Below are 72,089 nucleotides of genomic sequence, written 5' to 3'. Positions count from 1 at the left end.
CTGGGCATGTGCCATAAGCACATACAGGCTTCCCCAATGCGCTCTGTCCTCATGGGCATAGCACACAGTTGCTCCCACCACCCTGCTGTATAATTCCATATATTTGTAGCTTCTCCAAACTCAGTGATGCAACTAGAGGATCAGGTCAGGATAAGCTGAACTCTTGCTCCATGCTGTTCTAGACATACCCTGGACTGTGAGCCTCATGGCCAAATGCTCCCAGGAGCTCTCACTATTTAAGACAAGGGTGAAAGAAACTCAAGGACATCTCCAGATCAGAACCACCACAGCACAGCAGCCAGAGCAGTCCCTCACTTGTAAGACACCATTGCCCTGGAGGGCTCATGGAGGAGAGGAGCAGATCAATGAGCAATGTGTGAGGAAGAATCTGCAAATGAGAAAAACATACTGAGAAGAAGAAATGCAGACGAGAGGGAAGAAGTCAAGAGCAATTAACTTGCTCAAAGAAGAAATAAACCACACAAAGCAGCATTAAAGAAGGGAAAAATAAGTTACATTACTAATAATTATTTTATAAGCAGTTGCTGCAGTTAGCACAGGGACCTTATTCAGCTACAGAGGAATTGATCCACCAAGCACTTCTGTGAGCAATGTGCTCTGCATTGCCAGAAGTACCGTCTGCCAGAAAGTATTTTCATAAAAATGTGAAGAACCAAAGCTTCCCATAAAGTTACTGTCCAGCTAGATGACCTTCCCCTCTAGCCCAGCCCACAAGAAGGTCTTTTCTTTCCCATTGGCAATTATGCTCTTCCTGAGCACATTTTAACAGGAACCACAGGTATTAAGACAGTGTTTAGAAAGCTGGTGTCAAATATAACGATTCCACATTGAACTGTACAATTTCTGTCCTTTTTGAAGGGACCTCTGTGCTTTTTGAAGTTCTCCTGTGCTCACTTTCTGTCTTTTCTTTACTGGGAAGTGCATCCTTTCAGCCAGCCTTTGTATGGTGGGAAAGAGCTGCATTTCAAACACAAATCTAGATTTCTGCTGTTGATGGGAAAAAACAGCTGGGAGAAGGCAGCCATTCCCACAGTGGGAATATTCTCCTGGGCTAGCAGCTGAAAGTCTGTGTTCAATCTTTGCCCTAATGCTGCTTCAACAGGAGCAAGTCAGTTCCTTTCCCAATGCTTCATTCTCCTCAACCATAAAACAAAGGTATACTAGCAATACATAGAACTTTGAGTGAAAGTGGGTATAGAGAGATATTGCTGCTGCTAAGTTACTATTACACGTTTACATCTCCTTTCCCACCTGCAACGTATTAAGCATTACCTCACATGAAACTCATAACTGCACCTACCAAATTTGGTTGTTTGCCATCCAAGTTGTGCTTTAGGCAAGAAAAGGAGCCTCCTTATCTTACAGCTGCCTCAAGTTCATGTAGCAAGTGTCAACAGTTCTTCTATTTCTCTTGTTCTCAACGCATTCCTTATCTTAAGTAGGTCATGTTTCATATTGTATTTTCCAAATCCAGGAAATTCAGTGCCAGTTCATGTCTATGTTAATTGTTTAATTGAAATACAGTCAATCCAGTTGCTAATTCACCCAGGCAGAATAAATGTGATTCAGAGGAATTTGACATGGAAGAATCTAGCACAATTTTTTTTACCCAAGTCTAGAATAGCCCAGTAAAAAGAGAGATCTTGACTATTTTCAGCTTCAGAATAAACAAAGGGCAAAATGATGTGAAGGATGGCGATGGAATTTACTGAAAGATGTTTATTGTGTGTCTGCATTCCAGGTGTGAGAGAGAATATAATGTACTCCCTGTTGGAACTTTGGAGTACAGTTGCAGAATAGATTCAAAGATATCCAGAATGCCACTGCTGGGCAATCACTTATCCTTGTAAACAAGGAGTAAGTACTGCAATAAATTCTGGTGCCTCCTGTGAGGTCATTTCATTCTGGTAAAAACCTGAGCATCTTTCCAACAAGCAATGTTTTACCGGAAGCAAATGGCCTATCCAGACTCCCAAACTCTGCTACAAACATGCAGTTACTCACCTTTAAAACAACAATTTTTTACCTCACTTTGGCTAATACAAGATACTAAACCTCTAGCCTAGCTGTGTTTCAGGGTCCTCTTTTCATAGGAAAAATCAATGTAGTGCTACACAGCAGTAAACAGATCTGAGATGACACAGTTTGCAGTGGTTAACAGGTTGGACAGTATAAATGTTTGCTTCTCTGGGCCTTCCTGTTAAAACTCACCTCTTGCACATACACAGGCTGCAATTTTAATATGCTTAACTTGTATCCTCAGAGTGTCATCCTATTCTACACATTTAGTGGAAGCTTTGCAGCTGAGTTAGTCTGGCAAGATTTAAATTCATATTTCTTCAAACACAGCAAAGCCAACAGCCTTCTCCTAGACCCAAACACCATTTTCTAAAGTAGGGTTTGTTTCCATGTTTGTTTCCAGCCTTAGCTATTGCCCATTTCACGTCACTTTAACCCTATCCCTAAGTTAAAGGAACCTCAACAGCCATGAAAAAACTCCCAGAATTTGAATGCTATACTGGTGAAGACCCTACAAGTACTTAAGAAAAGACATTAGAAGAAGCAGCATTTTCATTTGAACATTAGATTAAATCCAAGGCATTTTCATAGAAACATGGAATCATTTAGGTTGGAAAAGACCTTTAAGATCAAGTCCAACCATTAACCCAGCACTGCCAAGTCTACCAATAAAACATGTCCTCGGGCCACATCTACGCAACTTTTAAATACCTCCAGGGGTGGTGACTCCATCACCTCCCTGTGCAGCCTGTTCCAATGCCTGACAACCCTTTTGGTGAAGGAATTTTTTTCCTATTGGTAAAAAAAAAAAAAAACACTCTGAGAAGAGATGGAAGAATTTGCACTGCCACTTGGGGAATGTACTGAAAGATCTAAATTTACCAGGAGGTAAATCACTGCCCTTTTGGCAAATTAAAAATAAACAGGCAGTGATATGTGTCCTATAGTCCATGTAGAGGTATGCTGGGCAAAAGGAGACTTCAGCTCCCAGGAACCCCAAGTGAAATATTAGCTTTGCTGCACATATGTGAAAAGCCAGGCATACCATTGTTTATAGCCTTTGAGAAATGAGGGCAAGACTAGGAAGCAAAAGATAAGCTGTACCAACATTGCCCTCTATCAGAAATTTTAAGTAAAGATAAAATTTACATGATTTATGAGGTTTGTATTTGGCAGATATTTTTGTTGTAGTTAGCATAAAAAACATAACACCATATAAACTGTACACATACACTAATTTATTCATGTGAGGACATGATTCAGTGGAAGCGCTGCATGAAGCAGCTGTACAGCTCAGTGCTCTTGTACCCTCAGAGCCTCTCGCTCTCCCACTCTCTCCCTCCAAGTGCTGGCGCATTTACAGCTACAGAGCAGATCAGGTTAAAGAACTGATTCAACTGAAAAATAACAGAGCCAGTGGAAAAAAAATAGTAATTTTCAGCCACGAGTCCACTGTGTTGTTGCAGAATGCTTATGCTGGTGCAGCACTGGCAGAGGAGGAGGTAATGCAGGTTGGGACCAGCAGGCAAGGACACAGAAGGGAGATGATGACTTCGGTAGCTGGCTCTGATGTCAAATAGTTTCTTACCAAACTATGCCCTAAACCTTTTTCTAATACAGTGCTGTGGTGGGGAAAGTATTTAGCCAGGATTATAACCAAAGGATTTGAATGAGAGGAAACTGTGAATTTAAAACAATACAGTAAATTATTAAATTATTTTTTTAAATACTTTTTAAAGGAAAAATCTCTAGGACAGTTATATAGGACTAAGTTGGGGCCTTTGTTTTTCCTGTCAAAGTGATAGTAGTGGTAGTAGCCTGTATTATCTCCAGTCTAGCCAGCAACTTCTGTGGTCAAAGGCACTATCTACAAAGGCACAAGGTATGTTGCTCTTAGTTAAATGAGGGTTGGCAGAGCTGGGTGCCAAGTTATAATGGTTAGTCCTTTATTGCACTCATACTTCACCACCTTTTGTAAAATGTAATTTGCCAATCCATTACTGCCATTACTGCTGTGATTATACATTGCTTCCATTTTTCTGAATATTCAGACATATAATTCATTTGAATGCTATATGATACTGAAATTACCTAAATGGAATTTTAATTCAGTGAAGATTCACAGTGGGGTTCAGGCATTTAACTCCAGTGAAGTGACATCTGGCATCACTGGTGTCTGCAGAGCTTATTCATGGCTGTTCCCACAGCTCCCCAAGCATCCAACCACTCTGCTGACAGACCCCCCTGGGCTCTGAGTTTTCTTCCACTGGACAAGTCCATAACTGTCTGAAATTCTGTGCACCCTTCAAGGTTCTGCTGGCACAGCCAGGCCAGCTGAGCTCTGCTGTACACACAGGTGTGTTGGACAAAGAAGATGCTGCCTGAGTTTGCATTATTTGAGAGTGGGAATAGTAAGAAGCCTGATGCAGCAGTATATGGATGGAAGTGCTGCACAGGTACATGGCTGACTGTGCCCCCAGGCACTGCTGACTGTACAGGGGTACAGCCTTCCCAGCCCCTTCTTCTTGGACTTGATTAGTCTAAGCCTGGAGCTAGTGCCCAACAAGAAGCCCCTGTCACCTTCTCTCTACAATAGAGCTCTAAATCAGAGGCTCTGAAACACAGATTCATGACAGCACTGAGCTTCCCACGTGCCCCATTCATAAATCAGATACTCTGCCAAATGCCTTGGTTCTGAGTTCTGCATCAACAGATAGAAGGGGCCTCAAGGATCATCTGGTCCAACCTCTCTTAGCAAAAACATGGCCTAGAGTAGATGTCCCAGCACCCTGTTCAGACAAATCTTAACAGTGTCTACTGTTGGGGAGTCCACCACTTCCCAGGGGAGGTTATTCCAATGGCTGAGTGTTCTCATTGTGAAAAGTTTTTAGTGAAGTCCATCAGAGTGTGGCCCGCCCCAAAGCTTTATAGGCATGCTGGTTTGTCTTTCTGCACCTGTCCTGAACATGCTGCCTACATTGTATAGAATAAATAAATACTCACATGCATAAATAGATAGAAATGGGGACTTCAACGTTAATTAAGGTAATACAGGATTTTAAAAAATTTTGTAAAATTTATATTTGTTACCTCCCTGAAGTCCTTGATCTGAAGCTAGAAGCCAGGGAGGCAGTTTTAAATCAAAGTGGCAGCTAGGAAAGAGACATTCTGTCTGCTTCACAAAACCTGGCTGACGAACATACCAAATTTCTGCTCCAGTTTAAAAACATCTTTTTTCATAGACCTAAATTTCAATCTTAAGGCTTGTGTCTCCCAGGCAACATCAAGAAAGATTAAAATGCAATGTGCTTCGATAGGTATCTTTTATTAAAATGCTTTCAAAAAGCCACCTACAGGAAAAATAAAAGTAAATAACAAAGTAATACAAGTTTATTTTCTCTCCACTCTCTTTGAATAACTTTGGGAAAACAGTAATATTGTTATTCAGTTCTCCCAACAGACAAACTGATGGAGGCTGGAGGATGGGGTCCTATGCTGCAGCTTACTTGTGTCACACAGAACATCATGATCTTAAACCATTGTATTTCCTATTTCTCAGACATCTGAACCCTGTGCAACTAGATAGTGGGCTATATGTATAGCAATATTATTCTTTTCTAACTTAGATTTACAGACACTCTCAAGCTTTAGAAAACAGAGCTTTCCATTTTTAGGGTTCTACCTTTGCACACTGTAATAGAACCTTTATTTTAGCACCTATACCACTAAAATAAACAAAAAATTAAATAAACCCCATTGACACAATAAAATGGTGAGCAAAATTCTGATTATGTTAAAACTCACTATAATATTCCCAAAGTCTTCAGGAAATCAGTTTGTCAGTGTTTGTATAATACCTGGGTAACACAAGCTCAGAGAATGCCAGAAAGCAAGGGAAACTATACCATCTCTGGCAATCTCTGTTGCATGTCAAAGAACATGTAGCTCTGCAGAGATCATTGCAGAAAACTTGGCTCCAAATCAAAACAAATAAACAGAAGTAGAATGGGTAAATAATCAGAATTCAAATAAAATCTGCATTTCCCTCAGAAATGTCAAGAGTCACTGCACTAGAATGAAAAGCTAAAATCCTTTCACCATGTTCATTTTGGAAACACTCATGGAATGGCAACCTCAGCTCACAAACGAGAGGCTTTCATGGTATGGAGTCCTTGCATGGCTCCTGACAGCAGCCCACAACAAGTGTTTTGGCCAAGGATCCTGTGTAGCAGACATGGATTCCCCAACTGGGGACTCCCCATTGCTGCCTGGTGCATCACACATGCTTTGGGTCACGTAAGCCCTGTGGGACTCTCCTAGACCTGGGTAGTGTTACTTTCATCACTAGGGTTTTCAAACAGCAGCAGCTACTTCTGTAGCCTGTCTCAAGTATTCTTATTTTCACTCTCCAAATCTAAAAGAGCAACCACTTCATGCAGCTGGTACAAGACCAGGTCTAAGAACAACCATACCCCAGCCACCTCTTGCCTAACTTGCCTAGGTAAACTGTCTCAATCTTAAGTAGTTCTACCTGCAAATATCACTGCACACCCCCATGCACACTCAATCTGTATTAAGCCTGTGCATGAGTTTTCCTGAACAAAAATCTGTCAGATAAATACAACAGGAAACAATTGAGGTTGAAAAGACACATTACAGTATTTTCCTGCCCAAATGAAATTTCAACAAATACATTTCTGAAGCCATAAATAAAGTGTACTATTTTCTTCAGGCCTCCAAGTCTTTGTAAAAATATCCCAGTCAAGCCAGATGGAGCAATGTTACAGGCAAGTACGTTTATAAAAATATTAGTGAACATATCTGTTTTATCTACCATATACCCACTCATATTATGATAGCTCTCATTTAAAATGTTAATCTTTACAGTATTCTGTGTGATACCATTTATAACTACTGCACACCTTGGGCCTGGGTTTCTCAGTGACGGCTCACTTCAAGATCATGCTGCAGCTCACTGCTACTGAGGGTGCCGATATCCTGATTATTTAATTTGTGTTAATCCTTTTTGCCTCTTTAGTTTTCCAGGGAAGAGTCGTAGATTGCCTGCAGGTCGGCCTTGTACCTCACTGATCTTAGTCAACCAAACAGCAAATATGGTTATAAACCCAACCACATTAGGCAGTAGACTTAAGCGGCAGATCATAGGTCCTTGTTCTCAGAATCCCCTCCTGTGGTTTTACAAGCATGCTATCACTGTGCAGGTTAGAAACGCTGGCTATTCTTCCGCTAAGTACTGATTTTATAGTATCATTTACTAACTACTTTATAGAGGTTAATGCCAAGTTTCCGCCTGATAGCTTGGAGCTATGGATCACTCAAAAAAAATCTTATCTTGTTCCAAAAATAACACAGATAATGACTTGCATTTGCTATTTAGTGCTGGCATATATTGCCACATTTTGAGGAAATGGCTTGCAATAATAATGACAATATGTACCTATGGTGAAGTTTTTTTAAGAATTTCCACTGAAAACTGTTAATAATTCAGCCACTAAGAAATTGTTCTTGATGGAATTTGGAATGTGGGTATTTAAGTCTGCCCACCTTTAAGGTAGCCAAGGTTCTGTTTTACTAAGTTATTTTGGAAGATGTGTTTTCGTACTGATATGAGAAACATCTAACAAAACTGTACCAGTAGGAGCACGTCAAGAGTATTATAAGTGGATGTGGGCAGCTCAGCCAAAGGAACGTTCTCAGAAGCCTCTGGTGGTGGAAGAACAACATAAATGGCTGAAGGAAGACTGACCTGCCACACTATGGGCTGGTTAACAACATTCACACTTTGAACTAGACTATGCAGTTTGAAGCTGCTGAAGCTGTAAGTACTTAAGGGGGAGAAGAGCACTGGAGCAGAGTCCTGGAGCTACTCCGAGAGACCAGAAGGCACGTCCTTTGCTGGGCTGGAACTATGTGAAATCACCTCTCTGGTATCTGTGACAGCATTTTGCCTCCTCTGTGCTGCAGTTCCCCACTAGCCATCCATGGCTGTAGGATGGCTCCAACTCCTGCCTACTTGAAAAAAAAAAAAAAGAAGGAGAAAATAAAACCAAATTGCTCGGTTCACCAATACCAGCAAACCAAAATAGGCTACTTTTTGTATATGGTTCCTGCTTTCTCCAGATAATACCATGAATTAAGATGATAAGCAACTTCACACAATAAATGGAATTCAGAAAGAAATTTCACTACTAATAGAGTAATTTATAACCTGCTATTTTTCACTTAGCAGTTATTGGGCACGGTGAGAAAAACAGGGTTCGGTGCCAAAGTCAAATTGCGAGTTTTTTTCCAGGTCCATCTTTTCCCAGCCTTCAAATGCATGCACACTGTCTTCTTTCCCAAGCCCTTCACTGCAGATAGATAGCAGTACAGCAGTTGAGTACACACACAGAGGTAGTTTTGACCACTGAACTACCACTGCATTCGCCAACACTGTTTCTCAGAGCTGACTCGAGGAAAACCAGGCAACCGCAGCGAGAACAAACACACGTTTTCAACCCCTACCGTTCTTCTCTGCCCTGAGGGCAAAATCGCATAAAGCTCCTTAACAACATCTGCTTCCTCGCGGTGAACGAGGCCCCTCTGATCCGTATGCGGTTTTCCCACAAATTCCCTATCAAAATGAGATGTATCAGGAGTCGCAGGAGCCCGCGGGGCCCTGAGGTGGCCAGTGCTGACCAGGCGCTGAGGCAGCTGCTGCCCGCCGGCCCGAGGCGCCCACAGCAGGATCAACTGGGTGTCCCGCAGAGGTTGGCGGTGTCCACGATGGCGATGGTGCCCCGGGGGAGCTCCGGCCGTGCCGTGCCGTGCCGTGCAGAGAAGCGAAGGGCTGACCGCGCCCGTGGCCGCCCCGCCGGGTCTCGAACCAGTGGGTCCGGGGCCCCGAGCGGATCTGTCAGTCACTGCGCAGCTGCGTCACACTTCCTCCCCCGCCCCGCCGTCTCGTGATCCACGCTGCGGCGTCGTCAGCTGATCTGGTGCTTCACGTGATCCGTTGGCGGGTGTGCAGGTGGCCGCGGCTGCCGGCGGGGGATGGAGCAGTGACCGGTAAAGGCCTTTGGGAGCCGCTGCCAGAGCCCGCGTCCGGGGGGCGGAGAGGAGAGGAGAGGAGAGGGGAGGGAGGAGTGGCTGGGTCAGGCAGCGCCGCTCCCCGAGCGGCTTGCGCAGCGCTCCGGCCTCCCCCGGCGGCGATCCGCCCTGGGCCTGGACTGAAGGTACCACGGGGGCGCGCCTGCTGCCGCTGCGTTTCTCAGGGGCTCTGACAGGCCTCGGCGCCGCCCTGGGGGCTGCTGGGGGTCGGGGCTGCCCTGCCGGGCTCCCGCGCCGGGACTGAGGTACCGCTGTGGGGTTCATTTCTAGGAGGACGAAGTGAAGCGCGGTCCGGGAAGCCTGTGCCGGGGCAGCTGCTGCCGGCCCGGGTGATGGGAAAGGCCATCTAATCCCGGCTCAGTGGCTCCGTGGGGCTGGGGCCTCAGCCCGGGCACCAGCCTCCTTGCCTCTGCACGAGGCCTGTGAACTCCCCGTTGTGAAATCTCCTGGACGCTTCCTCACTGTGGCCGCTTCTGTTTATGAACGTGATGTCCAAACACCAGGTGTCAGAAGTGATTTCTGAGGACGGGCTTGAAGAAATATTCTTGGGGGCTTCATGCTGGATATTGGGAGACTTCTAAATCACATTAGTAAATTGAGCCTTACCGTTGAGTAAATTTAATTAGGAAAGAGGAAACAATTGCCCCTCCCCTTAGAGCCATCGTTTTTGAAAAATGTGCAAAGTGTCTTAGCCGAGATTCTGTTTTGACATCACTGTATGTCGTACCAGGTACAGTGCTGAAACAGCTGCTCAGTTATTATATTTCTTAGGTTATAATATAGTATACTGTGTGAAAGATTTTTTTCTTTGGAGATCAATTTTTGCTAATAATATAGAAATTAAGCAGTATATATTATGAATAATCACGTGGAATACGTTTTTAATAATATATGACACTTATTATGGGCATTAGTCAAGGCTTCAAAAACAGCTGCTCCAGATGAAAACTTCAAAGAAAGAAATATTTCAAGCGTTTTATAGATGAGTTCTTGAATGCTCTCAAGGAAGAGGTAACGCAATTTGTGACATTTGATCAGCCCAGCATCTTGGCAATATGTTTATGTTACTTAAATCTCTTTGTAACAGCACATGGAAGACTTGTACTTCCAAGTTTTATGTTGAGAGTGTGCCTATGAGGAAGTGTCAAGGGAGACTTTTTGGGATGCTGCCCAGTTGTGGAATCTAAAATGTGAAAAATTTGTTTTAATGGATTTCTACTATTAAGCCCTTATAAATGAAAACTTGCATTCTTCATGAGTACTGAACAAGATAAAGATGGGTCGAAGCACTGCTGGTCTTACAGGGTTAAATTTGTTTTGTGGGGTTTTGAGTTGTTTTTTTTTTTGAGATGTGAGTGATTCGGTTGTTCAGTATTAAAATAGTAATGTTATCACCTGTGGAATTCTTAAGTATCAAGGTAGCTAGCTCAGTGCTTTATACAAAGTTGGAATTCCAGAACCTGTTCGTTTAAGTCCTGAAGTTTGGTTCAGCATGGTCTATGGAGAGATTTTTGTATGAACTTTATTTCTCATTTTCCTAAGGAAATCTCCCTCTCCCTCCCAGTTGTATAGCAAACAATTTTTACTGAAGTTGGCCAGAAGATGTTTACAGTGGCATCTCAGAAGCTGTTTTGCTTCTTAATGTTTTTGCTCCTTAATGTGGCTTTACCCACGTTCTGCAGAACTGGGACCATAGTTTCTATTCGCTTAGTATCATAGTGTGGTAGGATACTGAATGGACAATGTTTAAGGAAGAAACATCACCTTGAAAATGTTAGCTTGATTACTGGTATTAAGGAATCATGAAGTGCTATAGTTCATTGGGTTTTAAGCATGAAAAAAGATTTGCTACAAGTCTGTCAGGTGTTTGTAACTTTAGGCTTGTTTATGGAAGACTTGCAGTCATCATATAAAGGCTGGACAGTCGGTCTTTGAAAATTAACTCTAAAATATTGGATAACTTTACTTACTGAAAGCAGTTGTTCTTTGCAGTGGGTCTGTTAAAGGTTTAATAATTTTTTCCCCTGGGAAAAGATGTTTAGATTTTTAATATTGAACTGATTTTTTCCAATCTGTAATGCAGGGAATGAGACTGTGTCATTGCAAACATGTAACTGTTTCCCTAGCTAATACAATCTCTGGAAACTTTATACATATTCTTTAGGGGCTATATATGTTTTAGTGGAAAATATGAGAATGTCATTTTCCATGTCTTACTGAATAGGATTCTAGATTTCTACATTATCTTTTCTGTCTTTTACTTGGGTATTTGCACACTGTTGCTGCCACCACCTAAACTAGTTTAGTTGTTCAATATTTATTCCAAAGCCTTTTCCAGTCCCAGTCTAGTCAAATCAAAACAAAAAACAGTTTAAAGCTTAAACACTTCAGAGTGTGTGTGTCAGCTGTAATGGTGTCTCCCTGCATGTGTGAAATTTACTGTAAACTTGACTGTTTCTTTTATGGAGCCAGAGTTCTGTGAAGTGTAGGAAAACGTAATGTGTAATGGATTCACCAAGTTTGGCATATGTTAAGGCAGGTAATGCATCGAAGTTGTCTGAGGAAGAGGAAATTTTGTCTCATTCCAAACTGTTAATAATTAGATCTCCTGTGGAGACCTTTTATGTGAGATAATCCAGTTGGTGCTAAGCAAAGGAGCCCTATAACATGGCAATGACTGATATTGCTTTAATTTTCTATTGTACCTTCTGATATCAAACTCCAGTACAGTATGACCAAAAATTGTTACAGCCCTTTTGAACATGAGGGGCCAGAGGACTCCTTTTCTCCCCTGTACTATTTCCAGAAGCAAAGAACACCTTTTCCCTTATCTTTCCAGCCTGCTTTGTCAACTTGTTAGGGGAGAAGAGAGAGTAGTGCCAGTGAGGAGAGCACAGATAATTTCCAGGCTCTTGACTTTCTGCTGTTGAATAGAACCAGCTCTGCAGGTGTGTGGCCCTAGCACGGGAGAGTGCCCAGAACTGGACTGAGTCAGGCTGGACAAGCTTGTGTGGAGTGGAACATGTCTCTGGACTTGTAATACTCTTGATTTCTCAGATATCTATACCTGCCTTGGCATTGTCTGTATTTAGAATTATAGCACTGCTGTAGTACTGCAGTGTCAGATGTCTAGACATCGAGAGCCTTGATAAGTAGGCGGCATCATCTCTCACTATAAACAAGGCCCCCTAATTGACAGAGGTTATCTGTTATGTCCATTCCAAGGTGTGCTTCATGATATTAATTTAACAATTGGCAAACTTTCTTCAGTTTAGGCTTCCTAAGTAGCTGAACAAAATAATTGGCTATCAGGCCTTTCTTTAGGTCATCTCTGACTTCAACAGCCTTGATAACTTGTTGACCCTAGAATGATTACACAGATGAAGGACCTATGAGTATTGTTTTGGGCAAAGTTTGCTAGTGTGTCCTGAGTCTTACAAATACAATATATTATTCTGTTTCTCAAAAAAAATTGCTGCAGTCTGCTTATTATGAAATGCAGGTCAGTCTCTCCTCTTTCACACTGTACAGAAGATATCTCGAATATCAACATTATGTATTTAGATTCTGTCAAGGTACTATTTGATTTTGTTCTTCATTTCTTCATTAAAAATGTCCAGTAACTCTTAAGCAGCTTGTTCTGTTTCTTAATAACAGAATAATGTATTTACTCTAAACTTCTTGAGCTCATTTGCAAAGTAGCTCAACATGATTTGTATTTAGCACTGATTCTCTCTTGACTGATGCCAGTGTATGTGATATTGAAGGTCTGCAATGACAACAGAGATACCAAGATTAGAAAGTGTCCTCCTTTTCATTAAGTTTTTAACTGCCAGGAGAACTTTCTTTGCATGAAAGTATAAACTAAAATTTATTGCACATAAGTATTTTTTTAATGCATTTACTCACTGTCCTAATCTGGAAAATGATTGGAAAAGCTTTTACACCAGAGTTGAATTTTTTAATTTCATTTTCTCTTATGTGTTCAGAAAAAGTTGTATGTTGTAGAGGTGCTGGAAAATAAAGCTATGAAAATATGATTTGGGTCCAGTTTTATTTGTTTTATTTTCAGTTAGATTGTTTGCTTATAATCTTTCCTGTGGAATTGCAGTTGAAAGATGCTGATGTTGCAAAGTCAGCCTGCTTTAACTTGCAGGATGAGTAGTGATTTTCCAACTGTGCAAATGTGATTTGGAGGATAGGAAAAAATGTATTTAGAACCATGTGATGCTTTTGGTAAAATCTCTTATAGTGACTGGAACTACACTTTTAATAACATGGACTGAGATGTTTTTCTTCAGGCAAAGCTTTGAATCCTGAACTAATGGCAGATATTCTTTCTTCCTCCCTCGCTTCCCTTCTGCTAACTAGCATCTTGCATCCATCTTCAGAAGCAGAAAACATCAAGATAAAGACACAAAAATGACTGAGTTCTGGCTGATTTCTGCTCCTGGGGAAAAAACCTGTCAACAGACATGGGAGAAACTACATGCAGCAACTACAAAAAATAACAATCTTTCTACTAATTCGAAGTTCAATATTCCAGATTTGAAGGTATGTAAGCCTCATGTCACGTCCCAAGAAGTATAATTGTTTTGCACCATCTTTGTTTCTTTGGACTTAAATTGTAGATGAAGAATACTTGCAGATGTTTTAGAGACAACAGTTGACTTCTTTTGACAATTATGTGTGGATCTAAGAAATAATTCAGACATACATGTTTTTTTTTCTGAAAATCTAAATTAAAAATCCCTCACTCTGGAAGTTTTAAGGATTCAACAAGCTGTGTTCTTTCAGAAATACAGTGGTTTTCCCAACAATAGTAGTCTTGACCTCATGCTGCTAGCAGTTAGCTGGAGAAGAAAATGAGAATTAAAATGGAGACTTGTGATCTCAGTATTCATGTGATAGTTTCCTTTGCTGTTTTTTTTGTTTTGTTTCACTCTTACTTCTGAATTGTCTCCTTTTCTGGCTGAGATGCAGTGAAAAGACTTGATTTAAAATATAGGGGTTGGTCAAACAGCTGCGGCCTTTTCACTGTGCAGAAGTAACATTCTTGAATAGTGGTTATCTCCAGCTGAGGATGTGTGTTATTGAAAATAGGAAGAAAACTGTTTGAACTAATATTCTGAGAAGTGAAGAGGAACAAAATCTGAAAGCAGTTTCTCTTGGTTTAGTACAATTTAATTTTCAGAGTATGGAAAAATTATGAGCCAGTGTATTCATTAAGGTCTATCCCAACACCCAGATGTTTCTTGAACAAGAAAATTTGTGAGCTCATTTAACTGAGAGAAAGCGAAAGATCATAAAGCCTATCAAAATAAAGAGGGGAAAAAAAAATGCCACCAGTCTCTGTCTGGAGAATGGGTCAAGTTCAGGTGGCACAATGCCTTGTTCCTGTCTCTGCTAAGGAATGAGCTCAGGACACAAAGTGGTTCAGTGTATCTTTGAAGAGGATCTTCTAACTGCCGTAACTTATATTCATGTTTAGATTGTCCTGAGTTATTTCAAGAGATACACTAGTAGAGGTAAGAAGGGAGATTGCAACAAATATCTGTCTCCTCCCAGGAGATCCTTCCACATGAGTCAAGATGGCTTTCCAACTGTAGGTTGCTTACAGCATTCAGAAGAGCTGTCACTGAAAACTGATGTGGCCTATTAGGGTTATAAATGATTGGATTTGTTTCTACTCTACTTCCTAAAAGGGCCAGCAGCTGAGTATACTTTGTCTACAATGGGAAATAGTCTGGCTTCTTTGGTCCTAGGAAAACTGCTTAAAGAGTTAAACTCCTTAGTTAAAACTCACTGAAACAGTGATTTAGTCTCCATTGAACAGCAGCCTTATTGCTTAAAGACTTACTTGTCCTGTAGCTTGTGACTAGTCAAAAGCTTCTTTATTCTACATATAGCTCAGAAGGTGGGGCATCGAAAGTGATTTGGTTGTGACTTAAGTAATTGTGCCCCTTTTTTTCTTCAAGGCTAAAGAGAACAGGAATAATGTAAAGTTGAGTGGTCTCAACTTGTTGACTAGGACTAGAATAAGGATGCTAGATTTAAAATAACATTAATAGCATCCTGACTAGACAGAAGATTAATTTATGCCTAGTAGTATTTCAGCATAAAATACAAACTAGTAGCTAAAATATTAACGAATTATCTTTTTGGAGGTACCTCCTACTTTCATTGAACAGAATGAGCAAACATGTAAATACTTGAAGAGAGAACCAAAGAAACACTTCTGATCTATTTAAAAATAATCACCATTTGGCCGTTTAACTTAAGCATAGCTCTATTGTTTTTGTACTTTCTGATGTCTCTAGACCCATCTGAGACTTGCTTATGAAAGACCTAAACAGAATATCTTACTGTGCTGTAATTTCCATGCTTGAACTATACAGAGTCTAAAATGCTGAGTAGCATCCCTGGCCACAGGCTGGTATATGGATTGCTCTGAATTATTACATGAAATCAGGGAATAAAGTGTTTTCTGGAGGAGAAGTGAAGAAAGAGTGAAAGCTTCTAGACAAGCTAGGTATTCCGTTACTTGATATGCCAACAGTCTGAGTGTTGCAGTTTTCTTGTGTGTTCAGTGTTTTCAGTGTTCTGGTTGCCTCCAGCACTGAGATAACTGATCACAGAAATTTCAGATTTGATCTAAAGTAGTAATCAAATACTTTATTAATTTCCCACAAAGACTTGTGGGAAATGCAGCCAACTCATAATATAAAAGTTGATTTAAGATGTTTTGGATTGCTGGCATGCAGGACTGAGACTGTACCAAACTAGACTGAGTTAGATCTGATACTCTGGTGCTTTAGGGGTATTTTGAGCAAATGAAAAGCACAATCCACAAGCCCGAAATCCTGAAGTACAGCATTTCATGTAGCTCTGCAAAGCTACATGTTCAGGAGGCTTAGCTTTTATTGTTATTTGCTTCTATCTTTTTTATGTTTATATACAATTACTAATGCATTTTGATCTTTCCTTCTAGGTTGGCACACTGGATGTTTTGGTTGGTTTGTCAGATGAGCTGGCTAAATTGGATGCATTTGTGGAAAGGTAACAATTTATTTTTACTAGCATGTAAAATATTAGAATAATAATGTGATGGTTTCCTGAGGCCTAATAATACCCAGATTATTTCTATCTTTTTTTTGTTTCTTAGTGGTCCTCTGTAGGCAGTCAATAAACTAAGATTTCAGAAAGATGAGATGCTGGTTTTTCTAGTATCTGTACTTGGGGGAAAAATAAACCTGAACTTCTTGTGGAATAGTGGAACATTATGTGTTGATGGAGGATGGTTCTCCCTGTAGTAGTGCTAAGTGCTGCTGGGTCCTGGATAACTGGTAAAAATTGAGCCTGACAGCTGCAGGAAGTGATGTCGAAATGAGTAAAACCTCTTCTTTTAGTAAGTTGGAGTACTATTTACGGACTTGAGAAGGTAACCACATTGTTTCCTAATCCACAGATATGATTAAACAGCATTAATATTAAAATACAAAACCTGTTCACTTTGGAAAAAATTATGGTCCTTTGAAAGTCGTTTTCATAGAATCATAGAATCGTTAGGGTTGGAAAGGACCTTAAGATCATCTAGTTCCAGCCACCCTGCCGTGGGCAGGGACACCTTACGCTGAATCATATCACCCAAGGCCTTGTCCAACCTGGCCTTGAACACTGCCAGGGATGGAGCATTCACAACCTCCCTGGGCAACCCATTCCAGTGCCTCACCACCCTGACAGGAAAGAATTTCCTCCTCATATCCAATCTAAACTTCCCCTGTTTAAGTTTTAACCCGTTACCCCTTGTCCTGTCACTACAGTCTCTAATGAAGAGTCCCTCTCCAGCACCCCTATAGGCCCCCTTCAGATACTGGAAGGCTGCTATGAGGTCTCCATGCAGCCTTCTCTTCTCCAGGCTGAACAGCCCCAACTTCCTCAGCCCGTCTTCATACAGGAGGTGCTCCAGTCCCTGATCATCCTTGTGGCCCTCCTCTGGACTTGTTCCAACAGTTCCATGTCCTTTTTATGTTGAGGACACCAGAACTGCACACAATACTCCAGGTGAGGTCTCACAAGAACAGAGTAGAGGGGCAGGATCACCTCCTTCGACCTGCTGGTCACACTCCTTTTGATGCAGCCCAGGATGCGGTTGGCTTTCTGGGCTGCGAGCGCACACTGCAGCCGGCTCATGTTCATTTTCTCATAGACCAGCACCCCCAAGTCCTTCTCCGCAGGGCTGCTTTGAATCTCTTCTCTGCCCAACCTGTAGCTGTGCCTGGGATTGCTCTGACCCAGGTGTAGGACCTTGCGCTTGTCATGGTTAAACTTCATGAGGCTGGCACCAGCCCACCTCACAAGTGTGTCAAGGTCCCTCTGGATGGCATTCCTTCCCTCCAGCGTATTACATTTTGATCAAATGTAACAAAATTTCACATAATCAGAATTGTGGTCTGCTTCAAGGAGAGAAGTGTTAAGTAGTTGCTTTCAAATAAAAACTATTTGGCATGGCACATGTGAGCAATATTAAACATAACTTTTCTTGTGAGGAAGGCAGGTCTTGAGTGTTGAATCTCATGGGGCATAGGGCTGAGGTTTCCCCATAGCTCTTTGGTTGTCTTTGGTGTTTCGTTGCCATGGTTGCCTTGTGTTTAGTTTGGATTATTGATGATTTCTATCTTGCTGTCCATTTTTTAGAAAGGGGTTAGGATTTTGAAAGTATCACAGACTTCAAAAAAATATTGGAATCTAGGGAGATAATACATGAAGTTATCCCCTGTTACCTGGAGGCAAGGAAGTAGCCTCACCTTGTTGAGAACGAGAAGTAGCAACACTAGAGAAGGATTTAAATAAAGTTCTGGCATGTATTTGATAAGTTGCTTGCCTTCAGATACTGAGCCCAGTTTGTGCTCTTGGAAAGTTTATATGTAAAGCAATCAACTCTATTTTTGTATCAAATTTCAGATCAGTTTCATAAATGGTATTTCTCAAAGTAGCAACTTTTTCATTCTTCTTTTTCATATCTTTATCTTTCATTTTTCAGTGTTGTAAAGAAAGTGGCCCAGTATATGGCTGATGTTCTAGAGGACAGTAAAGATAAAGTCCAGGAGAATCTTCTGGCTAATGGAGGTAAAGTGTTAACCATGATATGTGCATCCTAAAAGTCTAGGGGGAAGGCAATGATCCTGAAACATATTGAATGCTGTTTCTCTGTATGACATTCTGAAAGCCTAGTTTAGACATGGAAGTGTGTTTTTCCATGAGTCACTTGCCCCGAGATAAATTGTAGGATCCAGAATGGCAAGAAATTAAAGCTACATGTTAAATACTCTCTTACAGAAGCTTTTTGATCCTTTAGGGCTGTGTTTTTTAATCACTGGTCTCTGGTGGAACATAAATAATCTTTACCGCTTTTTTTTTTCTGTTGTAACCCTCCTTTCTCTTGCCCATTTTTCACACAAAGCAAAAAATAGTTGGTCTTGTGTGTGCTTCTCCAGCCATCATTGACTTAGTAGTAAATATCATTTAGGGTCTACAGAGGAGCAAGAAACAATGTCTGAAGGCAGAGTTCACAGTTAACTTGCAGCTTCATTGTTTATGTTCAAATTTCTTAAGCAACAGGGTTCATACATGTGAAGGTCCACAAACAGTCTGTTACAGTACACTTCTGTTACAGCAGTCCTACATGGAATATAATGCATCAGTCTTTTTATTGTCTTATTCTTTAAAATTTTAGTTGACTTGGTCACCTATATAACAAGGTTCCAGTGGGATATGGCCAAATACCCGATCAAGCAGTCCTTGAAGAATATTTCAGAAATTATTGCAAAGGTAAGGTAATTTGTTCTATAAACAACATGTAGAAATAGGCCCACTATGTTAGATTGATACTTTCGTCAGCAGTATCATGAATCTACCTCATTTTGCAATGACTTTTCTGAGTTATCCACCAATTCTACTACCAGAAGGAAGTTTGCATTGTTGCATCATTTGGCGCTTTTACACAAATATATTTTCAAGAGCTCTACTGTGAAAATGAGGTTTGCAGTTCTGCATCCTCTAACATCTTAATAGGAAGCAAAACTGGTTCTTGTTTACAATAAACTGCAGTCAGTGCAGCAGTAACAGGCTTTTGTCTATGCAGTTATCTTTTAAAAGGTTACTGACTTTACAACTGAGAGCAATTAAAGTCTTGACAATTAGGAACCGATGAACTCATTCGTAAAGGCAGTGTTTAATATCAATGGGTTTTGCTTTTTTTTTGTTAAACATTGCATAGTTAGACTGGTGTTGAAAGTTTTTATCCTTGGAAAACGCAGAGGGAAAGGTTGTTCTGCAGTTGAAACACACTAGTTAATAGCTTAAGAAGACTCCAAACACACCGGTTAATAGCTTAATAGTTTCTGATTAATTTTTCCTCTAATGCTGTCTTCTAGTGGTACAAAAACTTTAAAAAAAGCTTTAGTGCTTTTTCTTGTAATATAAAAGAGTTTCATGAATACGTGTGCTTTGTGACACTTGAAGTGCTCCACATGCTTTGCTAGAGCTTGCATCAGTCAAAGTATTAAACTTAAAATACTCATCTGTTTAAAAGTAAGTTGTCTTATGTTCAGAGTATTTTGTCTAAAGCTTTGCTGTATCTTTTTAAGGTGCAAGCTGTTAACATGTTGCCAAATGAAACTGCCAGAATGTTCAGGTTTTTAATGACTTTCTCCTGCTGCAGAGAAGTGAGCTTGTGTGTTATTGTAAACAAGGTCACTATATAATGAAGTGACTTGACTTATATTTATTTTGTGGAAACAAAATCATTATCTGGATCCCCAAGCTGAAGTGTTGTATGCAAAACAAAATGTTCTGTCAGTGGTCAAAGTCCAAATAAAGGTAGAATCCCTTGACTATGTTCAAATACTTGTCCCTGGGAATCTTTATATGCTTGTTCTTCATACCATAGTGATGAAGCACTGAAGGAGGGAACAGGCAGCATTACAATGCCAAACCAGTACTGTACCTTGTTCTTTCAGTTATCCAGCTGTTACGGTGTATATTGAATGTAAAGTAGTCTTTGTATAGGAGCATGATTGGAAGCTGTAAACCTACTAATTGTTTAATTTGTTATTTCATTTGCTGCCAAGTTACCTAGCTGGGAATGAATTATATTTGGCAATCATGCTGGAGGGTGGATTTGAGAAGAATGGCTTACTGGAACAGCAATGGCAAGCTGAATGTGAGAATCTGAGTCTAATCAGTAAAACAGTTGGAGCTTTGATATGAAAGTTTTAAAGATGACTGTAGGCTGCCAGTGACATTAAATGTAGAATGCTGCCTCTAGCTGATTAGACAGATATATTTATCTGAAATAAGGTAGATTCTGAAATACTGTCTGTCTACGCTGGCACTGGCCCTGTGTAACTTCAGACATTCCAAAATACACAAATTTTCACTAATTGAAGAAAGCCTCTATAAAAAAGTTTGTTCTTCATGTTTGTAAGTCAGTGCCAATGTAAAACAGCAGCATAAAAGAGGATTTTGTGAAGGGAGATGGTGATACAATTTGTGTTTACATTTGCAACCATACCATGGGAAATAGTTCTGGGGAAAAAAAGGACATAAAATAACAGTATTTACAACTGTAAATAATAACAGCCATTTAGAATTGGGCAGATGATGCATTCAGTTGATACTCTGTCTTTCAGTGCTCGAGGCTGCTCACCTTAAAAAATGGCAACTGCAGTAGGCATATACGGTGCAACAGTTTCCTCTTAAGTTGTAGATAATGGTTTGGGTTACTTAATTTTTGGATTTACTACTCATAAAACTGTACCTTCATTCTTGTCACTGAAACTAATGAAGGAAAAACATAATGAGAAGTGAAATAACAGCTGGAGGAAATGGTACCCAGTGTTCACAAGTGTAATGGTATCGCAGTAGAAACGTAAATTCCAGTTGGACTCTCCTGACAACTGAATGAAGGGTGTCAGCCTGAAGGTGATGGGGCAATGATCAGCTGGGTTGCGGTACCATGTCCAGCTGAATGCTGAAGAGGATGTGTAACTTTTATTTTTGGCTGATTTCCCTTTAAAGGAATTCTACCATAGGGTTTTCTGAGTTTTGAGTGAATTTTCTCAAGCACTAGAGAAACAAACATTTTAACCTGTGTGTTGTTTTTTTTTGTATTACCAAGTTCTTGTTGGTAGATCTAAGATTTGAAATTAAGAAATGATTTTTAAAATATTCCAGTTCTTTAGACACTGTTCCTTTTCTCTTTATCTTTAAGGGAGTAAACCAGATTGACAATGATCTAAAAGCAAGAGCCTCAGCGTACAATAATCTGAAAGGGAACCTTCAGAATTTGGAAAGAAAGAATGCGTAAGTCATTGTTTTTTTTGCTAATGTAGCACAGGAAAGTAATCTAACCATGAAAACTTTATCCTGTGTTAAGTACATGTTCTAAGCTTAATGTATTTTTGAGATGTTTATCAATCTTAAATAGCAGCTGTTATAAAAGCACATTTATTACCAGCTGACTCGCTGGCTCATTTGCAATTGATAGGCAATTCTGAAATACACAAAAGCATATACAAGTACTGTAAATTACTGGAGCTTTTGAGAGAAGCTTGCTGTTAAACTGCTGCGTAGCACTTATACTTGGATGTCTGCCTAAACAAGGAAGTCTGTCCCTTCTCTCCATTTTGTGCTTTAAGCATATCAATATTACTGGATTTCTTCCCTCAGAATTAACCAGCAGAGTGACAGCTGTTGTGTATATGAAGATAATAAATTAAACAAGGACTGCATGCACTCTTGTCATGTACATGTGGTGATTATCTGGAATACAGTTGAGGTACAGCAGTAGTTCTGGGTAAATATGGTTGATTAATTTGACCCAACCCTACCATTGCAGTTAATGGTACAAGCCTGCTGCCTGATTCAGAACCATGGGTCATGCTAATGACAGCCATTTTATGAGTGAGCCATAAATTCTGTAGTAAGGCATGGTAATTTTGTCAGTTAAGCCCCATTAAATCTGTGTATGTTCTTAGTCTTTTGTGAACATGAGGCAGTATACTGCTTTACATTTTTATTCAGGTTCTGTATATAGGTCTGTACTGGATTAGTTGTAATTCTGAGGCTCTATATACTGCACTTCAAAAATAATGGTTTTAATGGTTCCAGTGTTTTTAAACCAAGTTTTTAAAAGATAACTTGGCTTCTTAAGTGTGTGAGGTGTTTGGAATATGGAAATCATGCACAGCAGTGGAACTACTAGTAAAAACTTTCAGTGACTTTAGACAGTAAGATATGAAATACATATAAGGAGACATTTTGTTTGCTCTACTAATAGTGAATGCTTAGATAAAATATGGTTTTGAAAATGTTATACCATCAAGCCCTGGGAATTTGTCCAGACAAATTCAGTTCTTAAACATGTATTTACTCTGTGTTTGTTTCTCTGCAGGGGAAGCTTGCTAACCAGAAGCCTTGCTGATATTGTAAAGAAAGAGGACTTTGTACTCGATTCAGAATATTTGGTCACGTTATTAGTGATTGTACCAAAGTAAGTTTGTTGTGTGCCCAAAAAGCACAATAAAATAAGAAATTTAAGTCAAATAATATATCCCACAACCCTTTAGTACTGTAAGAAAGGACATCTGAATTTGTTTGGGGTTTTCCTGGATGAACGAACATAAATGTTTGGATGCTTAGTAGAGGCAAATGAGCCTGCGTACCTGCATTCTACTCTACGTGAGAACTCATCGTAAGGAATGCTGAGTGCTGTTGAATTTCTTTAAGAAAGTGGAGATCAGATTTGTCTCTTGGCTAATATTAGCTGTGACTAGTGATGTTGCAGAAGGTAACCTTATGAAAATACTGAGTGAAAACATGACTTGTTTTACATTAGAAAGGTTAATGATGGAATTATCCTGGTTAGGATTATGGGCTTTCACCACCTGGTGAGCAAAGTGAACTATACTTTGCTCTAGAATTTTTTTCAGATTGCTAGAGTGTTGCTTTTTAACTCGCTTACGTCTCTGCCAACGTAACACTGCTTACATCATGTCAAAGGTTTGCTGGGGGGAGCAGGTTGTTCCTGTCTGAAATATTTGAACAACAAAAGCTCCATCTTTTACCCTGACCAAGGGAAGTGGCAGTAAAGACATCCTTAAGACTCTTGTAAAATGAGAAAATGGCCCTAGACTCATTCTGGAGCTGGAAACAAAGTTGAGCTTCTAACTTGTAAAGATAGCCAGTAGGTGGTTAATCACATGAAGCAGTAGTCTGTGTCACCAGTAGAAGTCTGGTGAAGGTAAACTGGTTTTGCAGTGGCTTTAGAAGAAAACAAGTGGTTAGTATATCTTGACTGTTCTCTCTTCTGCCTTTGACTTGGCTTTGGTGTTCAAAGGGTGAAACCTCTTCACCACCAACTACAGAAAGGCAGGACTTCCAAAATTCTCAGTCCTTCAGGCAAGTGCAGGACGCTGGGGAGCCCATTTATAATTGTGGAAAAAGTATTCTTATTAGGAACTTGCATAAGGAACTTCTGATAAACCTTGACTGTTAAGTTTGTTTGGTCCCCTGGGATCTGTACTCAGTGATGACTGATTTAATTTAGTTCTTTAATTTCAGAAAGTTCTACACTTATAGACTTATATGAAGACTGAAGATAAAATGTGTTACTTTTGCTATCATTACAGTTTATTTAGCAGTGATCTTAAAAACAGCATGAGGAAGACTGTCCCTTACGTCTTGTGTATTTCTGACAACCTTACACCTGTGTTGAAAGATTTGATGATTAAATGTTTTCAATTTTTTTAATCCATTAATCTAAGATTTCTTATCTATGGTACTAAAAATGTAATTATAACCTGTGTATTCTGTAGGTCAAATTATAATGACTGGGTTAAGCAGTACGAAACACTAGCAGAGATGGTTGTACCACGTTCCAGCAAGTAAGTAGTTAAAAGCTAAATCTTGTATTTACATGTGCTCTATTTTACAGGTGATCTTTAACTGTAGTGACTTTGAATTTTTAAAATCAGTCAAAAACTTGACAAAATGTCTAGCTTTGTATCTTTAGCTGATCAAGCTTTTTATGTTGTAGTAAAGTTAAAAATCAAAGGAACTCTAGGGTTAAAAAATTTACTAAACTAACGTATGTGGCAAGAATAAAAGAATTGAAAAGTACAGATCAGGTACATTCAGCTTCAAGCTAGTGCATGGCGGCATTTAGCAACAAATACTAGCTGCTAGCCTGTAAGCTTTATGCCTGTATTCAGAGGACTTGAAACAAGTTGCATACACTCTTTGAAAGCTGCTAAAGAATGAGGAACTGGAAATGTAGTTGGTTTTCTTGGTGCAAAGAAAAGTAACTTGTCTCTTTTGAGCTAACAAAGGTCCTTGGTACCAAGCTGGTGCTTGCTGGCTGTGATGGTCAAGACTTGAGGCCAAGACTTGGTAGGACTGTTAAGCCACTTGACAATAGAGTCAACATGTAGCACAAAACATTGATATGTTGTTAATTTTAAATGACAGAGTGGGGTTCTGATCAGGCAGATTGGATATTGCCAGTTCTGTGCTTGTTACAAAATCTGACCTTGCTCTTGCTAACTTCACATTTGAATTGGATCAGCTTAAGCCTAGTGAGAGATCTGTTAATGATTCTTGTTTAATTACTGGGAAAGCATAACTTCGGGATAGCCTAAAAAGAGATGACTCGTTAAACTTTTTATTAAAGACAGTATGGCATTGAGGGACAGCCTAAATCTCTGCTCAAAATAAGCAGTATTGTCTTGAGCCATAAAATAGTCAATCGAAGGATTGTCTTTACAGCCTAAGAAATGTTCTTTTTCTTAACCTAAGGCTCTTTAATTTGTGTGCTTTTCTATTTTAAATCAATTTCATTTTTCTTTAAAACATGCATTTCTATGAATTCTGTAGTTCAAACTTTTCAGTATTAAACAAGCTTTAGTTCATTTTTCTGTAAAATCATTTTAACTTGAATAAATATCCATGCATGAAGTGTTTGAGTGGTGAAGTCTCTGAATGTGAAAAGGAAACTGCTGTTCTTTACGAAGGGAGTAATTAAGAGCAGTTGCTAAAGTTTCAGTTACTTTCTGTATAAGGTGTTTAATTTGGGAACTTATCCTGTATGGTTATCTACAGTTATGTTCTTGCCTAGTAGCAGTAAGTACAAGTTAAGCTACTGTGTATCACATCTGTGGTGACCTGAATCTTATTAATTCTGACGCTTTTTTACTTTTCTCCTTTGTAGTGTACTCTTTGAGGATCAAGATAGTTATCTTTGTAATGTCACCTTGTTCAGGAAGGCAGTGGATGACTTCAAGCATAAAGCCAGGGAATATAAGTAAGGCTTATTTTGTGTGTGTTCCATCTCTCATGCTTTGAGGGATCTCTGGATAGCTACTTTTGATTTTATTCACTTCCAAATGCAGATTTATGGTCCGTGACTTCCAGTATAATGAAGAAGAGATGAAAGCAGATAAAGAAGAAATGAATAGACTGTCAACTGACAAGAAGAAGCAGTTTGTAAGTCTGTAAACTAGTCATTACAGAAACATGAGACATCTAAGACTTGTTATTGCTACATAACAATTTCATGAACTTGTGATTCTGAGAAAGCATTGCTTAAGATGACATGACGTACTCAGACTGCCACCCGCCTAATCTGCTCAGGGATAATTGAGTTTCCTCTAGCACAAGCGCTCCTCTGCGGTTGAACCTAGTGCTGATATTGCAGCTGATCATATGCGAAGTTTGAAAATGGACAAGTATTTGAATGAAATAATCAGATATTACTAAAATGGTTCATAATATAGTTAGCCCATGGCAGCTGAGATTGTGTACTGAAAAGGTACTGGAAGTCTCATTAAATTTCTTGTAGTATCAAAACAGCTTTGATCCATTATGTCATAGTGAAACTCTGCCTTTAAATTGTCTTTATTATCATGGTAGAGATATTGAGTATCTGCTCCAATATGATTAATGGGTTTAATGTTTTTCTGGAGTTTGAATAATATTTTTTTTCTCTTCCCTTTCACAGGGGCCTCTGGTTCGGTGGCTGAAAGTTAATTTCAGTGAAGCTTTCATTGCATGGATTCATGTGAAAGCACTACGAGTTTTTGTTGAATCTGTTTTAAGGTAATGAGGCAGACCTGAATAGTGTGTTTCTTCCTAGACTTTGTAAGAATTTACATTTAGCTTGTTTTTACCAAACTGGGTATGAATGCCACTTTTCCACAAAGGAGGAAACGAGAAATAGGGCAGTAAAAATAGCTGATGGCAATAGCTCTTGTTGATAGTTGTAGAATATTTGAGTAGATAGTTGTGTATCTTGCCTCTTTCCACCAGTGCTTTAGGAATTACAGGTACTCTGTAAGTTGCAGCAAGGCATTTCTGCTGATTCTTAGCTTGCTTTATGACCTGCTTGTGTAGAGAGCTTACTATATCTTCTATTTAAATGGGAAATTGGACTAGTTCAGAATAAAAGCATTTGGGCTTTGAGTAATATAGCTTGACATTTTGAAATGCATGCTTTTTCTTTAATATGTGCCTTTTGAAGAGTTTTGTAGTCTAAACTTTTTAAGTATAAAACCATTCAATACCCTAACTACAAAACTTCTCTCTTTTCTTTGTTTTTTTTATTTCATACCATATCCAGAAATATGGTTACTAAGTTGACTTAAGAAGAGCTGTATTTGTTCTGTAGAAGGAAGGACCTGAATGATTATTAGAGTTCAAAGGACTTCTACCTTAGTCAGAAAATGGAAAGGGTGGGGTTTTTTTTAGCCGTTTTAATAAGTTATCATAAAGGATAAATCATAAAGGACTTATTAAAGGACAACCAGAGAAGAAAAGAAAAAGAAGTAACATGAAATTGCATTCTGGTCTGTTTCATAACTGCTACGGGCTGAAATCTGATGACAAACTTGAGTGAGGAAGAAAGCTGAACTTGATTTGTATATTGTCATATGTTTCCACACATCTAGAAAAGAGGGTTGAGTAGAAACTAGATTCTCCACCTAGTGACAGAAGCAAAGCCTTGCAAGTGACCTAATTGGAATGTTCAAATATTAGTTTGAGATGTCAGGTAACTTTGAGAATTGTGCTAAGGACTCAAGGATTTAAAATGATTTTAAAAACATTTAGGCTTCTGTTTTGTTATTTTAAACTTTAAGAAAAGTTCTATTTTATTGATACCTTAAGAATTGTAGGAACAGAATGGTCTTGCAAAAATGAAAATGAGCAGAATTTCCTCTTCAGCAACAGGTTTCTTTCTCAAAATAAAATTCTGCTTTGAAAGAAGGCTTTATTTCAGCATTTTCATTTCCTCAGGTATGGTCTGCCAGTTAATTTCCAGGCAATGCTGCTTCAGCCTAATAAGAAAACAATGAAGAAACTGAGGGAGGTTTTGTATGACTTATACAAGCACCTTGACAGCAGTGCAGCAGCTATCATTGATGTAAGTATTTTTGTAACTGCTGCTCCCCTTCAGTATTAGGTTTAATCTGTTTAAACAGAAAAGTTTTATTTACTTTATTACAAAGCTCCACCTCTCCATACTCTGCATCATCTCTCAGTACAGGAAATTCTCTCCTTATAAAAATGTCACTTCTGTTGTACACTTTTGCAAAGCAGATGGCATTTAATTTTGCAACCAATGCATTTGATGAGATGTCTGGTATAAAAGTCTCATGTAATTTCTTCTTACTGCATTTTTCCCTGCTACTGGTGGAAAGATATCTTACAGGTACTCCATACATATTCATATCCTCAGAGAATTCAAAGTCAACTTTGATCTGAAACTGGCTTAATGAACTTTGATAGTTTTCATCTCTTTTTCTTTGAGCCCAGAAGGAATACATAAATTGTCCACAGTCTGTGGTAACAGTGGCCTTTAAAGATAAACAAAAATTGCTTTAGTATTGGTTCCGTTGCTGTCTTTGATCCTTCTCTGCTGAAGGAGGCTAAATAGATCTCAAGATGGAGTCATCCTTTCCATCTGTAGAAGTCTCATTGTGTTTAAAACTGCATTGCTGGGAGGCTTAATCTACTGGTTTGTTTTGTATTGGAAAGCAGTGCTTTTCATAGTTAAAAATTGACTAAAAAAAGACCACACAACAAGTGTAGCTGAATTTTAAAAGATGAAAAATAATTTTTCTGAACATTATATTTAATGTATATTAATGCATGTTTAATCTTTTTCCAAAGTATTTCTGGGCCTTTTTTTTTTTTTGGGGGGGGGAGGAGGAAAGGTATGTGAGACAATTAAGGTAGAAATTAAAGATGCTGAGCTTCATTTAACATCATGGATCATTCAGCACCTTGTATTGTTCTTTCCATAAACTGTCTGAGTTTAGAAGAATTTAAAACAATTGCAGTACTTTCCCTTCCATTTAGTGGTGGCGAGTTTACTACAGGAATAGAGATGAAATACTGATACACAACTACTTAGATTTTTGAAAAAAGCACTTTTATTTCACTTTGAAAAATATTGTTGTCTGTCAAACTTCTAATTTCATTGCTTAAACAGTTACTTGAGCATAGAAATTTAAGCTTATTTACTTCTAAAACATATGAGTGTTTCACCTGCTTCTGGGTAGGAGTCTGAATTGCAAGAGTATAACTGGTTTCTAAACTTTATTTGCAGGCATCTATGGATATTCCAGGCTTAAACCTCAGTCAGCAGGAGTACTACCCATATGTGTACTACAAGATTGATTGTAATTTGCTGGAATTCAAGTAAAAGTTCCCTAACATGACAATCTTCTCGGTGTTGGTGTAAACAAACAGAAGTGAGGTTGAAGTACAGTAATACTTTTGACACTGCTAATCATATGCTTGCTTCTTATGTTAGGTGAATTTAACACACAGTGGTCCATCTCTAGACATTTTCTTTTTAAAGAACAGAGTAGGTAATCTGCTTTTAATCAATAATGTCTGTAAATGTATATTGAGAGAATTGAAGTATTTATAAACAGAGTGATTTATTTAAGGAAAAGCTCATTCCTCTTTCATATGGTGGTCTGTGTTAATTCCCTTTACCATTGTTTATTAAAAATGTTTACAGAATAGTGTAAATGTTCATGGCCATTTTGTTCATTTGATTTAGCTGGTACAATTGTGTTAATGTTGTTGAACTGTGATGTAAAGTATGTAAAATTGGTATGAAATTGTGCTTTATGAATGGTTTAAAATTACAATTGATGCACTGTAAACACAGGGGAAAATAAACATACCTGTGCAAATGTGTCGCTTTCTCATACCACATATAACTGTAGATACCTGTGTCTAAACTGAACCAGTGTATTAAGTCTTAAAAGCAATGCTTCAGTCAAATACTTTTAAGAGATGTAGTTATTTGTGCAGAAATATTCAAGTATGTTTAGCCATCAAACCTACATATGAATATTTTCCAGGTTTATAACTTTGTGACTCTAAAGAAAAGATACAGAACAATTATTGGGAAGGTGGCAGTAAGCTGGGATGCTAGGCTGGCCTGGGATTTTTTTGATAATTCTTTGTTCTTGTCAGTCAGTCGAAGCTTGGGACTACTGCCTACGTTATGGCTTTGAATAGTCTAATAGTAGATGTTTGCTTTTTATTATTATTATTATCTGTTGTTTGAAGTACTGTAACCACTGGAAGTTTTTCTAATCTGATCCCTAACTGAAAATACCAGTGCTGTGCATGTAAGCTCTATAGAGCTTCCCACAGTAGACTCTCTAATCATGAACCGGAAGCACTTCTGAAGAATTTGCTGTCTTCCATTAAGCCAAGATGGCTGTAGTCCTTCAGTGTGAACTAGTCTAGCATGGGTCTTCTGGGGGCCACATTTCTTTCAGGGCATGTCCATCTGGTCCAATTTGGGTCCTCCAGAGGCTGCATTGTGGTGGATGTCTGCTCCAGCATAGACCTCTCCAGGGCCTATGGCACTATACCTGCTCCCCTCTGCCCCCCTCCATGGGCTGCAGGCAGATACCTGCTGTTCATTTCCTTTCAGTGATGTATCTAGGCTACAATTATCTGTGGCTAAACAGACTCGGAACTGCTGTTCACAAGGAAGTGAAGATTAGAGAGTATTAAATGTCAGCTATTTCAAGACTGGTCACTAACGTCTGATACTGCTGGGCTTTTTTAGAGGGTGAAGAGAAATACTATGGATACAGGGGGTGGGAGTTAGTCTGTGTCAGATTTGATTTATAGAGAAAGACTAGAATCAAAACCTCGTTTTACTGTTTGTTATATTTCTATGGTTCTTAAAAGATTTCTGGCAAATGGAACAGGGTTAGAACTGTAGAAATGGAAAATTTTCACTCTGAGAAGCGTGCCAGGTGATTCAGATAGGAATTAATTTGTGGAAGAAATGAAGAGTGTGGTCTACTCTGGAATGTGAGGAGTATGGGAATTTTATTTTTATTATAATAAACATCAGTCCTAATAGGAAAAGCAGGCATAACTGGATTGTCTCAATTTACATCTCTGTAGGTAAAATCTGAGGACACAGCTATTGCACAGCACAAGTATCTGAAAGAGCAGTGTACAAGTATTTTAGTAAATTTAGCATAGATCTTGAAATGCTCATGGGTACCCTTTGAAAACTGACAAAACTTAATAATGAAATCATATGACAAAGCAATACCTGCAGTGAGTTCTGGGATCACCGGGACTAAGGAAGAAGGAGTGGAGAACAGAGGGTAGAAGAAGAGGAAATGTGGTAGCTCAGGGATTGTAGAAGGGGCAGTTAAATAGATGCAGAAAAGAGCTAGTAACTCATTAATGAGCAGGAAGGGGTATGGAGGAGTGTCACCACAGCTATGGTGGACAGAGCAGGAGAGAATTTCAGTGAACTTAAAATGAACCACAAACTTGTTGGAAGAAAACAAGCACCACTGTATCTTGAAGAAGAGTAAGAAGAGAGCCTGGGGAAGTACTGTCTGGTCATCCTTATCTTGATCCCCTGGAAGATGATGAGCAAGCTATGTTAAGGCCAGGAAGGTGGTTAAGGGGGGGTCAGTGTGGATTTGTGCCTTACCAACCTGATAGCCCTCTACCAAGGCCATTAGCACAGGAGGATGTGAGATGCATGAGAGGAATTCATCTTGACTTAGCTATGTGCTTGACACTGTCTCCTCTAGCATCCTTAGTGACAAACTGATGAAGTACAGATGAGATAGGGGGACAGTGAGGTCAACTGAAATCCAGGTGAACTGAAGGTCTCGAAACAGGACCTGCCACCTGTTATTAGTGGCATAAGGTCCAACCAGAGGTCACTTACTAGTGATGTACCCTAGGGGTCAATACTGGGGCCAGTATTGATTATCATTGTTATTAACGTCCTGGATGATGGCACAGAGTGCACCCTCACCAAATTTGCTGGTGATACAAAACTGGGAGGAGTGGCTCATACACCACATGCTCCCTCCCATTCAGAGGGCCCCTGGTACGGCGGAGAAATGGGCAGATGGGAACTTCATGAAATTCGACAGGGTGAAATGTGAAGTACCACATCTGGGGAAGTTTGATTTTCATAAAGATACTGATAATTTTGAAAGCTTTCTGAAAGAAAAATGCATCGATGTTCTGCTGAACCACTAGATACAGCAAAACATTGCCGGCAGTGACTGACTCCTGAGCAGAACTGTTTAGAAGGTAACTTCTTCCCGGGTACTTTTGTACATGAATTTGGTAGGGTTTTTTTCAGAATTCCCACTGCAGAAGGTGTGTTTCAATTCTGCTTCACTGCTTCTGTCAACAAGTGCAGTGTTTGTCTTCTGCCCAACTGGGACTGGATTCTTAGAGTGATTTGCCACCAGCTTAGTATTCGTCTCCAGGCAGGCAGTGTATAGTTTATCTAAAGCTGACGTAAACTTCAAAAGTGCGATAATACGTGAGATGAGTCACAAACACAGGATGTCACCCTTCGCTTTGTGGGGATGGGATCCCTGCCTGAGATCTTTTAGTGTTGCTTCAGTATAAACAAATTAACTCCGTCACTTTCTGTACTATGGCATTAACTGTGAGAGTCACAAGTAGGTAAATGCTTTATCTTGCAAAGGTCTGGGGTTTGTGGATCACCAAGGAGTTTGCATTTTGTAGGGTCGGGAGGAATACAAGTGTAATATTTGAATTCCTGCAACTTCATTGAATTGGATTTTCCTGAGGTTCATTTGAGTCCATAAGCAGCTTATTGCGGATGTTGTATTTCCCTAAGACTTCGGGCCAGATGGTGTTGCTAGATGGTGATGCACCTGAGAAGCTGTGTCTGTGTGAACACTTTTGGAGAGCCCTGCACTAGACAGTCAATGGGAAAGCTACAGGGGAAGCCAAGTCAAGTGAAAGTAGATGGAGCGCCAGCTTTTAATAGACAACTGCAGTTTTATGTTAAAGAAGCATGAGCATGCATGATGTTGTGGAGATGTTCCCTATTTATGGGCCCAGTATTGCTCTTCTAAAAACTTTGGTGATTTCCGCTTTTGTCTCATGTAGGCTCATTAACAACCTCTCCAGTCTTACACTGTGTCTGTGGTGTGCTCTCTAACGCATTGTTTTGACTGTAATCTTCTGAATGGAAATCTTTATTTTTCACCTCCAGAGTGCGATCTCGAGCTACTTTCAAAAAGCTGCTGTTTGTAACGCTCAGCCTCTGCTGCATGGTGTGTATTTGAACTGCAATGTTTCGTCTTTTCATAATGTCATCTCACGGACACGTAATACCAATATTGTCCATAAGTGTTAAGCTTTGCTTCCCCATACTCCATAGAGATTTGCATGGTGCCATGTATGTATTCAACCTCTGCCTGAAGAGATTGACAAGTCCTGACCAGTGTAACAGAGTTCTGGTGGACTCAGAATTGCTACTTGAAGTAGTGTATGTCCAATTTCAGGTACACTGTCAGATTTCAGTATTTCAAAAGTGTATTCTTTGACTACACTGTTTACTGTTTCTGTTGATTTTGCCACATATTAAATGGAAGGATTATTAGGGATCACATGCTTTTTTTTCTGTCAAAGCAAAAGTCTTCAACTTTCAACCTTATGTACCGTCTCCTTTTGCAGTACATGACCCTACTTCAAACCAATGGCAACAAAGGGAAAAGACAGATAAAGCAATCCTGCAGCTGAAGGCTGTAAAGCACTGTCACAGGCCTTTTAATCCTCTTTTCATTTTTTAAATGGGTTTCTGAATTTTTTTGAAGTGTGAAAATGCTCCTGTAGTTCCTGAACTATGGAGTTTTCCTTCTACAACAAACTTAGATTTCAAGTTACCTATTCAAAATTTAGGGGTTTCATAGCTTCTAGTAGAGCCTGACAGAGGCTTGTCTTTTCCTTCCAGACTCTTCAGGAGAAATTCCTGGTCTCTGCAGACAGAGACACTGTGGACATCATTACTTGATTACTTTATTCTGGCATACATTTTGCTCTTCTCACTCTCTTTCTTGTGTTAGTAACAGTGTCAGTCCAAAGCAGATCTGCCAGCTGGTCCAGCAGACAAGGACTTCTTCTCCCATGTACCGGTTACCTGCTATGGCAAAGAGAAAACAGAAAAACTGTTTTCAACTTAACTCACCTGTAAACATGAGGGAGAAAGCAAGAACAAACATCAGTGTGGGATACACAGAGCAATCTCAGTTGGTAAGGAACCGCTTCCCACACCGGAGCACCCAAGGGCAATTGCTCAGCCCTGCTTGCTCCCCTGTCTTCTGCTCTGTCATATCCCTTGGTTGCATCACTGTCACAGGTCATTTCATGCTCCTTACTGAATCCTTCAGGTTTTTGTCCTTCTGCTACTCTGATTTTTCCATCTTTCCCTGGCTCTCACTCTTTTATGGTCTTCCACTGTTCTCTTCCTTTTTTCCTCTTGGATTTATAAGCCAACTGTACCAGAGGTTGCAGTTTTTAATGTCTTCATGTTGCTAAGCAATATTCTTTCTCTCTTCTCAGCAGTCTGGTTTTCTTAGAAATATTAAGTATCTGCAATCCCCACTTGGTTGCCCTGCATTCAGGTGCATCCTTGTCTTTATCTCCCATAGCTAAACAGCAGCCTAACTTGCCAAATTCTTCCATGTGAATGTTTGTAGACATCAGTAAAACTATTTCTTTTACTATTTCTTAGCCTGATGGCAACATGTATATTGGCATTTTTCTAATAGTTAATGTGGTTAGTACAGTAAAGTTGTGGGTTTGAATAATTTTATGATTTTTTGCTAATGGAAAAGTATCTTAAGATAATTGGGTAAAAATAACTTTACATTCTTAAAAAAGCTCCAAATCTTTAAATGCTTAAAAAGCAGCTGTATATTCATTAAATACTTTGACTTTCTGAGAAGGTATTACTTAAGGCAGGTAGAAAAGGATTCTCTTGTGCTTGGGGGAAAAAAGCTGTTGTAATAATGGAGTTGCCTTTCCCGTATAAATATACAAGCGCTTCAACCCTTAGAGCTTCGAAACTGAGAAAGCTAAAATGATTGGGTTAAATACTGTCCCCATTTCAGTTATGATGGTCTTGTTTCCATCAGGCTAGAATTACAATTACAGTCAAAATGCTGAATAAAACCTGTAATCTTCCTGTTGCTCTGCTTTGCTGGAAGACGGTTCAGGTTCCTCATTGAGGCCTTCTTATCTCTCATCAGCTCTCACACAACTGACCCCAAGAACTTAATAGACTAACCTGAACAATAATACAAAATCCATTTATGTTTTAAAATAACTATGCAAGAACATTGTTCCTCTTGAACTATTTCCTAATTAAAAATTAACAAAAACACACAACAGGATCCCCACAACTGTGTAATTTGAGTTTTAGAAGAAGATAATTGTGAATTTCAAAGCAACTTTTAGAAGCAGGTCAGCTACTCGACAGTACTAACTATATTCTTTTTTAAATGTAATTACTAACAAATTGCCATATCTTAAGTAAACCTTTGCAAATGATATTATTTCAAAGCAATGAATTTTTAACTACCCAGCCTTTTTGGATGGCAAAGGATTCAGGATGTGTGAGAATCTCCTATGAAAGAACTGAAGGAGCAGAGTTAGCAGACAGAAGGTAGCAAGCAAGAGGAGGTGTGAGATTCAGCTCTAGACAGCGAAAATCATGTTGTCTGCATGTTAGCTGGATGTCTAAGCTCTCACCATAGACAGCTTGATATGCAGTTTGCCACAGCTGTTTAAACAGAGGTGTCCATTTCACACAAAGTAAGGCAGCTGAGATACCCTGGTAGAATCATAGAATCATTTAGGTTGAAAAAAGACCTATAAAGTCATTGAGTCCAACCACAGGACTGGCAGGTAAGACAAGGGGCCACTGGCAGGCCCATGTACTTCTGGATCTTACCTGGGTCACTAGGTACTTTGCTTGTCTACCCGATTTGACCCTTCTCTGGCTGGGCAGCTGAACTGCTTTTCAAGCTATTGGTTAGATCCCCACCAGCTTTAACAGGACAGAGACAGATGTCTTCATCTCTAACTGAAAACCAAGGGCTTCATTTCCATACTACAATGTCTCCAACCTCTCATTGTGAGCTGCAGTTCTTACACAGAGCTCTGCAAATCACAGTGTTACACCAGGCTGCTTTAAGCTTTCTATTTTGCTGTTGCTTTTTAAATGTTCTTGAAGTATTCTACACCTGCGTTTTTAATCCCTACCCATATGATGAATTGCATGGAGCATGAAACAAAGGTGCTGCCATCCTGCTGTGTGTGAACCCAGACAAACGTTGAACACACTGATATGGTATCAGTGATACAGCTGTGGTCAGTGACAGCAGATTTGGGCTCATGACTGTCTCAACCATCAGGAGCACAAAAAGCAAAACCCACTTGCTATTGACCCATGGTCCTGAGGCCAGCTGACTCAGGCTCTTCTTGCACAGATGTAGTGCAATAACCCCGTGGCACACAGTGAGGACCCTCAAGTGCAGAGTGAAACTGGCAATAAACAATCTGTGAGCTCAAGTGATGTTGTGGATAGACTTAACAGCCAAGAGAGGCAATACCGTACAGATGTGTTGTGGTCTGTAGCACAACTCCTTCTGGAAACTGCAGCTGAATAAATCCAAAATTCAGGGAACGTTCTCAGTGTGAATGAGCGGACTTTGCCTGCAGTCGGTGACGTCTGGAGAAGGCTGATCTTTCACTAAAAGAACTGTTTAATCTGTCTCCTCACTGTGCTCTGATTAACCTCACAGTTACGGCTGAGATACGTTTTCTGTAACTATATTGGGATGACAGCTGTTGTTCTCAGTCCTCTCTTTACCCACATCTTTCTCCTTCCACAATGAAGGTGAAGAAACATACTGATTTTAACTGAAATTAGGCTTCTCCCATTCTCTGATTTGCAATGGCATTAGTGAGTACAGGGTTATAGCCAGGCTGCAGTTACAGAAAGCTATAGGGTTGACCAACGCAATATGCTCATAGGATCATGTTTAAAAATAGGCCTCAAGCCTGTTCAATTGTGACTAACACTGTGGTCATATGCGAATTTCTCCTGCCTTTTCTGGATCATTTCTCACAAGGGAATGCTATTTGCACACAGCAATACCTGCATACAATCTTGCACAAACCTATGACTCTTCTGTTCCTGAAGGATGGGAAAATAAAAATGTTCCTTTAGCAGGGACAGAATTGACTTTACTAACCTCCTCTCACAGCTGTAGTAACTTTTGAGCAGGACTCTTCATGTTTTCACATGAGGAGTTTCAAGGCCAGGTTGGATAGGGCGTTGAGCTACCTGGTCTAGTGGAAGGTGTCCCTGCCCATGTGATGGGGGTTGGAACCAGATGTTTTCAAGGTCCCTCCCAACCCAAACCATTCTATGATTCCATGAGGATCTTCACTGACAGAAATCACCAGAGCTTACTTTTCCTTCTCCCTCTCCTTGAAGTATGGGTCTGATCAGACTCTACAAACCTTTTACATTTCTCTCACGCACTAGGATAGCAACAAAGGAGGCCATAGAATAATAGAATAACTCAAAAGAAGATCACAATAATTGTATTTTGATCTAGAGTCCTTGATGCCCTCTCAAGGGAACAGCTCTAGTGTTGTGAGTTCATCTCATGAACAAAGGGAGACGACTAGCAGGAGAACCAAAGTGGAAATCAGCTAATGAAACTCTCATGTGATAGTGGGACAATTTCTTCCCAGGCAGCTCTCTGAGTGTTTTGTACATAGCTAGTACAAAGTGCTTCCCTCTTAAAGCCAAGTATCAACAGAAGATACGGATAATTCAAAGCTGTCAAGATTCTTTATAACATTTATGTTGTATTCAATCATGACTATAGATTTCTTTTAATGAAGACTGGAATGTGAATGTCTTTAAGCCCAACAGGACAGTCATGTCTGGCAAAGCTCACAGAATTTCAGCTTCTGCTGCTGGCTCGAAATGCCTCACTGATCTAGTGCTTATTTGCTGGTAAAGCAGTCTTAAACATCTAAATAGAGTAACAAGTTATACTTCAATTATTGCAGTGCCATCCTCTCTGTTTAAAAATGAACATAAAAGATATCAGATGGGATTTGCCAGGTTAAAAAGGCAAAATGTAGATAGGAAGAAAACCTAAAAGGAAAACCGCAGTGTTTAAAATAACAGATTTTTATTCAGTGTATAGCACCTCTGCTTTGTGTTTTGAAAGAGAACAGCAGTATCATGGTGCTCTAAGGAGCACTTACTAGGAATGTCTTACAGTGAAATCTGGTAACTGTTTTAGTTGCAATTTTGGTGCTATGTGTAAAAAAGCAGTAACTTCAGCACATCATTCAACCACATCGTGACAGCAAAGTTGTAAATCATTGTTTTCAAACTCAGGATGACTCATGAATAAATAAAATTAGTTACACTGAAATGGGTTTTCATAACCTAAGTAATACCTGGTGATGAAGCTCTTGAAATAAGAGCAATAAATGTTGGTGGTGGTGGTTGTGGTTTTGTTGTTCTTCTTATTAGGGCAGGTGAGCAAAGCTGCTTCTGGTGAGGTTTTCTTTAGGTTTGGGCCTTCAGACTGAGCCAGACCTGAGAGCTCCATCAGTGATAGGGAAAACAGATGAAGGCAAATTTAAACACAGCCAGGAAGCCCTGAGGTCCCTGGAGCAGGCCAAATGGCTCTGGCGCAGCAGCTGCCATGGAGGGCAATGCTTCCTCAGCTCCATGTGCCCCTGCCTCCTCAAGAGCAGCTGGGCTCCTTTGGAGGATGGATCTTCTTCTTGATAGACCTTTTTGCTTTTATATACTACATCCTAGTCTGTGTACCAGCATGGTATCCAATTCAGTATGTATATATTTACTTTAGCAGAAACCCAAAGGCTGGAATTCCCTTTTTGTGGGTTTGAGAAATGAGGCACAGAGCTAAACCTCCAAATGTTCAGATTCATAAATCCATCCTGTCACAATTTAAATTAAGCCCAAATATTCAAATACAATTAAATGCTATCTACTCACATTTTGCCACAAAGTATGGTAGAGCAGAAAACCAAAAAATTAATAACTTAATAGAATTCCTAAAAAAAAACAACAAACAAAACAAAACAAAACCCCAAAAGAAAGCCAGTAATTATTTAATACCATTCATAGGTCAAAACCTGTTGCAGTGTTTCCGTAATATAGAGGTAGTATGTCACTACTGAGGAATAGCTAGCTGCTCTAAAAGAAATTATCTTAATTTTCCTTTCCTGGATTGACTAACTTTCCACTGTAGTTTGTTTGATTAAGGTGTTAAAAACTGTAGCAAATTTTAACTGAGGCAAATCAGTCTGCCTTGAGCTAAGCAGCCTTTGAGTCGTCATCATTTACAGATATGCACATCATGGCAATTGGAGATCAGTGCTACCTTAGGTTAATTCACAGATGAGTCAACTCTTTAAGATACAAATGAATGAACCTGCCCTTAATAGAGGCAAAAAAAATCTTAGCTGAAGAAGAAAACCTCCATCTCAGTAAAAGAGCTTGGTTATACAATGGAGAGGGAAGATGCAGCCCTTACAACACAGCATTTCTGCTCCGTCTGTAAGTAAGAAACTATTGCTTCTGGCAAACAGACTTGAATTGGCCAGGAGCAGCCACAAGCCCTGCTCTGCTTCTGAGGGGGAAATGCATAGCTGTGTTGTCGTCATTCAGAGAAGGAGTGGAAGGAAGAAATAAATAATCTACAGAGGTGGGAATAGATAACTGAGATATATTTTTAACCTGATGTAAATCCTGCTCGGTGACGTGCTGGTGAGTCACTAGGGTGGGTGGAAGTGATTTTGCATAATAACGGTATCATCTGCTTTCTCCACTTGCACTGACACACAACAGCAAACACAGGCACTGTGCAGCAGTCGGTGAGTCAGATGCTGTGTACCAACCTAAAAACGCTGAAACCTCAAAATATTTACAGTTGCATTTCATATCTCAGTGTAAAAAGGCATTGGGAGCGGGCATTGGTGTGGTATCGTTATTTTGGGCACCCCTGGGACTGACCACATCACCAAGGAGTCAAAACTTTGGAAGAGCCTTAGGAAGAAGTTGCTGTAGACTCTGCAGTGTTTAGACAGAATAGAAGAGGACATGAACAGGAGGACAGGCCCTTTCAGAATTAACATTTGTAAAGAATGAGGTTGAATTCGGAACAATTGTACTGAGGTAAGTTTTCAATTTAATTTAAAAAAAATCTCAGCTGAAGCACTGGAGCTCAAAAGACTCAAATGAGCAAAGTGTTGTACTGAGGCTCAGAAATACTCAGAAGTGCTTATTGAATTGAGATCTTTATTTCTCATTTTAAAACATTTTAATATTTTAAACATAATTTAAGGATTCAGTATGACTGCTCCTAATTGAACTCTTACCTAACACACTGATCATACTACAGGAATCAAACCCTGCCAGTTTCCCTCTCCTTATTTTCCAGTCTCTTGACATGGTAGGGAATGGAAACAAAGCCTAAGAAAAGGGCAAAATAATACATTTTATCAGATTTATAGGTGACTTCATGGACCCTGTATAGAATTAGCAATTCCTCAACTTGCAGATCTTTCCTAATGCAGTACACTACCAATGGAGTGCCTGCCTGCTTCCTTTCTCATTGCATTTAGATTTCCCCGCACTGTTGCCTTAGGCTGTTAGAGTATCTAGTCTATAACAAAACAAATGAATTACCTATAAACAATTAAAATGTATAAGTACCTGCTTAATCTTGCAATACCCTCAGAGAGAAGAATGCACGTGAAGGAAACAGTCAAAGCTATTTTGATTAAGATCGAGGTATTAGGGCCTTAAAATTTCAGACTCACTCTGCCAGGAACATCTTGAGTGATAAATGTTTACCCAGTATGATACTTAGTTCCATGAAATACTGATTTCATAACTGGGTTTTATGATTTACCTTCTTAATCAGGGACAAAGTGTAGTCTTGGAGCAGAGCACAAGATAAAGACTTTATGTGGAGGAGCTCTGCAGAGACTTGGGTAAATGAGAAAAAATCCATCACCACCCAGTGCTACCACTGAGTTTGCAGTCTGAGGTTTCCAGCTTCTGCAAGGCGGCAGCCGTTGATTTCCACCCTTTTAGTGATAAACTCAACAGCTCTTTCCTCTGGAGAGTGCCACCCACAAATTCCCTGTGCGAACAATTTCAAGCCTCTTTCCGTATCATCCTTGCTGCACTTATACTTAATATCCTGGCTGGGTATTATACTTGATCTGCTCTTCTCAGGCTCCTTAGCAAATAGATACTTAAAGACTCTCAAATAAAGTGCAGCACAGCTGACAATGTTTTTTTTTCCCAGAAAATAACGCTATTTCCCGAGATACCTATTTGCATGGGTCTGGGTCACCCAGAAGAAGTGGAGCAAGATCTTCTACCTTCTTTAAGAAGGAGATCTCAGCTTGGCTGAATTCACAGGAAAGTATTTGAGAAGATATTTTCCCTGAGAACAAAAATACTTTGCCATTAGCAAGTGTGCTGTCCCTGTAGCATCCCACTTTCCCAAAACCCCAGTATCCACCGTCACCCAACACCACATCTCTGACTCTATTGAGTGGTTGCAATCCATTTTCCATCCTTGACTGCAAACAGGATAATGCTCTGCTCCAAGTGCAGCAGAAGGTATTGACTTTCACTTCACAAAATGAAGCAAATATTGTGGTGTAACTTTAAAACCTTTGAACTCCCAACATTTTAGAGGCTAGATGGAGGCAAACCTAAGATTTTGTCTTTCCATGTACCCACATTGAAGACGTCTTTGTACAGAGCACACCAAAAAAGCAGGATGGACACTGTGCAAACATGCACATCTGGCCCAAGTGAATATGCGTGTACTGATCCTAAATCTCCTGCTCATGCAAAACTTACAGTTGGCTCATTAGGAAGTATTTGCTATTCAACAGAGGAAGGAGACTGGGCCACTGCGAAGTACAAGGCAGCATTAAAGTCCAGCTGTAGCTCAAAGGCTGGGAAAGCTGGAAAGCTTAAATGACCATGAAATTTTCATGATCATACATCATTGCAGGAAATTTCCATGTGGCACAGTTATTCACAATTAGGAATCTGGAAATTTTTCTTTTGGGTTTTTTTAATCCAATTTAAAACTAAATTGGCAGGTTCGGATTGAGGAATTCAAAACCTTGCTCTCTGGCTACGTGGATATTAGGATTTGAGGTTCTGTTTCAGGATCCTCTTCAAACATGAAGAAGGTGCAGTAGAAAAGTAAGTTAACTAACTTCTTCCTATTTATGAGCTGTTCGGTGACATCTTAACAAACCTTCAGCTGTAGCTAATATGGAGTATCACCTATACATGTTTAGGAAGCTGTGAATATAAAATTGAAAACCTTCTTGATTTCAATGGATGTATGAGATGCATGCTATCATTTCCTTGTAGAAAGAAAGGCATAATTAATGCAGAGCAACGTGGAAATTATATGCTATAAATTTGAAAATGGTTTGAGAGAAATATTTGAGCAATCAAGACAAGAAAATTGTACTTTCTAAGTACTCATAACAGTAAAGATGAATGTTTTATCATTCACTGAAGTAAATATCTGCTGTCAGGAGGAAAGCTGACTCAAATATACAGTGTGAAATCTTCAGAGACAATCTTGCTTCCAGGCTTATTACAAGTTGGAGTGATGATGTCAAATGGATAGAACAATTTAATTGATTTTATTTCTCCTCAGATTCACAAAGCATCTGACTAGAAAGAGCAAGTTTGAAATACAAACTCCTCTCTGCCCTCTAATGATTCTCTGGAACCACAGGAATCCCTAAGTAAGTAAACTGACCTCCTTTTTGCTTTCTGGTGTGAAGCAAACAGGTTTGTGTGAAAAGCTGGAGCCTAAGCTCAGATTTAACTGGTGTACTTGCTAAACTCCATCTTACAGAGCAAGTTGAGATACCACTGACAAAGCTGAAATGGGGCAGAACATCTTTTGCCTGAACCTCCCTATTGCTTCTTCTGCTTGTAACACTGAAAGCAAACATACATGCAGTTACGGTCATTGGGGTACAAAAGAATTAATTGTTTGTTTGTAATAGTCAAGAGAACATTTTTATTTTGAGGTATTTTTAAAGTTCATTTGAACCTTGCCAAACCTTAACGTTTGAGAATGAAAATGATCAGGGGTTATTGCTTTCCAACTGAGTTAATAAGCCAATCGAAAATGACACCAGCCATGTGCTCACCTTGGGTGTACACAATTCCTTAGAAGTGGGATGTAAGACCTCTCTGTTGGCTTCAGGCGCCACTATATTCCATTGCCCTGGGGACTATCTGCTGGTGGGCAGCCTGATTGAAATAAAACCCCTGCTGGAGCCCTCTTTTTTTAAAAAAAAAAAAGAAAAAATTCTTATTAATCCACAAAAGCATTACTACAATGATGAAAATGGTGAGGCACTGGCACAGGTTGCCCCAGCCCTGGCAGTGTTCAAGGCCAGGCTGGATGGGGCTTGGAGCAACCTGGTCTAGTGGAAGGTGTCCCTGCCTGTAGCAGGGAGGTTGGAACTAGGTGACCTTTAAGGCCCCTTCCAACCTGAACCATTCTATGGCTACTCTATGATTCTATGAAAAAGTAGCTGCTTCCTCTCAGATCACTGCCCCTCTGATTCTGGGACCTTGGTAGCACAATTACGTGGGCAATAAATGTCAATAGCACTCCTGTGTTGTGAGGGAACTCAGCAGGTCTCAGTAGGAAAGTAGGATCATTGTGAGTCAGTATTTGGCTGGGAAGCTGCCTAGAAACCTGTTGGTAGTCATCTGCTTTGGGAAGCATAATGGGTGATTCAGCAACCCCAGCCTGAATCACTTTGAAGCCAGCATGCAGGACCTACTGGCTGGGATGCAAAGCTAAGGCCTGTTGGATGCTCTTGAAGATCTTGTACCAGCCTTTAGGTGCAAGAGCTTTTACCTCCAGAGAGGTTGTGCTTGTACTTGCAACTCTATTAGCACAGGACAGTCTTGAGTTTCTCCCAGTTTGACTGGGGACATCCTTTCTGGCAAACAGCTGTTCTGTATAATGGCATGAAGTGTGCAGTACACATGACCTCTGTATTGCTCTGTAAATTGTCTTAGGAGGGAGTGTCATACCTGTTGCTCTGCTACAAAATGAGGACAGGAAAGAAACATTTATTTGGGATAAAGTCTTCCTCTTGTGATACGATCACATAGTGCCTAGCATTCCTGAGGCTTGATCCGGCCCTGGCTGGGGCCTTGAGAAGCAGCTGTTCCAATACAAACTGCAGCCACCATCAATGTGACTCAAAACAGCGTCAAACCTCTGCATCTGTCATTTAGATTACCTGCATTAGCATAAATTATAGTCTGTTCTGCAGGAATTTCATGTTCTGGGTTGCTTCCCAAAGTGTATATCCCCAAAGGGAAGAATGGAAGTTTCTCTGGAGTAGAGCACTCACTATTGCATCTTGAATTCCCAATTATACAGCAGCAGACCAGCTAACAAGAAAGGTGGAAGCCAGGCTCTCCTGGCAAAATCAAGGGAAGGGGAGATGGCTTTGTGAAATGGGGTGCAAGACCCAATCAGAGTACATAAAGGGGGTGCAGGCCGGCTACGCAGTGCTGGCTGTGGCTGACTGTCAGCCTATAGATGTGCAAGTTCTGGATGTGTAAATATCCAGCGCAGGGAAGAGGCAGCGCTGCCCACCCGCCGAGGGGCTCTGCGCGCAGAGCCAGCACCGCGACGGGGCAGCGATGGGAGGGTCTACCCGGGTGCCGGGGATGGGAAAGATCGGGGACGCGCTAGGAGCCGGTAGGATGGAGGGAGGGGAAAAGCGGGAGAGGAGGGAAGGGGGTAAAGGGAGGAGAAGGGGAGGGGACAGCCAGGAGGGAGGGGAGAGGGGGAGCTGAGGAGATGATAAAGCCGGGGAGGAGGGTGAGAAAGGCGAGCGGAGCCGGGCGAGCGGGGATGGGGAGGAGGAGGGCGTGAGCAGGGCTGCTGCGGGGCCGTGCCCGGTGGTGCGGTACTGCCCGGACGGCAGCGGCGGGGAGCGGGACGGCGCCATGGGCTGCGGAGGCAGCAGGGCCGACGCTATCGAGCCCCGCTACTACGAGAGCTGGACGCGGGAGACCGAGTCCACCTGGCTGACCAACACCGACTCCGAGAGCCCACCGCAGGAGGGCGGCAGCGCCGAGGCGGGCGGCCCGCGCCCCGGTGAGTGGGGCCCCGCCGCTGGTGGGCCGAGCGGGAGGGGCGGTGATGAACACCTGTATGCACATATATAGATAGTGCATGTAGGCGTGTATGTCCCCCTATAGATGGTGCATGTAGGTGTGGGTGTTCACCTATAGATAGTGCATGTAGGTGTCTATGTCCACCTATAGATAGCGCATGTAGGTGTGTATGCCCACCTATAGATAGCGCATGTAGGTGTGTATGTCCACCTATAGATAGTGCATGTAGGTGTGTATATCCCCCTATAGATAGTGCATGTAGGTGTGTATGTCCACCTATAGATAGTGCATGTAGGTGTAGTCCATATAGTGCATGTAGGTGTGTATGTCCACCTATAGATAGTGCATGTAGGTGTGTATATCCCCCTATAGATAGTGCATGTAGGTGTGTATGTCCACCTATAGATAGTGCATGTAGGTATGTACGTCCACCTACTTATGTGTTTCACCTGCTCTGCAGAGAACGCCTTTTTCTACACCAACCAAGTAACATGCACACCCCGGGGTCTGTGCTTAAAGATGTCGTGGGCTGCCCACAGCACCACTGAGCGCTCCGGGCTTCTGCTGGTCCCCAACCTCCAGGCAGGATTGTGGCCGTTGGCCCCTGGGCGTTTCTCTAAGAGCTTATTCAATATCTAGAGATCTTCTCTCCGTGGTGCTTGGCATGACAGAGAGCATATAAATGCCATCAGCAATGCAGTAACATCACCAGAGGGGAACTTGGCCTTTGAGGCTCTTGCTAAGGCTTTTTTTGCAAACCAAGTCATTTGGAAATAGGTTTAGAATAAGGAAGATGTGGTGATATGCCAGCCTTCTTCCACACTACCTCAAATTAGGATGATACACAGAAAACTAATCAGATGGTTGGCTGCCCCAGAGCTGACCTACAAGCTGGAATTTCCCAGTTTTTCTCATTCTGAGCTGTGCACATAACCTATTATAGTAGGGACAGAGATGGGGAAGGGAATGAGGAGCTCTGAACTGACAGGGGGTTTAAAATATTTTAGAATTATGATGTATTGCAGTGGTATCTAGAAAGCTCCAGCAATGAAGGCTAAACACAGGGATTATTATCTCTGCAGCCACACTTAGCATTACCTGTGCTCCTTAGTTTACTTAGCTATTACTGCTTAGCTACTTGGCTGCTCTAAGTTTAGTTGGTGCCTAAACATAAATGGAAGCCAATTAGTTCAAGATTTGATATTGAACAGGAGGTGATAAAGAGGTAGACCAGTAAGTATTCTTCCTAGAAACAGGTGATGCTTGAGTTTGTGTTTACAGATGAGAATACCAGAAATAAAAAGAAAGTAACACTGAAGTCCAATAGAGACTGATTAGGGTAAGAGAAACTCTTTTACAAGAAAACTTTGCAGAAGAGATTAGAGAGGAAGGGAATGAGGACAGGAACAAAGGAAGGACTAGTAGGACTTCAGGAAGGGTGAGACTGACTCTTTAACACAGCTGTGGTGGCAGGATTGCACACAGGTCCTGATTAGTACCATCGAGTACCTCATTGAGAGCTGCTGTGGGTTAAGGCTTTAGGTAGGAAAGGAAAGGAATAAGGAGAGGTACTCCAATGACTAGAGACAGAATGTTCAGTGAATTTACAGATGAAAGGGAGAGGAAGCAGCAAATGGAGGGGCAAATAAGGTCAAGTATGAGTTTAAGATGTGAAGAGGAAAACATGGATTTATTGTGAGAACTGAAAACTACCTAAGAGTGAGAGATGAAAGGGAAGAGTGAGGGAGGGGTAAGAGCAGGATGGGGGAGAGAGAAGATGGAATGTGACACTGGCATAAGTGGAGGTAGGAAACTTCTGTAACTGAAACATAGAAAGGGAGGAGGTAGCTGGGGAAAGGGGGACCAGCCAAAAGGCAGCTGGGGAGAAAGGAGTGAAATTGTTCTTTGTCATCTTTTGTTTGGAACAAATGGTGAAATTCTGTTAAGAGAGAGAAGTGGAGACAGGATGAAGGAAAGATTTGAGGAAAAAGCTGTGATTGTCAACATCTTTCAGGTAAGTGGGGAAAAAAAAACCCCACCAGACACTGGACATCAAAATGGAAAGAGGAGTAAATCACTCAGGGATGAAAGAATGTATAGGATACAGGATCATAAAGTGTTAATAACTACCATATATTAATCTTAATAATTTCCTCCCACCCCAAAATTTTGTTATATCCTTCTCTTTTTGTCAGCCAGCATCTGCCTTTCTGTGTTTGCTCACTGGAGCTATATGTATTTGTGTGGCCAAATATTTGTATTTTTACTAAAGCATTCTGAAAGTTAAAGTGTTTTTAAATTGAAAAGGAGATAATGAGATTGGTTTGTTTGTTTTTTTTTTAATTTTCCCTTTGCTTTTCCTTCCTATTTCAACTGATCCTATTTCACTTCCCTACTTGATTTTTTACATCAATTTTAATGAAGTGCATTGCAAGCTCCCTATTTTTGACAGGAAGTTATATAGAGCAGCATCAGTTGTTATAGTATAGCTGTATAATATAGACAGACAACTTTTCCTAGGTTCACAAGTCACTAACAGCTGTGAATATAGGTGATAGCAGCTTGTTGCAGTACACTGCTGAGGCTTTGACAGTGATGAATAGAGTAAATTGATCCTGATGAAGAGCGGTAGAAGAGCAGTATGTACCTTCATGAAGCACTGCTGGTGGTGAAACTGAAAGACATCATCTAGGAGAGAAGCGTATGTACTGTTCTTAGGCTGGGTGGTTTCCATGAAGGGGGAAAAAAGGAAAGACTCACGGTGAGCCCAAACAATAGTATGATTTCTCTTAAGAACATCCACTGCTATGTGAGTGAACAACTTTTCACAGGATTCGGCTACTGCTATAGTTGGGGAAAATAATAGGTTAGATTTCTGCTTAGTAACCATTCTTTGATCTTTGCAACCCCTTGCACAAATTGCCTTCTCTTTAGAGGGTCTGATTCAGCTAAGTGGAAGAGTTAGCACAAATAATGACTTTCTGGAGAAGTAAGAATCTGTAGGAGCAGGAGAGTCCCTGGGGCAGTCGCCACAGGTTACAGCAAACCGCAGGGGAAAAGCTGAGTTAACAAAAACTGCGCAGAACCTGTCAAGTATTGGAACACATTTGCATAGCCTGCTGTGTTACACCAGGGTAACTTGCTGATATATATATATGTGTGTGTGTGTGTGTGTGTGTGTGTGTGTGTGTGTGTGTGTGTGTGTAACTTCAGATGCACAATTTCCTACCAGAAACCAGTTCTGTAAAAGTGCTTTACAAACCCATTCAGTATCAACTATAACAAAACATTTTTTGATGTTTCTTTAAAGCAGGCTTTAGGTCATTTTATTTCTATTTTTTCTATTTTTCAGTGTATTCAATTTATTTTTTTTAATTATACTTGAAATTGCCTCAATGGATAAAGCAGCATGTTGCCTCGTGGTTAGAGAGACCTTATAATCATGATTTACCTCATGGGCTGCAGATGCCTTAGGACAGAATCTTTCCTTGTTGTTTTCCAACAGCAGCCAGCACAGTAAGATAGGCTAGACATTGTACTGAAATGCAAATAATAATGATTAAGTTTTAAATGGTGCAGCAGCCAAGTGAAAAATAATTCTTTTGAATTAGAACTAAAAAGCTGCATATTGATTGCGTCAGGGCTCACTTGTTCAGTTCCTCAGCTCATAAAACATTAGTTTTTTTATCATTACTTGACTCTCAGTATTGGCTAATGCTTTAAAAACAAACATTGTTTGTTTATTCTTTGTAATTTGCACTGTTTCTAAAGTAAAGTCATTCTTTCCTGGAGCATATTAAGGAAAAACGTTATCCATGTTTCACACACTCACCAGGGACTTGGGAGAAAAACTTGCTCGTGTCATCAGCAAATGTACCTACAATCAGGGGTCTGCCAGGAATGGAATCTGAAATCTAAGATCAGTTCATCCCCTAGTGAAGGCATTTACAAAATAACTGAAATGGGAGTAGAATCAAGTCCTTCGTAAAATGAATATAGAAAATTAGCAGAATACAGGAGAAATTTTATTGTGTTGTAGCAATCTGGCTGGCTAACAGTTTGTCTTGCATAGTTAACTTATATATAGTTGTGCATTTATGAATAATTCTTGCTGTTTTCTCTGGGGTTACATGTCCAGTTTATGCTGCTGCTCTTATCTTTTCTGGTCTCTGACAGCTGTGGGAAGTTTTACAGTCCAGGTTAATCTTTGCAGCTGGGCTCTGTCCGAGACTCAGGATGCAGAATACAGGGTTTCAGAGGTAACCTTGCACAGAGAAGTTTTTGATGATTGCTTTTCCATTCTTCACAGTAGCAGGACTGGGAGCAGCACAGTGGAAGAGCAGGGCTGTGCGCACACCAGTTGCCATAACAACAGGGACTGGTGCTGGTCTGGACCACAGCTGCAGGCATCTGCTCTTGCAGTTACCACATGTTCGTAAAGATAAAACCTTAGCAGGAATGAGTAAGCAAGCATCAGGTTGTAAATTAATAACTTGATGCAGCAGATGGCTCCTTGCAAATTGGACTGCAGAGAAGTATTTAATAAAAACTCTATTTTAGGTTAAGAGCCAAAGAGGGATCACTTTTACTAGTGTGTAACATTGGTATATCAGGATCTCTTTCTGCTCTTGTGTCCATTTACTACTGTTTTTTTATTAACAGGTTTCTTTTAAATCTGGTATGTTTAAGAAACAATTTTAACAGTTATTCTGATATTTTCAGGACATAACCTTATTACAGTTCAGAATTACAGTAAAAGTGAATAAATATAGCCTCTGTCTGGACTGTAGGCATATTACAGGAATTCCATATCCCACCGTAGCCAAGACCCTGGCTATAATGATGTAATGGGTTTGCATGGCAAGGTTTTGGTAGCAAGGGTAGCTTCTGTGAGAAGCTGCCAGAAGCTTTCTCCATGTTCGACAGAGCTAATGCTAGATTGCTCCAAGATGGACCCACTACTGGCCAAGGCCGAGCCCATCAGTGACTGTGGTAGCACCTCTTGGATAATGTATTTAAGACGGGGGAAACGTTATTGCACAGGAGAAACTGCAGCTGGAGAGAGGAGTGAGAATATGTGAGAGCAGCAGCCCTACAGGGACCAATGATGGAGCAGTTCATGAAGAACTGCAGCCTATGGGAAGGACTCACTTTGAAGGTGTTCATGGACGACTGCCTCCTGTGAGAGCAGAAGAGTGTGAGGAGTTCTCCCCTGAGGAGGAAGGAGCAGCAGAGACAACATGTGATGAACTGACCACAGCCCCCATTCCCTGTGCCTCTGCACTGCTATAGAGAGCAGTTAGAGAAAATAAGGAGTGAAGTTAAGCCCAGGAAGAAAGGTGGGGGGAGAAGGTGTTTTAAGAATTAAGGGGGGTTTTCTCATTATCTTGCTCTGATTTTGATTGGCAATAACCTAAACTAACATCCACAAGTCCAGTCTGTTTTGTCTGTGACAGAACTGGTGAGTGATCTGTCCCTGTCCTTATCTTAACCCTTGAGCTCTTTGGTATATTTTTCTCTCCCCTGTCCTGCTGAGGAGGGCAGTGATGGAGCAGCTTTGGTGGGCACCTGGCGTTCAGCCAGGGTCAAGCCACCAGACTGAGGAAATGGTATTTGCTGAAACATCCCATTTTAATATCATTTCCGGATTCTAATTATGTGATCTCTGCCATTTCAGTTGTCACAAACCTCTATATGGAAGGTGGTACCAAGGAAAACTTTGTAAGCCACCCAAAAAGAGAAGACAAGAAAAATACCTTGCACGATGTTTCATAGAGTAGGGGGAGAATGCTTTTGCATCTATATTTTACCACCTAGCTTTCAGAAAGCGGCCTTCTTATGTGTCTTTTCTACTTTGTACACCAACTTTTTGTGTTAACATTTACATGGATGTTTAATAAACTTCTTAAACATGGGAAGTGCCTCTGTAGAGGGGGTTTGTGTAGGTGCTTCCATCTGCACAAGAAGATTAGGTTTAAAGCCTTCTGAAAGTCACTTTCTTAGTAGCGTGATTTGGTAGGGCTGTTCTTCAGAGGGTTTCTTTCTGAGTGGCACCTCTTTTTGTGTCGTACCTCACTACACCCTGGAAAACCACATAAACGGAAAACTTTGGTGTCAGCACTGGATCTACAAACTCAGTACCAAATGTGGAGGTAAGCCAAAGCAATGGAAAAGGCCAGAGCCCCTGCTGCCTCAGAGGAGTTAACCAGTCCCATACGCTGTAGGGATTTCTAGTCAATCTCATCTCAGCACATCTGCCGGAGAGCAGTGGGAAGTGTTGCAGGAAGGAAGGGAAATAACGCTGATGCACCACCCAGCCATATGCCTCCCTCAGGAACAGAAAAATAATCATTTTTGCCAGAAAACCCCTGACATTTCTGCGTCAGTCTATGGGTCAGGGAATTATAAATAACCCTAGATAACAAAAGAAGAAAGTAATAGAATTAAATGGATAATCTCAGTAATAAATTATGGTTGTCAATCTGCTGACCCAAAACTACTGGTCATTGCCATTCCTCATTCAACACGAACACAGTTAAAGATTGCAGTATTGGCCTAAACCAGTATTTACTCCACCACAAGACAACATTGAAATTATTGGAAAAATTAGACTAAGCTGATAAATACAGCTTTTTGTAATAACCATATTTTCCAGCCCCACCATAGCTGTTAATTCTTCCAATCCACGCATTTTCTTCGTTGCTGTCACTTGACGGTTCAACACGGTGTTAATTTCACATAGGTACAGATGGCATTTAAGAACAACAGCTGGAATACCGGTTGGAACCAACAAAGTATTTCAACATATTGTCAGAGAACTTTGGCATTTCATTTTATATCCCCAAGTCATCCACCCCTTCCTACCCTACTCCTCAAAACTAAACATATCCTATTTTTAAGGATGGGAAATAGCCCTATTGATATTGAGACCACCTATGCTTACGCTTTTTGCTAATTTATGGAAGTACAAGTGTTACAAAATGCAAATATCGTTTGAGATAATGTATAGGGAATGTAAGTTATTTGGATGGGAATGTTGCTGCTATTTTGCATTATGGCCATTCTGTGTAATTATATGCTTTGTGGGTGTTGTATTTATTTTGTTGATTCAGTTGAAAAATGTCACTGATACTTATTTTGCCTATCAGAGCACACTAAGCAACCTCTCTCTACCATCTCTAAAAGTATTTTAAAATTAGTTCTTTAGTAATAAATATCAACTGCTGTACAACAAGGAAGAGTCCATAGAAAGCAAAATTTTATTGGAAGTATAATAATAAGATAATTGATAGACAAGTATTTTCTTCTATTATGAGCATTCAGCTTGCTGTCTTGTGAGATGTATTAGACTCAATTGCTGGGAGAAATTCAATCTTGTTTAATGGTAGGTGATTGGTGACATTCAGGTGCTGGACAAAGCTTCCTGAAGGGTCCTGATGTCTCAGGGGGGAGCAGTTGCCCCAGTAGCCCTGCAGCAGGAGGGTAGGGCAGGGGCTGGCAGGGCTCTCCAGCTGCCTGCTCCTTCCTCAGTCTTGCACTTTTTGACTCTAGGATTCTTTCAAAACTGCAAAAGCTGAAAACCCCCATTTTAAAATTTAGTATAATAATTTTTCCACAAAGCCTCTTAATCTCTGATTAATTCCCATTTGACTAATGGGCAAAAACCCGCTAAACCCTCCTGCAGTCTGTAGCAGACCTACTAGGATTGATTGCCCATGGTTTCCCCCAGTATAATCATTTACCCAGTGGTAAAATAAATTCACTAACAATAGGATGCGCATTAATGCTTGAATTAGATGAAAGGCTTTCCTAGCTCCACAGGACCAGAAAGGAGGAAGGCTGTTGAGCACCAATGGAGATGATTGGCAGGAGAGGTGTTTTGAAACTTTCTCTCCAGATGGTTTCCTGTGGAAAACATTCTTCTTGCAGGATTGAAATCTTTAGTGAGAAAAACTTTCTGGGTGCCAAAGGGCTGTCATCAAGTACAGGAAGAACTGTTGCCCTCTGCCTGGGCAGCAGGCACTGGGGAGGAGGGATGGTGTCTGAAAGGTTATGAGCAGGAGACCTGAACAGTGGGTTTTGTTAATGGCAGTTCCTGCCTGCAGGATGCTCAGGAAAAAATTGTTCTGCAAAATTATTTTTCTTGTGGAAAAAGCTCTATTTCTTTTTTCCCTTTAAATCCTAATTCAGGACATTTAAAAATTCTTGTTTCTTTTTCTCAGGAGTGAATTTACATTTTCTGGTCAGTTCTAATCCTGTATTTTCCAGTTTAGGAATGTAGAGTTCAAAACTAACACTTACAAACGGAATTAGCTTAAAGTGAAGGCTCCTGCCAGTGTGACGTAGAGGTGTGCTGTATGTCATACAGGAAACACAGTTCAGAGTGCAGTTTATCTCATTGCCTGTTAATTAAAATATTAAAAATTTCCACAGAGCACGTACTGCAGTAATCTAGCATTTAAGTGACAGAAATCTGTCTTTTCTGTACCTGTGGTCAGGTATAGGACTTTCAGGCTTTTTTTCATAGAATCAGAACTGATCTTTCTAGTCCCACTGTTAGCGGTTTTTTTCCCTCAGATATTCCTGCAGTTTAAAAATGAAATGAGTTGATTGCAGTTAAAAAGATCTGAAATTCAAAGTTGGGTTTTATCTTAAATCAAAACGCAGTAATGGTTAAGAATCAGAAACTGAATGATGGAAGCCAGGAGTTTATTGTAAGGCTTTTTGTTTGACTCACATAAAGCAGTGCTCTCTTTTAGATTGTGCGGACAATATTCTGAAAGCTGTGTGATTGTGTGCATTTCTCAGCAGTGGCCTCACATGAAAAAGTGCCTTGGTTCTTCATAGCATGCAAATAAATGATGTGTTCCTACCTCAATTTTATTTGATGAGTACCTGCATAACTTCTTCCCTAGACTGTCACGCTGCCTTTCCTCTTCTGTTTAGGAAAAATACAGGTTAAAAGTAAAACAAACAGGTAGATGGGGAGTGACATTTTACTGATTAGCATGGGCAGCAGTAGGCTGCAAGGTGGGATTTTCCATTAAGGTTTTCCTGAATCCACCGATGCCCTCCAGATTGTTTCTGCATTGCTGTTTGCTTGACTGAGCCTTAAATTTTAAGCAGCCTCCTGGAAGATCATGTATTCGGGCTTGCCTGTTCAGATGGATGCTAGATACTGAGAGCAAAATAATCAGCCAATACTCCATGGATTGATTTTTTTTTTAATATATATATGTAATTTTTTACCAGTTTCCTAGCAATGCATATGGTTGTGCTTCTTCTTTGTTTCATATGGCTATTGTCTTCATGTTCCAATTGTCATTCTTGTAAACTGCTAGTATTTCCCCAGTGGGCCATCAGAATTGCTTCAAGCACTTGCAGTGCTAAAAGCATGGGTTTCTGCCACTTGGATAAAGCTGGTGCCTGAGTGCTTTCTGAGTGTTTACATTGCCTGTGGAAAAGATGCAAAAGATTCTTTCCTGAATTAATTCCTGTATGGAGCATACCTTTGGGACATTCACAGCTCTTCAGTGGCTGACATTTCAGCAAAGTCTTTTTAAATTGGGCCAGTAGCTAAACAGTCATTGTTAAAATACACATCTGATGTCTTACCTGGAACATTTAGCTTCAATTTACAGCTGCTGAACCATTTCAGAAGCTTGAGTTTCTTTTAGATGTTTTTCATAAGGATTTCTGTTTGGTCTGCCTAAATATTTTTGCTGCTCCCTAGTGTGATTAATTGAAATGATACTATCTGCTCATCTTAAAATTTCATGTGTGATTAGCTAGGTAATGAGAATAATAATACTACTTTCCATTTCTGGATTGGAAATTGTTCTAAAACATGAGTGATGTGTCATAACCACATCCTGAATGAGAACAAAAGACCATGTGAAGGAGGAGGAAAGGCCATGTGAACATCTACAAATCTAAGCCACAACTAAGAACCTGTCTTCAGATGGGGTGGGTACAGTTGTGGGAAGGATGGCTGAGAGGCAGCCAGCTTGTTTTCCACCTTACACAGTGCTTTCCTGTAATGGGAACATCTTTCTTTGTATTTTAAAGGAGAAGGTCAAACAGGAACTGAGCCAAAAGCAAGCCCCTTTGGAAAACAGGCTGCCTTGACTTGGTTTGGACACTCATGATATAAAGTATTGTGCTTGGAGAGTACCATTTTCAGGTGATTTTTTCATGGGTAGCACTGAAACAGCCTGTATCTTTGCATGTACAAAAGCAGATCCCTGCACTGCCTGTCCTAAAATGCAGTATTATGAAAAGCACCTCAGAGGTTTGCTATTTGTAGGTTATTTTTTTCACTTTGGAGGGATGAGTGATGTGTTTCTGGCACGTCATGTGGCATTGGTAAGTTGCTTAAACCATTCCATCTCATGATTTTCCAAGGAATAAAATATACTCAGCCTTCACTGTCTTCCAAAATGTAGCCAATTGTTATTCCACAATATAGCAAAAATTTGGTGATTCTTTCCTGTTCCGGTTATTAAAATTTTTCTTTATCCAAATTCTGCTGTCTTTCTGACATTAAGTGCTTCCCTAGCACCACCATTACAAATTTACCTTTTCTACCTTCCCTCCATAGTCAGACCAATTCCCCCTTATTCTGCTTCTGAAGTCTATTTTCCTTTCCACATAGCATCCTTTGTCTTGAGCTTTGGAATGATCACACATTGTTTACAATTGTTGCAATGTTTGGAATAAATACAGATTTTATATTCACCTTTCATTTCATAGATGCAGTTGCAACATTATTAAGTCTGTTTAAAGGTACTTGTACCATGATTCTGTATCATAATTTGAAATAACATATACCAATAGGCAAAGATTTAGCATCTGCCTGTACTTGGGAAAATAAGCCGTATAAGGAATATCAAGGTTTTCAGCTTTAATGCTGCGTGTTTTATAGTCTACTTGTCTGCTAGAACCCTTGAATACTCTTAGTTGAAATTGTCATACTACAGTAACAAATCTGATCAGACTTTCAGAGCTATTTACTGTACACTTATTTATCTCTGTTAAATTCCAGTTTTAAAGTTTTTTAGAAAATCCTTTTATCTGACATAAGGAGCCTCTTGCCTTATTTCAAAATGGCAAGGGTAAAAGAAGTTTTGAAATACAGAAATCTATAGGACTGTTTAAGTTCAGAAAAGAATTTAGGAGATAGGAAAATAAGCAAACCTGCCAGCCAAAACTGTCACAAGCTGTGATGCTTGGTTTCTCAGTTTTGCCAGGACTCCAATGTGCATATATTCATTTAAAAGCATTAAATATATTAGTTGTAAGTCAGTTCTTTTAGTACTGGATTAAATATTTAATACCATAATCTTACAGAAAAACATAATTCCATAAGGCTCCTGAATGTGAGAAAACCGTGGCCAGATCAGGATCTCAGAGTCTGATTTGCCTTCTGCTATTAGCTATTATCTGATCCCTGCTGTCTTTCATGAATAGAGAATTTCCTCTTATTTATCACCTACTTCTCTTACCTCTGAAAGTAAAAGAGATACCTTCTAAACAGAGGATGAAGAGGCTGTTTGTGGTGTAGGGCGAGCTGAGTTCAAACAAGCATACCATGGAAGCTGCGAGGAAGGCACACAAAGCTCTCACCACTCCCCCATGCCTGCTGTGTGCTGGGACATGGCTCAACCCTGCCTGGCCGGAGTCAGCTCGTGGGGTCACCTGCCATGCCTGGTGGGGATTTCATGTAAGGAGGACAGATGTCCTCCCTTGCCTTCACCCCAGCCTGTGCCAGAATCATTTCTGTGGCACCTCTAAAGAGAGACTCCACAGTTCTGATGGCTGATACACAATGCATAGGAGATGCAAATACATTTAGCTTGTTTTGCTTCACTGTCTAAAATTCATATCACACGAGAGTTTGGATAAATCATTCTGGATTCTCTGAATGTCTAGACAGCTTATTGAGTTATTATACTTACTGATTCAATAAATGCAAAACATCATTTCTGATGACATTTTCTTGCCTTCTCCCTCCATAGATCTTGTGGTTTCTCCGTCCTGGCTTTCAAACCCACTCTTTGCTATGCCTGAAAGTTTCTAAATGCTTTCTTGTTAGGGGAAAAGAAAAGCTATTGCAGATTTCCTGAGCATCTGGACTCATCCCTGAGGCTACTGCTTTGGAGGAGATGACTTAAACTTCACTTTTGTCACCATCTCCACTCCATTAATTTTTGATGGGATCCATGCTGTGTTATTTCTGTAGCAGAAGTACATACCAGCACTCAGGCCTGCAATTTGTAGCTTTCCCAAACATGAACATTTTCAAATAATGAAAACAGGTATTTCAGTGATCTCTGTTCTTATTATCACTCTGTAGCATTAAAAGCAACTCAGTGATGGTAACAAATACAGATTTCCTATGGAAGCAACTGCACGTTGCTTCCATTCGTCTTTACTGTGAGTTATCTCAGAGTCCATTTTTACAGTGCAGTATCTTATTGTGCAGGCATTTGTTAAAACATCTTCTGCATTATTCATGTGATAACAGCCACAATGAATAAAAAAAGGTGCTGCTGAACAAGAAAATTGAACCTCACTGGTTTGCTCGTAGTGAATTCCAATGTTAGTTTAGCATATTAATCAACAGCTACCCACCTTAAACATATACATGCTTGTTATTCAATGTGACAGCACAGAGTCCATAGTTGAGGGTCAGATCTATAGCTTATTTGGGTCAGAATTCATGCCCAATTTTGGCCACTACCTGCTGCTTTAAAATCAGGTAGGAGAATACTGTGGCAAGCACATGTGGATTAATTCTCTTCACAAAGACCTAATTCTTTTGTCTAAGATTAACTTTGCCTCTGTACTATGAGGCTTTGTACCCCTCCCAAATTTATTGACAGCATTGGCTATCACTGCATTGCTGATTTTTGTTAGTCACAGAAATCTTCATTTCATCTGATGCTGCTCTTCTGATGAGGTCTGTGCAAACAGATACAGGCAGACCTAGCTTTATGCTATCCATAGTTTGAGAAGTTTCCTGTAGCCTTGATAATTAAGGGCTATCTCTAAATTTCACAACCTGGTTTGTTTCTCTCAATCATCAGCAAATCATTCTTAATCATAGAATCATAGAATAGTTAGGGTTAGAAAGGACCTTAAGATCAAGTTCCAGCCCCCCTGCCATGGGCAGGGACACCTCACACTAAGCCATGTCACCCAAGGCTCCGTGCAACCTGGCCTTGAACACTTCCAGGGATGGAGCATTCACAGCTTCCTTGGGCAACCCATTCCAGTGCCTCACCGCCCTAACAGGAAAGAACTTCTTCCTTATATCCAATCTAAACTTCCCTTGTTTAGGTTTTAACCTGTTACTACAGTGTGACTCCCAGCTTAGAGCTCTGACTCACACATGGCTAATTGCCTCTCCATCTCCTTTCCTAACAACTGATTTTGTCTATGATATCAATCTGTACCACTTACTGTTCTGCAGCAAGTAATTTTTCTGCCTCTCATCTGGCACTGTGGAGTGTTAGGAAGAAGTAAGAGCCAAAACACAAGTAGGTGTGACTTCTGGGAGATGCAGGAGAGGTGAGATTTACTCTTGTCAACAGGGAAGTTGCCGGTAGATTTAAATGGGAGAACAGCATTAGTTTTTGTGTCTAGCACAAAAGGCAGTTTCCAGAGACAATTTTTTTTTTTTATATGAACTATAATTTAATATTTTGAAGTTACAACTCAACTCTTTTCTATCGAAAAGTAGATGATTTAGCATTATTAGTCACTCCCACAACAAGTTAAACTGTCTTTGGAAACTAACACCATCTTCTGACTGCTCAGGGAAATGCAGGGATTAGTTTGTCTTGAGTCTTACACAACTTTAGATATTTCTGTATCAAGACTTTGAATATTTGGTTGAAGCTTTATCGATTTCAGTCATTCTCAGCTGCTACCGATGTTGCTTTCTACTGATAAAGCAGCCTTTCTTACAGATTTATGGAAAATAATTCAGGACTTTGCCTCCTTCTTAATCCTCTTAGTACTGCACTTGAATTCCCACCTCTTTCATGGCAGAAGGTTATGATGACACAATGTAGCAATGAGCAAGTAGCAATGAGTTGCCTTTGGTTTTACTCATAGTTATTTTTCACTTAGTACCTGTGACTCCTAGCTTCTTCCTGTATTGATACCTGCATTGCCAGTTAGTAAATCTGACTTTTTTCTATTTGAACATAAAGCTTGTTAGAAATGAGCTTTGAAAAAATAAATAATACAAAAAAAAGACAGCTACAGTCATTCATCCTGCTTGCTCTTTGTATTTGAATATCAGACCCAGCACTGCAACCAGATGTTTAGTACTCTGCACCCACCATAAATGACAACTGATTTTTGTTAATGCAATAAGATTAGAAAATTGTTTTAGGCTGGCCAACATCATATTGTGCAATGCATGCCCTATCCACACAGCTAGAGCAGAAAGTAAATTACTCATTTATTTGATTACTGATAATTGAAACTGTATGAAATATATTATTTCTGAATTTCTTTCCTCAACTTCTAATGAAAATAAATGTTCAAGGCCCTGAACAGAGCAGTATGTATGTCCATCCATATTAGTCTCATCTGTCATGCTCACATCTAAATTCTTAATTTCCCAGAACAGAAACAGGTTAAAGGGGAGCCTCTCTGGGTCCTTAGTTAAACCCTGGTCATGCCAGCAGCTGTGTGTGTGAAGAAGCCAAAAGAGATCTGCAAGTGAAAAAAAGGCTGATATGCTTCACTCGTTAACCAGTTTTGCATGTTTTCTGAGCCAGTGTTACTCAGGCCAGTGGACTACAGGAGAAAAACTAAATAAAGGAAAGTGTGAGGGTGAAGTTAAGCAAAGGAGGTAAACTGCTCTCACTGCAGTACCATACCACAGGTTCCATGACTTGTGCTATCACAAAAACGTGCTGAAACAGGGGAAACCCAGAGCCAGTTACAAACTGCTCGTCTGTGTTGATAGCACAATTTCCTGTATACCTACTAGGTCTTCTGGAGGATGGGAAATCAGCACAGACAGCTGTAACTGCAGCATCAGCCACAGCTGGAACCCTGAACACCGAGAAGAGGAACAATTGTGGTTCTCAGTGTGTGAACTCTGTGGTCCATGGTACGGGAGCTACAACGCAGAGACAGAACGGCTTCAAGACAGCAGAGGTAAGAGTATCATTATGATCTTTGACACTCAGCAGTAGCTTCAACCAGGTCAAACTTATCTTCATTACAATCTTCCTTGCTGCAGTCAAACTGTATTTAATGCCTTGGGATAAGAAAAAATGGCTGCACCATAACCACAGCATGATAGAGCCTAGCACCTCTGACAACACCTCATCCCTGAGTAGCCACAAAATTGATGTTTTATTTGGCAAATGAAGTAATACACACATCTGTTACAGTGAAAAAACCCCACACATATATTTCCAGCTCAGTCCAGCTGTGGCATGTATTGTGCAAACTGTTTAGACTACCTGAAAGAGAATGGGTTTTTCCTTAAGTGCTGTTTTGCTTATATTATGTGCACTACGTGAACCCTTCCTGGTTCATCTAGAGCTGGATGTGAAGCCTGAAAAGGTCAGTGGCAGTCTTTACCACAACTTCAGCAGGCTTTGGATCAGACCCTCCTCCCTTGTCCCCCTCACCTGTGTGTTCTATGTCTTGTAGAAGGATCACCCAGTGTAACAATAATGTATGAACACACAAGGCTTTGGGCTAGACCAAAGCCCAAAAATCTATCCTAGCTGCCTACCTGCTTGTCTCTCACACATTTACACCTGCTGCCCTGTTTGTTTCGCAGCTGCTGAGCTGTTGCAGATTAAAGTAATCCAAAAACTACAGTTGGTTTACTGCTTCCTTGGTTTCTCAGATGGGAATACCACCCAGCACAGCATGTGGTGGAACTGTTACATCCATCCCATAGGAAGCTGTCTCCTCTAGGGAATTACATCATTGACAGAGGCAAATTTAGATGCAGGGGGACAGAGTAAATGAAAAAGAGAATTTGGATTTCACTTTACCTTGCATTTGCTAACACATAACACATTGGTACATATCTATTTTATACCTCCACTCTATTATCTTCTGCACCGCTGTAATACAGAAATATTCCTCAGTGACATGTATCCCTCTGACATTTCAATGAAGTGTAGGTGCCTGACTGAGAGACCTATGGCTTTGAATGTATCCTCCTGCCTTTTTCTAGCTAAGATAGATTCAGTAACATATCTGTACTGCTGCAACCTAGTGGAAAGAAAATTTCTGATAAGTAGAGCATTTGCATTATTCTATGCATCTAGTGCAGATGTTTAAGAAAGGAAGCTAAGCTGCCTAAAGTTCTTATCGTAAAAAAAAAAATGTATTTTCATACAGTGAAAATGTAGTATCTAAGTCAGGCTCCAGCTCTGGTTTGCCATTCTGAATCGCTGTTTCTCCACTGACTCTTCAGGGAAGCTTAAGATGATCAGGTTTCCAATTTGGACATTTAAAGTTTGGGAGCCTGGAGTTGAGTGACTATCCTCCTAACTCAAAATGTGCCTATTTTATTCATCTGAACATTCACACTGACAACAGTTTTTCTTTTATCTCTTCATGCTGTAGAATACAATGCAGTGCAGCACATGATGCTTTCAGGAGACTTGGATTCTGCCATCAGCCTGTGGGGTAGTAGGGAGGAAATTGCTTTACCTCTCTGTTTCTCATTTTCTTGGGCATCAAGCTCTAAAGTGTCCTATTGCCTTCACCCGAGCATCAGCTATTTGACAAGGTACAATCTGTGGTATGGAAAGAGAAAGGGTTTGATACAGGCTGCATCTGGGAAACTAGTATCCTCTCGTAAGGGTAATTTCAAAACAACTTGGAAGTAAATGATGCTGCTGAAGGGTTCCTAATACCAATGAAGGCAATAGAATGGTCAGGCATCCCAAAAGCAAAGGTGGTATCCAGATTATGTCACTGATTGACAACAACCTGATTTGATTTTCATGACTTGTCTAGTCTTTGGAGAGTCCTTGTGTGGACAGGAGCACTGGGGGAGCAGACAGAAAAGGAGCAGGTGTATTCAGGCTGCAGAAACGTAAAGTAATGCACAGCAGCAAAAAAAACACCAAGTTTTGCTCTGGGATAAACATGTACCTTCCACTTATGTCAGTGGAAGTTTACCAGACATTATTTCACCTGGCATTGTTACCATGTAAATGATGGCTAATTTACCTGGCATTCTTTACACTTACAACTTGCCATATGAAACACTGAAAGTGCAATCATCAAACCCACCTAAATTAGGTCTGTGTCTCCATCAGCCCGGTTCTGAGTGACCTTTGCTAAACCTATGCCCTTTAGTGCCCAGTACAGTGTGTTGTTTATGGCAACAAGCAGACAGACTATTTTGAATATTTGGAAATAATCTGATGAAGCTCTGAAAGGTATATACTCTAAGTGGGTCTTGCAGGCTGAACTAAGTGTTATTTTGAAATTATCTTTACAGTTAAGAAACTTAAAGTAGAGAAGGCTAGTCACACTCAACTCCCAATGACATCAAAAGGAACCTTGAGTTTCCACTTCTAGACTAAAACCAGATTTATTTGCTTTTATAATATGCATGTGCAGAGATGATGATTATAGCCAAGAGGGTTGATCCAAAGCTTACTGACATCTGCAGCCTTTATAGCAGTTCTAAAAGCTTGCATCCATGCTGAATGAGAAAGTTGCTCTGCATCACAATACTGTGTAAAGAAAGCTGGAGGCATTCTGTTGATTAAGTAGAACTGTTCTCATAAATTAGGAGGTAATCATCAGTGACTCTTTGTGCTGTCAGTGGAACTCATTGTACTCTTTAAAACTTTCAGAGTAAATGGGACACACAGAAAATGGCCACAAAAGAAGTCACCATTAATGTTACAAAAAACATCAGACAAAGTGACAGAAGGAAAACAAAGAATTGTGTCAATTAATGAGGAAAAGCACAGGCGAGGATGGACCTAACAGGGCTTCACTGCAATTTAAATGTCATCAGTCAATGAAGATATGAAGATCTCCAGCTGTTCCAGGTTGAATGCAGCAGGATGCTGCTACTGCTGAGCACCTTTAGAAGCATGTCGTGTAGAAGCTAGCTGCAGACACTGTAGGATATTTGGATGTCATTTCCCTAAAGCAGTGGCACTGCGCAGACATGTGCCAAAATTTGTGTCATTTGGTTTTTACTAAGTCTTGTGTTATTTCCTTGTACATCCTGTTCTGCATTACTATTAGGATGAGGCTGGAGGATGAGAGGTACAGTTCATTGCAATTTAAGCCAGGAAATGAAGAAATTAATCTGCATTTTTAGTTGGAAAAGGTAAACCCACGAAATTCATTAAAACTGCTCACTATCATAAAACTCAAACCCAGAAACTGACACAAAGGCCATTCCTACTAAATCTCCTTTAAACTATATATTCATTATATATAGCGAAGTCATATAAAAACCTTTTTATATATTACTTATCCTTTAATTACTTAATTTATTTTCTGTATTAACAGGATTTAGGTCTTAAACCCGGTATCATTCATATCGCAATGACAGCTCCAAAAATTAACTTGATCAGACATAGTGGATTTGCTGTGCACTTACCTGTATCATAGTACTTCATGTTGATCATAAATACACAGCTAAAAGGAGTACCAATGTTCAGTGTAGCAAAGACCAGGAATTAATTCAATTTACTGCTTCTCAATATAGAAGTAATAATACATATTCTCCGTGAGTCTGTATGTTTATGAAGAGTTAAATTTATTTGCCTCCCCCATTAGACATACGGTTATCATTAGACAGCCATTTAAAATCACTATTCAGAAGCTGTTCGTAAAAGACAGGTGGCACTGGGAAGAAAATCCATGTATGAGCTGTAAAAAGTCCTTTTTACACACTAGGTAAATAAGCATAAATAGAAATGTGGGCCTGAATCCTAATTTGTTCCCTATTAGGATCATTTCAATAACTTTCTGCTAGGTGTGTGAGTATTTAATACTTTCCTTGGAGTACAACATGTCTATGCAAGAGGGAATCGATTATTAATTATTCCAACAAAAATCAAATTGAAATCTAGAGTCAGAGTGAGATTTCTGCATACAATGGCATAGGCTGAGAAATATTTATTTTTAGAGGTCTTAAAAAGGAGCAAAAATTTAGGGTAAGCTTTCTGCAGGTGAGTGTGTTACCTGGTAAGAGATCTGGTGCTGTAAGTTTCCACTGAAGATCTAAACATGTTTGAAAATAGTGCTCTATGGGTAAGACCATGGCAGTCTGCACACGTCCTTCCAACTTGTGGCTTTCTGCCAACTTGCTAACAACATTATAGGACAGGAAGAGGCCTGACTCACTCTAGCAATAAGCAGTGGCTGTAGCAGCTCAGCAGTATTAATTTAGAAATGGCTAGCCATTGCTGGTGGCCGGGTGCTGACCTAATTGAAAGCACATGGTCAGGATCCTGCATCATTTGCATATAACAGAAGATGAACTGTTTCAGATCTGTGCCAGACTTGTAACCCGTTTGTGTTTCAAAGGATTTACTGGCAGAGAGAGTGCAGTGTAAACCTGTATGATACAGGAAAGCTACATAAAGTGGTTGATGATGCTGGTATATGAAAGAGTAGAAGGGATTTTGAAGGAAGGCAGAAGGGAAGGTTCATTGTGTAAAAAGCTGTTCCACAGATAGTTGTCTTGGGTGGATACCACATTTAGGGCATCTGGATGCAAAAACAAAAACGTCCTGATGGTGAGATGATTATTTATTAGATAAGAAATTTTGTAACATTGTGCTGACCAGATGCATCCGATGTCTTAGGTCACACAACAGAAGCAAGCCTGCAATGCTGCATAGCACATTGGTACGTGAAACAGCCCTAGCTGTATGTCAGCAGTCAGCAGACAGGGAGTTTTTGAGTCTTGTATCCAGAGAACGAGATGAGACAGGATGGTTAGCAGGAGATGGCCTTGGTACACAATTATCTGGGAAATGCTGCAGACCTTGCTTATGTCGACCACATTCCCCTGCAGGGTGGCGACTGTAGAGTGGTGAAGACTGACTTCCCTGTATGACTTGTCCCTCTGTTCATGATAACTTTTCCTGAGATACTTCAAGATCCCCTAAACCTGTCTATATCCTGAAACCCAGCTTTAGGGCATTCAAAGGCTGGATCCAACTTCTTTGGTACAAACCATGTCCAATGACAAGCAACTTCATGCACTCTTCTCATGTGACACATTGCTGTTCTTGTTCATTAGGTGGTAATTGAAAAGAAATTACATTTTCTCTTAGATGGCTTCTTAGTTCTTGATGTGTAACCTTCAAGTGACCTTAACAAAACTAAGAGCATGTTGTGGAGGTGTGGATCCTGCCTTTATACATAGATAAGGTTATATTCATGTTGTCTTTACTTTCCGTCTGCTAGAGCCAAACACTAGTAGAAACAGCCAATTTGTTTATAAAATAATATACCACTGTGTAATTAAGGGTGACAGAATGTAGTCCATACTGCTTAAGACAATTTAAAGTCCTGAAAACAGACCCCTGTACTGGTTTTAGTGGAAGAAGCAAGCTCAAATGTTCATCTGGATATTTTCACGCCAGGTGGCCTTCCTAAGAGTGAAAAGTCCTATTTACAAGGTCTGTTCTTCGAGTAACATCTTTTAAACATAAGCAGCTTAAATACAGGAAATAACCACAAGACATAGACTTTTAGATAAAGGACTTGCAGACATCTCTGTCTTTTTATATGACAGGATTTTTGAAATGTAATTTTCCCCAAAAGATTATACCACTTAATTTGTTCAATGTCCCTTGGTTGCACATGAGGATTTCTACAGCTACACTGAAACAGCATGCTTTCTGCTGGAGTGATTTGCTAGCATCTGGTGAGCTTTTGTCATTTACCTGGGTTTAGGTTTTAATCAGAAACAAACTTATTTTATCATGTTTCCATAATTCGACCCAACATATAGATAGGATTTTCCTCTGATGTGTATACACATGCAAAATACATTTTCTTCCACTATGTGAGAAATATAATCACTCAAAAGAAAGTGGACATTAGCTAAAGAAGAGAATTTACAGTTACCAATAGACAATGTTAAGCAAATTTATCTTCTCAAGACTCAGTGCAATTTTCTCTTTTAGTTTTCCTTCATTTTGCCCCTTATACTTCCTTAATGTATTTCATCATTTTGCCATTTCTGCAGGACATTGACTGGAAGGCACACAATTTTACTGTGTGACAGCAATGATACTGAAAATATAGGGAAGTATAATTATTGTGTAAGCAATATATGAATATTGGGTTAAACATGCATTGTTGTTAGCCGAATGACTGAGATTGCATACAAACCAGAAAACAGGTATTTTTGATCTTCCTGGTATGTTCATATACATACATATTCACAGGTGCATGTCTCTGCATGTGTACATTGTAATGTCTTTAGTGCATACTTTCGTTCTGCAGTTCAGGCATGGTTTTCTGAGAACCTTTTACCCGTGGTTTTAATTCTGACACCCAAGTGTAAAATGTTTTAATGTTTCAACTGAAATCTGGTTTACCTGCTTTATGAAAAGAATGAGCTAAATAACCTGTGCACAGAAATGGTGTTTGAAAAAGCAAGCTTAGTTTTCTTTGGAAGTATTTAATAACCTACCTAAATTCAAACTAGACTAACAGGAGCATTTTTGTACTCTAATTTTATCTGCAAATTATTGAAGGTTGACCTTGAACCTGAAAATGAAAATAAAGACAATTTTTAAAGTGTCTGTTTATTACTCCTCGCATTTTACATTCCTGTGTTTGTTGTTGATTTACCTTCAAGAGCTAAGACCCTGAGGTAGCCTGCGAATAAAAAAGGCATTTGATACACAGTATTACTCTTGTGCTACTCAGGGCTCATCCAAATATAATGACTGTGGGGACAAGGGATGACATGCTCCTATCAGGCATAACATGCTCCTATCAGGCATAACATGCCCATATAATGAAAGCCCCGCTTCTTGGGTGGGGATGATACCTATTTGTCCTTCTTCTTTTCTCATCATTTTTTACCAGTTGCGCCCAGAAGATTCATTACTGAGATTACTGTATATGAACAGAGGCTGAGAGACACAGAGTGCTCTCTGAGACAAGACATGGGAACTGAGTACGACCAACAGAAAAAAAATAAAAAGAAAGAAAAAGGGGGTGCAGCAAGGGCTACAAAGCAGACAAATGTGAGAGGAGGATTAAAAAGTACCGTAAGAGAGACAGCACAAAGAGAATCCTGCCTGAGGGCCTCACTGCTACACACAGAGGTGCAAACAGCTCTTTCACATGTACTCCAGTGATATATCAATATAGATAAGACTTAAGGCTGTGATCGGGGCCCCACTGAAGGCAAGATATGTGTGGTGTTAAGTTTTCTGTGACACTGAAAAAAAAAGTAGGTGAAATCATGACAAATTCTAGTCAGTAACTGTGCAGAGATTAAAAAAGCAAAAAGATCCAGTACATGGAAAGAAAGGCAGCCAAGTACAATGCCATAGAAAATGGCAAATGCTAGCAGCAAAGCTGCTAACTGCCTATTGAGAAGATCCACGGTCTCCAGGATTCCAGCAGCAATGGACTAGCAGCCAGTGGGCTGGTTCACATCCAGCAGGAGAATCAGCGAAGGTGGGGAGTAAAGGGGCCATGGTTTATTCTTCCTTTTTATTTGGTACAGGTGTTGTAAATGCATGAGGCAACTAAAATACACAGCTAATAAAATACCCTTGCTCCTGCCTCAACTGAGAAGCACAGGGTGGAGAAAGTAGCTGCTGTGTTATTGAACCTGTGCCATAGAAAAAAAAAAAGTTATTTCTTTGTTCCCCCCCCCCCCCCCGAATTACACCAAACTTTTCCTTAGAGCCAGAAAGGGTTACTCTTGCTGAAATATCATCCCTATCCTAATTGCCTATGCCTCCGGTGTTGTCTGACAAGTAGCTTGTTCTCTTTGATTCCTGGCCAAGATGCTGACACGGCAACTGGCTTGTTTCCTGTGGAAAAGGAAGAACAGTATCTAAGGAACGACTTTCAGATGTGCCAGAAAGAAAAAGGATTTGGGAACATGAAGAAGCCAAGGAAGCCACAGTCCAGCACTCAGGCATGTAAGACCTCATGAGGACCTTGTGAACAGGATGCTTCAAATTCAGAGGTCAGACTGCCTTGCAAGCAGAGCCTTTCTTGCTGCAGGCAGTGATGGAGGGGGGAAACCTGTTGCAAGCCAAGCCACCAAAGCAGTTGGGATTTGATGAACTCTGTTCCTCTCTCACCTCTGGGGAATATGTGCAAGGTGGCATTTCTCAAATTAAAGCTTAGGAGATGTTACATGATCCACAACACTGTATACACAGTGCATCCACAGTACGTTTTCATTCCACAGGAAGGCAAATTTGGCCTCATATTTTGAAGAACTCAATACACTGCAGTGTTTCAAAACTAAACCTTCATTGCCCTTAGGCCAAGCATTCCCCATTCAACTACTGCCTTCCTTGTGCCTCCTTTCCACATTTAATCAGTGAAGGATGTGGAATAGGTACCAGGAAAGAATAAGATGTGGTGGTCTAAAATGCAGGGCTACAAGACCTCTTAATCTATCCTGTTTTCATCCTGGGATTTTCAAGTCCTTGAGTCTGATTTTCAGATTTTATTTTTCAGGTAGCCTATGCATATTATCCAGAGTTGAAAGCCTTTATCCTGCTCACGAGTAAACTAGTGGCAAAGTTGGATCATTAATATAGGATAAAAAGTGAGGTGATTCACAGAAAAGACATCTGTTGACTTACGCCACTTTAATAAGATAAACCCCAAATTTATTTGCAACAGCTCCTTGTGTAGAAAAGCTCATTGAACACTAAAACAGGGGAAATACTCTGATCTTAATGGTAGAACAAGGATGCTCATAAGCAAGGATGAAGAAGGGAGAATGTAATAGCTTTTCTTTTCTTTCTGGATGATTTAACATAATTTTAAGACCAAAGTGAGAAAAGTGGAATGCCTCTGTAAATCTGTCCCTGATAGACTGTTTGAAACAAGCAGTTTTGGATTGCTGTGGGTGCCACTTAGGAAAGAAACAGGGTTGAGGGAGAAAGAAAGAGTGGTGTCACAGATCAGGACTGAGCTGTGATGCCAGCTGTATTAATTAGCCTTGCTTGCACACTCTTGCATTATAATCAGTATTATTCAGCTTTAATTTAATTTCCATTAACCTTTGCAAAACACCCACATGTTTGGATACAGGAAAATATGTCTGGGGCATTACTGCATAGAAAGAACAATTTGCTCACAGTCAAAAGCAACTTAAGAAAAGGAACTTTAGCTAATCAGCAGCCTATAATTTATCAGCTATGAGGAGCTGTCAAATGCAAAACACATGAAAATATGTATGGTCATTTGTATCTGCTCTTACCAGGGAGTAAAACTATTGGGCTTGATCATGTAGGGCAGATAGAACTATCCAGAGCACACTTAGTAAGCGGCTGCTTGACTCAAGGGATGAAGGGCTGATTTAACCTAAAATGTTCAGGTGCTGAGTCTTGCCCATACCCCTAAACCAGCCCTTTTACACTGCTGTGCATCTACCTTGCCTTCAAATTAGTTCCGCCTCCAGAACCTTTTTTTCCACTTCATTCAGAGTATTAATCTGACATAATTTTTTCAGCATATTATTAGACACGTTGTAGAGAGCTTAATTTTACTGATTCAGACAAGGACTTGGGGAAGCTAAAGCTCATGATCAAAACTGCCAAGCACAGAAGCAAACTTAGTTTTCACTGATTCACTGTCCAGCCACTACCCCACGCAAGCAGTATCATTACTTCTGGGAACTGCTGGGACATAGGGAGTTCAATATTAATGGACAGGTATAGTGTTCTACAGAAATAATATTCATTATTCACCTACAGTACCGCATTCAGCTCGGGTCCACAAGCAAGAGGGATGTGGACCTGTTGGAGCTAGTCCAGAGGCCACCAAGATAATCAGAGGGCTGGAGCACCTTTCCTATGGAGACAGGCTGAGAGAGCTGGGCTTGTTCAGTCTGGAGAAGGCTCAGGGGAGACCTTATAACAGCCTCCCAGTACCTAAAGGGGCCCTAAAAGAAAGCTGGAGAGGAACTTTTTACATGGGCTCATAGTGATAGGACAAGGGGAAATGGTTTTAAATAGGATAGAATTAGAATGAATATTAGGAAAAAGTTCTTTACTATGAGGGTGGTGAGACACTGGAACAGGTTGCCCAGAGAAGCTGTGGCTGCCCCATCCATGGCAGTTCAAGGTCAGGTTGGATTAGGCTTTAAGCTACCTGGTCTAGTGGAAGATGTCCCTGCCCATGGCAGGGGGGGGTGGAACTGGATGATCTTTAAGATCCCTTCCAACCCAAACCATTCTGTGATTATTTATGTTTCTGATTCAAAACCATCTTTAAGATGAACTAACATGTTTAAAATCACCTCTGAGGCAATTATTTTACACCCACTTCTGGAATGCAGTACTTCACTGCTTTAGCTGGGATTTCACACCTAACAAATGAGCATTTTTTGTCCCTTGTCTGTGCTTGACATCATGGCAATCTTTTGACAGTTTAGAAGAATAACTAATAAATACAACAGAGTAACTTACAGAATATATACTAGGCTACATTTTCCAGCAGGAAATTGCTGTCATCACTGCTTACCTGTCTGCATGCTGTGTTTTCTTGCAATGCATTAATTACTTGTACCCACGGTAAGAAAGCAGTTTCTTAAGCCTGGGCTATATAGGTATTTTTCAATTTCCTCTAATAAGATCTCACTGGTATTTCATGTTACAAATGCATTTTAATCACAGGGCAAATCTATGCTGCCAAATCACTTAGCTCTAATTCTTGGTCCTGGATGCTGGTCCCAGACCATCTGCGCCGCACAAATGTGCATGTTCACTCCTGGTGAACAGGGAAACAACAAAACCCGTTCCCTCTGTGATAAAGCCATGCTGGCCCAGGAGCTGCTCCTTGCAGGCAGCATGGGTTAAGTTGTGTCTCCCCGTCTGCCCTACAGAGACCTCTACCACCCCACAGGCCTCCCAGCCTGGCACACCCATGGGCACCCTTGCATTATGCCCAAGGAAACATCTCACACAGCATCAGAATAATGTTATGAACACCTTCTGAGATCTACGCTTTCATTACTTTGAGAAAGGCATTTTCACACATTGTGAAAGCCAGTTCCTGTCAGCTCCTCCTTTCCACCTTCCTGGGGAACACCATCTGGGCAGCCCAACAGCAGTCCAAGCTCTTAGCATTTATGTCCTTCTTCTCCAAGGAGAACACACACACACACACACACACACACACACACACCCCATCCCTTGTTTCTTCCCTAGCTCAGCCCTCCTGGGATCTTACATTTGTTCACACACATTTCACTGCGATACACCACTCTTTCCACTTTCTTTCATCACACATATCTGTCCACCTATATACCCAGGTGCTCCTAGATACACAGTCATAGTGCCCAAGTTTCAAGAACTACCCCACTGCATCAGAAATTCCAGTCTGGGTAAAATCAGTTGCTATCTCGTGTCTTTACCGCAGGCCTGGGGCTACAAGGGGCTGTTCACAAAATGCCACAAGGCTCTCTGAAGGGCTCTCTGTGTTGGTGGGTGTACAGAACTGTAACTGCCAGTCCTCCAGGACAGTCAGTACAGTTTACAGAGGCTAAAAAATACACAACCAAGAATGTATTATTCTAATTAATTAGCTTAATAAAAATTTTAATGGTCCAATAAAGTAATCACTGTCAGCCAGTTACACAGTGATATACCAATAGTCCAAATTGTCCAGTTATTATAGCCCATTCCCAGGAAAGATACCTGCTCTCAGCACCTACCCTGCTGTCCGGGGCTGTCCTTATTCTGCCTGGTCCCTTGCACCCTAGGTCAATGGCACTAGTCTTCTCCAAGAAGAAACGGGGGAGCCTGGGAGGAATTTGATGTTAATGGTCATAGTTTTCCACCTCATCTTCTCCAGGAGGAGTACGACTGATGCTGGAGGGCTTCTTCCTCCTCACTGTGGGTCTGTCTGGAGTAATTTTTATATGTTTCCCAACACAGTCTGCTTACTTGCTCTTTCCTCATTGATTTGCAATTCAATGTTAGTCTGAATTTACTTTATACAGCATATTTTACTTATGTTGGAGGCTCATTGTTTGCTCTCTTTGTTATCCCTAAAACAG

General features: G+C 40.3%; 2 protein-coding genes across 2 annotated transcripts; both read left to right on the top strand.

Moving 5' to 3' along the window:
• The first annotated feature begins 13,245 nt into the window (after window positions 1-13,245).
• Window positions 13,246-29,418, top strand: ATP6V1C1 (ATPase H+ transporting V1 subunit C1). Its single transcript, XM_057408290.1, has 12 exons — window positions 13,246-13,704; window positions 16,142-16,209; window positions 18,194-18,279; window positions 18,887-18,981; window positions 21,425-21,516; window positions 22,607-22,705; window positions 24,030-24,098; window positions 25,421-25,513; window positions 25,602-25,695; window positions 26,210-26,307; window positions 27,502-27,628; window positions 28,817-29,418. Exons 1-12 carry the CDS (start codon window positions 13,573-13,575, stop codon window positions 28,910-28,912), a joined length of 1,149 nt encoding a protein of 382 aa, XP_057264273.1. The 5' UTR covers window positions 13,246-13,572; the 3' UTR covers window positions 28,913-29,418.
• Window positions 29,419-44,557: 15,139 nt separating this feature from the next.
• BAALC (BAALC binder of MAP3K1 and KLF4) lies at window positions 44,558-63,295 on the top strand. Its single transcript, XM_057408289.1, has 3 exons — window positions 44,558-44,807; window positions 59,838-60,007; window positions 62,692-63,295. Exons 1-3 carry the CDS (start codon window positions 44,657-44,659, stop codon window positions 62,794-62,796), a joined length of 426 nt encoding a protein of 141 aa, XP_057264272.1. The 5' UTR covers window positions 44,558-44,656; the 3' UTR covers window positions 62,797-63,295.
• The last annotated feature ends 8,794 nt before the right edge of the window (window positions 63,296-72,089 follow it).

The sequence above is a fragment of the Pezoporus wallicus genome, unplaced genomic scaffold, assembly GCF_028554395.1.
Source record: "Pezoporus wallicus isolate ANWC-B61680 ecotype Strahan unplaced genomic scaffold, APGP_CSIRO_Pwel_v1 contig_3815, whole genome shotgun sequence".
Lineage (NCBI taxonomy): Eukaryota > Metazoa > Chordata > Aves > Psittaciformes > Psittacidae > Pezoporus > Pezoporus wallicus.
This window is presented reverse-complemented; position numbering and strand designations above follow the sequence as displayed.

Coding starts and splice junctions, on each gene's coding strand:
- BAALC (XM_057408289.1), top strand. CDS start 44,657: ATGGGCTGCGGAGGCAGCAGGGCCGACGCTATCGAGCCCCGCTACTAC. Junction 44,808..59,837: donor GGCGGGCGGCCCGCGCCCCG/GTGAGTGGGGCC, acceptor TATACCTACTAG/GTCTTCTGGAGGATGGGAAA. Junction 60,008..62,691: donor ACGGCTTCAAGACAGCAGAG/GTAAGAGTATCA, acceptor TAAAACTTTCAG/AGTAAATGGGACACACAGAA.
- ATP6V1C1 (XM_057408290.1), top strand. CDS start 13,573: ATGACTGAGTTCTGGCTGATTTCTGCTCCTGGGGAAAAAACCTGTCAA. Junction 16,210..18,193: donor TTGGATGCATTTGTGGAAAG/GTAACAATTTAT, acceptor TTCATTTTTCAG/TGTTGTAAAGAAAGTGGCCC. Junction 18,280..18,886: donor GAATCTTCTGGCTAATGGAG/GTAAAGTGTTAA, acceptor TTAAAATTTTAG/TTGACTTGGTCACCTATATA.